At 36.9% G+C, this 72,089-nt stretch overlaps 1 protein-coding gene, 1 long non-coding RNA gene and 1 pseudogene across 3 annotated transcripts; 2 read left to right on the forward strand and 1 right to left on the reverse strand.

The window, feature by feature from the left end:
- Positions 1–12,487: 12,487 nt before the first annotated feature.
- LOC136208090 (B3 domain-containing transcription factor VRN1-like) lies at positions 12,488–16,237 on the forward strand (annotated as a pseudogene).
- Positions 16,238–22,711: 6,474 nt separating this feature from the next.
- LOC136209655 (uncharacterized) lies at positions 22,712–25,334 on the reverse strand. 2 transcript variants are annotated; one of them, XR_010677624.1, is made up of 4 exons: positions 25,026–25,073; positions 23,597–24,072; positions 23,310–23,491; positions 22,712–23,149 (listed from the first exon to the last, which is right to left on the reverse strand). It is a non-coding gene; the product is annotated as an uncharacterized lncRNA (long non-coding RNA). The 2 variants fall into 2 exon arrangements; XR_010677623.1 differs by having other exon boundaries at positions 22,713–23,149; positions 23,597–24,076; positions 25,026–25,334.
- Positions 25,335–42,019: 16,685 nt separating this feature from the next.
- On the forward strand, positions 42,020–43,521 carry LOC136208091 (B3 domain-containing transcription factor VRN1-like). The gene is made up of 5 exons (XM_065998926.1): positions 42,020–42,061; positions 42,421–42,829; positions 42,918–43,120; positions 43,200–43,430; positions 43,480–43,521. The coding sequence occupies exons 1-5, from the start codon at positions 42,020–42,022 to the stop codon at positions 43,519–43,521; spliced, it is 927 nt and encodes a 308-aa protein (XP_065854998.1).
- The last annotated feature ends 28,568 nt before the right edge of the window (positions 43,522–72,089 follow it).

Raw genomic sequence — 72,089 nt, forward strand, 5'->3', positions numbered from 1 at the left:
GTTGTGCGCGTTGAACGTCTGAGCTCAGGAATAGACTCTAAGTGCTATCTCCTGACTCAAGCTAAGAAACTGACCTAGTCACCTGTTGACTAAGCCAGTACCTTACGGTTTACTCAGCGCCGCTGTTCAAACTTTTTTTTTGAAAAAGAAGTCTGCCTAAATTGCAAAAAGTTTAAATAGTTCCTAACCCCCCCCCTTGGAACTATATTTGCAACTAAACAAGGGACCAACAAGTGGTATCAGAGCCTAAAATCTCACCTTAAAAGGTCTAACAACCTTGAGCTGATCCCTACCATGGGCGAAAACAGCACTCGGTTTCTTCCTGGAAACCAAACAACTCAAATACTGCCTGAGGGGCTGTCCATTACTAGGCCTCCCCTATTCTTCGGGTCAAACTATACCTTCTGGAAGAATAGGATAAAGAACTTCATTCAGGCTACAAACATGAGTGCCTGGCTATCTATAGTCCAAGACCCGTTTGTACCTGTCGAGGTTGTGGCTGGCCAAACAGTTATAAAAGATGAGGCCAAATGGACAGAGGATGATCTTAAGAAGCTTCAAAACCATGCTTCGGCTATCAATATGCTTCACTGTGCGCTCGATGCTGCAGAATATAACAAAATCTCAGGTTGCGAGTCGGCACAAGAGATCTAGAAAAAGCTGGAAGTCACCTACGAGGGAACAAATAAAGTGAAAGAATCCAAAGTGAATCAGCAGATGAGACTGTACGAGCTGTTCGAGATGAACAATGATGAGGGCATTTCAGATATGAACGCAAGGTTCACCAACATCATAAATGAGCTTAAGAGACTTGGGAAAATCTTCACTGAGGAAGAACAAGTCAAAAAGATACTCAGGAGTCTTCCGAAGGACTGGCAAGCAAAGAAGACAGCAGTTGAGGAAGCTCAGGATTTAACCACCTACAAATATGACGAACTCATCGGTTCATTGCTGACCCATGAGATATCCATGAAAAACTTTGAGGTGAAGGAAAAATCTGAAGACAAGAAGCAGAAGTCACTTGTCATGAAAGCTGACTCCACTGATGGGAGTTTAACTGATGATGAGGAGATGGCTATGTTCACAAGGAAGATGAAAAGGCTATTCAAGAAGAGTGACAAATACTCTAAAAAGCCTTACAGAAAGTTTGATAAGTATAAGGCTGACTCAAGTGACAGCAAATACAGAAAGGACAGCTCAAAGCCCATTACATGCTTTGAGTGCCATCAAACTGGCCACATTAAGTCAAACTGCCCCACGCTGAGGAAAGACAAGAAAAGTGGGAAGAAAGCAATGATGGCTACTTGGAGCAACAACGATGAGTCTTCATCCACAGAAACTGAGGCCACCGAGTCAGCGAAGATATGCTTCATGGCTGACGAACTTGCTGAGCCATGCGTCTTTGAGCATGCTGACCCATCCATCGCATCAGATGATGAGGAACAATCAAATGAGGTAATTTCTCTTCCCCAGCTCAGAAACGATATGGTTAATGCCCTGAGTGATCTCTATACACTTGTCAAGAAGTGTAATAAGAAAGTTAGAGCACTCAGCAGGCGCTGTGACGAAGTGGAAGAGGTCAAACTGAGTGACCTCAGATACCTTCTTCAGGACAATTCGACTCTGCATGATAACATGAAGATCATGCATGAGTATGTCTCTGAAGTCCAGACAGTTTCAAAGAAACCGAGGAAGGACGTCACAACCATCCAGAACCAACTAAAGGTTCCAAATAAAAATAACATTCCTCTGAGAACTCAGTACCAAGGTACTCGGCAGAGATGGAATCCCCAGCGAAAAGTCCAGTGTGACTTTTGTGGGAAGTTAGGACACACCACTAAGGTGTGCTGGCATGCTCAACACTGGGGTGCTGACAAGTCAGTAAAAAATCCTAAACAGAAGGTCAGTTGTGACTTCTGTGGAAAGAATGGTCATACTGTCCATGTATGCCGCCATAAAATAAAGTATGATGCTATACCTGTTGCACCTAACAAGTCAGGACCCAAAAAGAATTGGGTACCTAAAAGTAACTAGTTACAATGCAGGTAAGCCTGAGATGTGCCGAGAAGTCAAAGATGTGGTATATTGACAGCGCATGCTCAAGGCATATGACGGGTGATGAAACTCAGTTCATCACGTTTGAACGTAAACGAGGAGGGAGCGTAAGTTTTGGAGACAACAAGAAGGGTAAGATAGTAGGCTCAGGAACCATCGGAGGTAATCCTACTATTGAATCTGTCTCCCAAGTCAGCGGACTCAAATATAACTTACTCAGCGTAGCTCAGCTATGTGACAATGGGAGAAAAGTTATATTTGATGCTACTGGATGTAAAATATACGAGGGTAAAACAAATGAGTTAATTTTAACTGCCCCTCGGATAGATAATGTCTTTATGCTAGACTTAGAGAAAAAGTTTTCAAAAACTGTGTGCTTAGTAACAAAGGAAGAAAATTCCTAGCTATGGCACAGGAGACTTGGTCATGTAAGCATGGACCTCCTAGCCAAACTAGCAAGAAAGCAATTGGTTGAGGGACTGCCCGAACTTAAATTTCAAAAAGATCAATTATGCCACGCTTGCCAAGCTGGAAAACAAACCAAACAATCTTTTCACAGTAAAAACATTGTCTCAACTAAACGTCCGTTAGAGTTGCTACACTTGGATCTCTTTGGTCCAGTCCAGCCGCTGAGCCTGGGTGGAAGAAGATTTTCCTTGGTCATTGTAGATGACTTCTCTCGGTATATGTGGGTCATCTTGCTGATCAGCAAGGATGAGACTTTTGAGACATTTTCAAATTTGGTTAGAAAAATTGAAAATGAAAAAGACCTAAAATTAGCTCATATCCGTAGTGATAATGGTGGAGAGTTCAAAAACCAAAAGTTTGTTGAATTCTGTGAAGCCAGCGGCATTGACCATAATTTTTCTGCTCCTAGAACACCTCAGCAGAATGGGGTTGTGGAAAGGAAGAACAGAACTCTGGTTGAAATAGCCAGGACAATGCTGGATGAGCATAGGCTTCCAAAGTATTTTTGGGGAGGGGCTGTTAACACAGCATGCTACATTCTTAATAGGGCTCTAGTTAGACCTATACTCAAGAAAACCCCCTATGAACTTTGGAAAGGACGAAAGCCCAATATTGGATACTTTCGTGCCTTTGGCTGTAGATGTTTTATTTTAAATACCAAAGATAGCTTAGCAAAGTTTGATTCAAAAGCTGATGAGGCTATCTTTTTGGGCTACTCAATAAACAGCAAAGCATACAGAGTTTTTAATAAGCGAACTTAAGTGTTAGAAGAGTCAATACATGTAGAGTTCGATGAAACTGACCCTGCAGGTAGATACCAGCCGCTGACCGAAGATGATCCAAACTCAGTAACCATCGCTGACCCAGAACCAGCTACTGAGTCATTCACGAAAAGGCTGACCAAGAGTAAGAGTGAACCTAAGATTACTTTTACTGACCCATCTACTTCTGCAGAGATTGTTGAAACAGGAACAGCACAAGACATAAATCTACCCAAAGAAATAAGGATTCCAAGAGGGCACTCCGAAAGTGCAATCCTTGATTCTGCTGGGAATACCCTGATGACGAGGAATCAACTCAGGAAGTATCTCAGCAATGTTGCTTTCGTCTCAGTACAAGAACCGAAGAATTTCGCTGAAGCTGAGTACGATGAATTCTGGATGAACGCAATGCAAGAGGAGCTCGATCAATTTCGAAGAAATGATGTATGGGAGTTAGTGCCTCATCCAAAGAGTCAAAAGACCATCGGAACAAGATAGGTCTTCAGGAACAAGATGGACGAACAAGGAAACATAGTCAGGAACAAAGCAAGGCTTGTAGCTCAGGGCTACAGTCAGCAAGAAGGTATAGACTACAGTGAGACCTTTGCCCCAGTGGCAAGGCTAGAGGCAATTAGAATATTATGTGCATATGCATCTTACATGAATTTTAAATTATTCCAAATGGATGTCAAAAGTGCATTTCTTAATGGAGTTATAAACGAGGAGGTTTATGTAAATCAACCTCCAGGTTTTGAGGACCCTAAGTTCCCAAACCATGTCTACAAACTCAAAAAGGCTCTATACGGCCTCAAGCAAGCACCACGTGCTTGGTATGAGAGGCTGACCAGTTTCATGCTGACTAGAAATTACGTCAGGGGCAAAGCTGATACAACCTTATTCATTAAGAAAAAGGGTAAAGATACCCTACTGGCCCAAATTTATGTTGATGATATAATATTTGGTGCAACTAATGAATCAATGTGCAAGGAGTTTAGCAAACAAATGCAGACTGAGTTTGAAATGTCTATGATGGGAGAACTCAACTTCTTCCTTGGTCCTCAAATTAAACAAGGAAAGAATGGCATCTTCATCAGTCAAGCCAAATATGCCAAGGAGATCTTAAAGAAATATGACTTGGAAAATTGCAAGCCAATATCCACTCCTATGGGCACTGACACTGTCCTCTGTGCTGATGAGAATGGTAAGTCAGTAGACAACAAGTTATATCGAGGTATGATATGCTCTCTACTTTACTTAACAGCCAGCAGACCGGACATTCAGTTTTCAGTATGCTACTGTGCTAGATATCAATCTAACCCTAAGGAATCTCATTACATTGTTGTAAAAAGAATCCTTAGATATTTGCAAAGCTTAGTGAACGCAGGTTTGTGGTATCCAAATACTCATGATTTTACACTCATCGGATACACTGATGCTGACTATGGACGAGATAAGCTGGAACGAAAAAGCACCTCTGGAGGATGCCACTTCTTAGGAAGCTGTCTTGTATCCTGGTTCAGCAAAAAGCAGGCGTCAGTAGCCTTGTCCACCACTGAAGCTGAGTACATCGCTGCTGGTCATTGTGTTGCTCAAGTCCTATGGATCAAGCAACAACTTGAAGATTATGGTGTTCAAACGAAGACAATTGAAGTCAAATGTGACAACAAAAGTGCAATTGATCTTTCCAAGAACCCAATTCAACACAGCAGAATGAAGCATGTCAGCATCAGACATCACTTCATTAGAGACCATGTACTCAAGGGTGAGATCAAGCTGACCTTTGTCCCAACGGACGAACATCTTGCGGATATCTTCACGAAGCCACTGGCCCGCGAGCAGTTCAGCATACTGAGAGAAGCAATTGGTATGTTTAATCCTATTCAGTAAATTCCTGTGCTAAATGAATATGAATGCTAAGTGAATTACATGCTGAATGATTTATTGTTTGCTGAGTAACTCATCGAAACTGACTGAATATACAATACTGAGTAAACTTGCACGCTGAGAAACTTAGTTTAGAACTTGAACTTAAAATCATCCTTAAATACTGCACTGACCACTCAGAATATCAAACGCTTGACATTCTAAATACTGAGTGATTAATCCGTTAGCATAAATGCAAAGCACGCGTATAGCCTAGGATGACGTATTCGCCGTAATGTGTCATAAATTCCAGGATCATTATCGGTACATGATTCCAAGGCAAAACTGACACATGGATTCGATTAAGATCCACACCGTTCATTTCGTCTATAAATTATGGGTATTTCCCCATCTTTTACTCTTTACGCTTAATCAATTCTTAAGGCAAAGAAATCACTTAGAACTTCTTTTCTCTCAAATTCCTCTAATTCCTCCATCTTCGAAGAATGACTAAGTTATCTTTCAACGTCTCCGGTGCCGGCCACCAAAAGTCCAGCTCCGATGAACCTTCACAAAACCCCTCTACACCGAGCAAGGGTAAAACTGGCCAAACTTCTGGAAAAGGGAAAGCTGTTAAGATCAGGACCTACTCCAAGGTCTTCGAAAATGTCCGCGAGTGGAAGGTTGAGCCCTCCAGATGGGTCTCTGAGCATTTCGTGCAACATGAATAGCCATTTGGCGAATGGATTTCTAAAAACGAATGGACTGGGCTGTTCTCGGTCAGGGATGAGACATATCCTGACCTAGTGAGGGAGTTTTACCATAACCTCAAGGTTGCCAGTGACTCCGCCGACTACCTAAGCACTGAAGTAAAAGGGAAAACCATCTTCATCAACCCTCTGTACATAGGAAATCTCCTCCAGCTCAAAACTGAGGGAGTAAGGCTGAGGAAGTCAGGAGATCAGGACAAAACCAACTACGTCCATACCTTCTGCAAACCTGAGGGTCACTCAGGCGAGATCTCAGCATCTTCAATGGGACAGCACCAGAAGATGGCTCACTACCTGCTGAGCTATTTCATTTACCCAAAGATCAACTGCACTACATCAGCAACCAACTTTGAACAGTGCTTCATATGGCACATGCTGACGTACACCGCCATCAACATACCGGTTTTCTTGGTTGCTGGGTTCCTACGCAGCACGGGTACACTGAGGTTAGGGTCAATTATCACCAGGATCCTCATCGACCACAAGATTGACCTCAAAGGTGAGGAATCCTTCAAAGGATCTGAGATAACAGCTGCCTCGCTGAGGGCACTTAAATTTGGACAACCCTTGAAGAAGGGAAAAGTTGCTGCTGCTGGTCAAACTGACCAAACTGAGGAATCCACTGCTGTGCCTCAGAAAGGGCGACGATCTAAGGCCCCTGCTTCCCGCAAGAGGAAATCTGCTGAGACTCCTTCACAAAACATTGAGTCTCCAGCAAAGAGGCAGAAGTCAGCTGAGAAAAGAAGCAGGCAAGATGAGCCTGGCACTGAGGAAGCTGCTGAGCTACCTCAGAAGAAGCAGAAGCCTTCAACACTGGCACCTCTCGACGTCATACCGACTGATTTTATTGTACCGGGTGATTCTCATTTCACTCAATGCCAAGGTACTGATGCTAAGGAAACTGAGGTCCAGTTAGATGACCACTTCATCTCCCAAGTTGAGGAAGAACTTGATGGAGACAGCACTACTGAAGAAGAAGCTGAAACCAGCGACCAGGATGTCGCTGATGAAACTGAGGAATATGACAGCGAAATTGAGGTTGAGGATGCCAACACTAGGTTAGCTGGTGGAAATGTGCAAACTGACACCGAGTTAGCTGCTGGAGTTGAGCAAGTTGAGCAAGCTGACCAGACCCATACTGAGCACAAGGAACCTTCTCCTACTCACTCAGAAGAACCTGCTCATCATACCACTCCACCGCGTAGAAGGCGAAAGCTGGTTAAGGCCAGTGAGAAAATGGTCAGTGAACCTCCTGTGCAATCACCATCTATTCCTGAACTTGTCCTCTCCAAGACAACAAAGGATCCTTCTACTGTCAAACTGACATTCTTCAAGCGGCAATCCACTTCAACTTCCTCCGCGCCGTTGGAAAAACAAGCCTCTGTTTCTTCTCAACAGGAACATGCCGACCATAATACTTCAACCACGTCAACTAGTCAGGTTGAACCGACCACTGCTCATGCTGTCTCCTCAAGCATGGTGCTGACTCCCCATCTTTCCGCCGTCAGCACAGACAGTGTTCGGGTTATTACTTCTACAACAACTCTCTCTGCTGATCAATCAATAATTCCTCCAACTCAAGTGCAGATTGAGCCAACTCATCCAGTCACTAACCAGGGTACTCCCTTCACTCCACTTTCTTCTGGTCATACTGATGTACATCAGGATGCCACTGAGTCCGGCAAAAAGCTCATTGACTCAGTGCAAGCACTCATCCACGATCTTCAACATTCCGCTTCGCCTGCTGCTGGATCTTCAATTCCTGAGACAACTCAGCTCTCCCAGGTCACTCTACTTCTCAACAAAGTCAAAGGACTCAAGGATCTGCTGAATGTAGTCTTGTCATTCCAAGCCCAGCAAGCTAAGCAGGATTCACTTGCCAAGTTGGCAGAGATACAGTTGTCAACAATTCAACACCTGAACTCTCTCCATCAACAAGTTTAGAAGTTAACTGCTGTGAACACTGACTACGCCACTTCCTCAGAACTCAAGATTCTTTTTGCTCAGCTTCATACTGAGCAACTTAAGACAAATGAGCAAATGGTGTCCTATAGTCAGTGCTCAGTCGAGCAAATCGGTGAGGCCATCAGGCTACTTAACCTCAATAAGCAAGAGATGGATACTGACGCTTTGAAGCAGAATGAGTTGCTGTCTCTCGCACAGCAATCTTTTAACCACACCCGTCATAATAATATCCAGCGTCATCATTATGACTCAGCTCTCTTGAAGACTTTCCACCAAGTCTTTGCTGGCCTCTCTGAAGCTCTCATCTGGCAAGCCAAAGCTCAAGCTTTCAGTGTAAATATGCTCAGTGCTGCTGATCTTCATATACCAGTCGAAGTATCAGCTGATGGAGTTGCCATTTTTGATGGGGTCAATGAAAGTGCTGACAAACTAAAAGAGCTTTCACAAGAACTGACTCGCGCTGTCTTAACCGATGCGTTTAAGCTCCCTGAAGTTGACAAAACGGGGGAGAAAGCGCAAGCTGCTAGAGCTCAGCATGAGCAACGTCAGTACGAGCGAAGTCAGTCACAGGGCAAGAAAAAGAAATAGATAGGCTAGGTCTTAACATTTGTAATCTATGTGCTATGTTTATTTCTTTTGCTGTGTAACTGCTGACTTCTTTCAATATATATCATACTTACTTTTCTTATTCAAATATTGAGTTATGATATATGCTATTAAGTACTTAGTTATTATGTATGTTCATTTATATCAGCTATGCTTAACACTTATAATATTTATTGACTAAATGATATGCTGATAACATGTTTGCCATTAACCTATGTACTTGTGAAACATTCTGATAAGAACTCATTGAACAACAAAATACTCAGCGCACTCTATATGTCTAAAACTTCCGCTTAACACTGAGTAAATAGAATATGTGATATAGCTGACCTATATCTGAAAACTGACCTTAGACTTACTCATTTAAACCCTTAAATGTTTTAAGTAAAACTATGTCAGTAGCTCAACCCTTACGGGGGAGTTTGCTTAATTATACTAGGTCAACTATCATGGGGGAGCTCATACTGAGTTCCTTGCTGAATAGTTTTGCCAACATCAAAATGGGGGAGTTTGTTGAAACACCTTTCCACATAATTTTGATTTGACAAAATTGTTTAAGTATAAATTAAAATACATATTCTAAACACACTAAGTTTAAATGCTTTGATTTATTCTACTAATGTGTTTGTTCAATGTTGAGTATAAATGTTATAAGTCATAAGGATTGGAAGGCCCAAGCCCAATACGGAAGCCAAGGCCCAAGTCAAACAACTTAGTACACTCGGCCCGCGTATGTCAAGACGTTGCCGTTTTGAACAAAACGCAACTCAGCAAACGGAAGGATCTAAAAGACCTTCGGGAACAACTTCACAATGAAGCTGCTGAGTAGTCTCGATAAAGCGTACAAGACAGCAGCTGGCAAAGGAAAACTTCCAGACAAAGTGTTTCCTCTTTTGGCAAAGTTCAGACGACACAGTATGCTGTCCAGTTGACTTTACCATAAAAGGAGAGACCATCTGCTGAGCTGACCGAGGACAGAAGATACACGATTGTGATTGGCCGAGAGCTCTGTACAAGTCAGGATGACAATGACACATAGCCGTTTCCCTCCAATGGTTATTTCGAAATTCGAAATGACCGACGCCCAGACATCTCTATAAATAGTGCCATCACAAGCTTCACAACACACAGAACTTGATCAAGCCATTACGCTGACCAAATCTCTACAAGTTCTGCAAGCAAGAAGCAAAGCAAAATTCTTACACTACATTTCTCATATCTGTGTAAAAGTCTAGAGTGATTGTAAATCGTCTAAAGTGTCTTAGCACATCTTTGTATTAGGACAAAACACTTATCATTTCTAGAGATAGAAAGGAGAGGCTGAGTACTCGGTTTTAAGTACTCAGCGGAGAGATTAGGATTGAGTAGAAGTATAGAGGAAGGTACTCTTGTCATACTCAATTGCTGATATTGTAAAAGGTTTAAGGCTCTACCTTTAAAGAGCTCAGTAGAGTATTTGAAATCTCGGAACGTGTTCCGGGGACAGGACGTAGGCTTAGAAGAAGCCGAACCTGGATAAATCTGCTGAGTGAAGTATTTCTTACCTTAACTCCTTATTTATATTGCTTGATTTAAATAATCAAAACTGACCAAGTAAAGAGGTCAAGTTGAGTTGTGCGCGTTGAACGTCTGAGCTCAGGAATAGACTCTAAGTGCTATCTCCTGACTCAAGCTAAGAAACTGACCTAGTCACCTGTTGACTAAGCCAGTACCTTACGGTTTACTCAGCGCCGCTGTTCAAACTTTTTTTTGAAAAAGAAGTCTGCCTAAATTGCAAAAAGTTTAAATAGTTCCTAACCCCCCCCCTTGGAACTATACTTGCAACTAAACAAGGGACCAACAATTAGTTCCAAGGGGGGTTAGGAACTATTTAAAATTTTTGACACGTTAAGGCTGACTATTTTTCTTATAAGACTCTAACTTAGTCTTTTAGCACAGTGGTGCTGAGTAGTCTTAGAAACAAGCTTAATCAACTGGTGACTAAAACTGGTTCTGACGTTGAGTTAGGAGATAGCACTTAAGTCTATCCCTGAACTCAGCTTCTCAGTTCACTCAACTCAGCGTATGTTTGTTTTAGCGTTTAACTAGGCAGTGTTTTAAGCAAGCAGAATATAAAGGAGTTAAGGTTAGAAAGATATTACTCAGCAGACTTATCTTGGTTCGGCCTCCTTGCCTACATCCAGTCCCCGGAGTCCTTCCGAGCTTTTTCAAATCCTCTACTGAGCTCTTTAATGGTAGAGCAAAAACCCTTTACAATAGACACTGAGTATACAAGAGTACCTTCCTCTATTCCTCTACTCAACTCTATTTCTACCGCTGAGTACTATAACCGAGTACTCGGCTTCTCCTTTCTATACTTCTATAAATGATAAGTGTTTTGTTCTAAACAACAATTGCTAAGAACACTTTAGATGAATACAATCACTCTAGACTTTTACACAAAGATTGGAATTGGTGTAAGAATATGCTTTGCTTTTCAATACAGAACTTCAAGTAGCAATTTGGTATGCGTTTCAACTTGATGAAGATCTGCATCGAATGAAGTGATTGAGAGGCCTATTTATAGTGACACTTGAGGCACCAGTCATTTCAAATTTCGAAATAACTGTTGGAGGGAAAACGGCTTCCTGTCGCTTTCACTTGGTCAGTGCTCAGTGTCCTTGGCCAATCACATTTCTGTATCTTCTGTCTTCGGCAGTGCTCCGCAGTCTTTTCTTCAGGCTTGGTAGAATGTTTGCACATTTATGGCAAAGTCTTCTAGATAGCTTCTGCGTCTTCTGAACTTTACCCAAAGTAGAAATACTTTGTATGGAAGTTTATTCAGGTCAGCTGCTGACCTGACTTCCTTGTCGCGCAACTCAACAGCTTCGTTATGAAGCTTTTATCTTGAAGTCTTCTCAATCCTTCTTCTTGCTGGGCTTGCGTTTCATTCAGACTTAAGCTGCGTTTTAATCTGCTTGGGCCGTGTGTCTTTCTTCTGTTGACTTTGGGCTTGACTTTCTTTTATGGGCTCTTAGGCCTTACAGTTTAATTTCTTAATCTTGAGATATAATTAACTCAACATTGAACAAACACATTAGTACAAATAAATTCAAAGCATTTAAATTTAATGTGTTGGAATATTCTTATCATGAGAATTTAATTCTACTTAAATAATTTTGTCAAATCAAAATCATGTGGAAAGGTGTTTCAACACAAGGCACCTAGCACATGCCATATGCAAAGGAATCAAGTCTCTTACTTGGTAAAATCTAAACTTATTCTTTTGTGCTTTGTTGAAATATTTGTGTTGGAATGTTGGATGTGCATGTTGAGGGAGGACCTTTCCTATGGTGAACCCATGAGTGGTGATCTTGTTGTGAGTAATGTGAGCTTTATGTTGAGGGAGAATATACCCTATGATGGGCCCACGAGGGGTGATCTTATTGTGGGCTTTGGCGATCGTTTATTGAAGGGGAATGGCTTCACGGGGAACATAGAAAAGATGGAAGGAAGTCAAGACTTGGTAAACTCGGAACTCATTAATTTGTGCTTATTTGACATGGATGTGTGGGGGTATATGTGGTGCTTGTTGAGGAAGCATCAACCCTATGAGGAGTCAATGAGAAGCAAGCTTATGGTGAAGGGAGTGGGTTTTATGAAGTCTTTGATGAATGGGGATAGCCGTCCGAGAGATATTGAGAAGATTGAAGAAATTCAAGACTTGGAAAATAATGGCGAGGATAGTAACGTGGCAAGTCTTGAAGTTCCAGGATTGTTAACCCAAGGTGAGGGAAGAGCTAAGCTAAATGGGCTTGAGTTCACTATGGTGTGGGTTGACAAGTGTCGCCGGGATATTCCGTTTGATGTGGGCCATGGGCAAGGAGAGATTGAGTATGATAGCCGAGTTAGTGGATGAGTGATAGCAAAGTCCGGGCATATTCAATTCAGAGTCATGTTTGGGTTATGAAGAGTACTCAAGGGATCGCTCCAATTTGGTTTGATATATGGCGCCGAGACATGCCATTTGAAGTTGGCTATGAGCGAGTGGAGATTGAGCCTAGCATCCGGGTTGATGGCGTGAGGTATATTGAGGTCCGGGCATATTCGACTCAAGGCCATGTTGGGGTTTTGAAGAGTGCTTATAGGATTGATCCTAGTTGGGTTGATATGTGTCGTCGAGACATTCCATTCGAGGTAGGCCAAGAGCGGAAGAAGAGTGTTTTGATTCCTCAAGTTCATGATGGGGAGATCAAGAGGATCCAATGGTGGTCCGTTCAACGAAGTGAGGGGCGTTGGAAGACCATCCAAGCATTTATTGGGAAGTGGTTTGACAAGCTTCGCCAAGACATACCATTCGATGTTGGTAGAGCATTCGATATTGGTGGGGATTGGGAGATGAGTACCACGAAAGATGAAGTCCGGGGTGAGGCACTTGTTGAGATATGGGGAGAAGCTCATGAGGAGAAGGTGAGTCCGATAATATGTGGAGTGGACTTCTTGAATTCACCTCGAACAACACCTTGGTTCGATTTGAGGGCTTTGTTCAGCTCAAAACGAACACGTCTCATCAATGCGTGGCAAGCAACTTGGGGTCAAGTTCTTTTTAAGAGAGAGTGTATGATGCGGGGCATCTCTCCCTAGGATCGGGTCCGGATGAGGGAAGTCGGAGGAAGAACCAAGTACGAGCAACAAGCGAGTAAAGAGGCCAAAACAGTACCACACAACACATCAGCAGCTCAGACACGCTCCGCGTAGAATGAGTACTGATCCGGAGAAGAGTTTAACAGCCAATCTACGCTCCACGTAGATTTGGGCACGCTCCGCGTAGAATGAGTACTGATCCAGAGAAGAGTTCAACAGCCAATTTACGCTCCGCGTAGAATTAGACACGCTTCACGTAGAATGAGTACTGATCCGGAGAAGAGTTCAACATCCAATCTACGCTCCGCGGAGAATTAGGCACACTCCGTGTACCTTCATTTTAAGGAACTTGCTCCTTACTCTAACTTCCTTCTTAATTACAATTCTATCACTCCTTATTTACAACCCATGCCACTCCCTATTTACCATCCATGCCACCCTTTTACTTTCAACCCATTTTACCCTTATCTTATTATTTTAATTAGTTATGTTCTTTACCCTTTATTGTAATTTGGCAATTGAGTTTTAGATGATATAAATTCATCTCTTAGTCATTGTAATAGTTAACTTTTTATCAATCAAATATTAATCTTCTTCTAGAAGCTTGTTAAGGTTTTCACCTTCAACAATGAGGATTTCATATTCCTATGGATTTTAGTCCATAAAACCCGGGATTCACTCATTCTAGTTTAGTTAGAGAAGAAATATCTTTGTAAGTTTACGATTAAAACTTTCAGACAAAACCGATCTGTATCACTTCTCCCCATTTCACCAGCTTTTTTGATTAATACAGCACCATGCTTGATTCTGATTGGAATTTAAAGATCTCAATAAATCCCATGATTCTCGCCTTCTGTTTCTTTCAGGGAAACCATAAAAACCAGTCAACCTCCATGATTGCAATTGAGGTGTGGAGACCAATGTATCAATATAATTCTGTGTAGAGGATAAAATCTACAGAGGCTGGAATTGCTTGTGCAGAGGCGGCACTCACGTCTTGTCTCACCGAGAAGAAAGTTGTCTTAGCGAGACAGGGGGTTGTCTCGGCGAGACAGCATGCGGCCAGGTCACAACTCTCCGAATTCAGCTCCCCGTTCGCACGATTGATGCCCGGATGTTCTTTGATGCCCCAAACTGCTCCAAGGAGGTCCAAAAAGTCCTGAAAAACAACTAATCATGTCATAAGGTAGAGAAAACATGAAACTGACCTAAAGCACGAAAATCATAATCGAAAACAGCTGAAAACAACTAAGAACTTAAAAGAAAATACCCCTAAACATCTATGAAATATGAAAATATCACCAACTACGTTAAATTAAGAAACAATGGATTAAAAAAAATAAATATTATATAATTAGAATTTCCTTATTAGTATAATTTTTAATTATTTATAAAGACCTATGTAGTGCTCGTTTCACATTTCACCCTAAAAATATCATCTTCTTGTATCCGCCGCCGCTGCCATACCCTCTTTGTTCACCGTACGTACCATTCGCTGACAAATGTGTTTGGTTGCTGGGAAAAAAATTGGGAGAATTTTTCTGTACGGTTACAATTGCATTTCCCTCACTAGTTTAATATCTTTCTATTGATTCTTTTCCCTTTTGTGCATATGATCATGACATTCACGTTTTCTTTCGGCACCACAAGGCTTAAAATTTTGTTTGGTTGCTGTGAAAATCTAGAATTCTATACGAAATTGGAATGTGCAAAGGAAATTATTGCATCTAGCTAATTTTCAAGTGCTGATCCTCTGTTTTGAGGATCTTCGGGCTGACATTTTTTTTTCTTCTTCAATTTGTTCTTGTCTTTTAGCTAGTGAAATGTTGTTCTGTTTTCATCAATTTATTTTTTGACCAAATCTTCCTTCCCCATTCACTGTTTGATAGGATTTTTCTTTGTTACATTTGAATGATTATCTCCTTGGAACAGACACAGATAGCATCAATTGTGTAGAACTCTCAATTATTGATGAAAACTGTTGGTCTATCATGATATGAGCTGACTTGATTTTTGGCCTACAGAAAATCCCAACAAAGTTTGTGAAGTTATATGGGAAAGAACTCTCTTCTGCTGCTACACTTACCGGACCCAATGGCCGTAAATGGGCAGTGGAACTTGAAAATATTGACGGCAAGTTATGGTTTCATAATTGTTGGCATGAATTTGTAGACTACTACTCTATTCGTGCTGGACATCTCCTTGTTTTCGAATATGAAGGGGAGTCGAACTTTTATGTCCGTGTATTTGATTTGAGAGTTAGCGAGGTAAGCTATCCATGTCATTCATCCGGGAGTTTGCAAAAACCATGTCTTGATAACCAAGTGCAATTCAATGAGAGCGAGCTTACAACTCCTCCTTGTGAAGTTGTTTTGCCTATATTAGGAGAAGCAGGACCGGTAGCCAGAAGAAGAAAACAGAGAACTGATTCTAGTAAGCTCTACAATCTCACATGGTCTTTTGTTTCTTTTTCTTCATTTGTACATGTTTCACTTAATCTGCTAGTATATTCAAGATGTAGATGAACCTAAGCAAAAAACCAGACAGAGATTCGACAAAGTATCTTGTCCGGGAATTGCTTCAGAAACTTGTACAAGGAGATGGAGAAGTGTGACAAAAGAAGAAAAAGAGGGAGCAATTCGTGTTGCTGAAATGTACAAGCCTGATAATCCCTTTTTCAAGGTCATCTTGCGACCTTCTTATGTATATAGGGGATTCCTTCTGGTGAGAACTTTAACTGGATGATTTAATGCTCTCAATTTTGCCTTATGATCTCAATAGATTCCTGGTTCTTTTCTTGCAGCACATCCCTACAATCTTTGCTCGGAAATATTTGTCGTCATTCTCAGAAATCATCACACTTGAGGTTTCTGAAGGAAAAAAGTGGCCGGTCAGGTGTGTTTCTGAGAATGGGAAAGCTAAATTGTCCAAGGGTGGACCGAATTTGTATGGGGGAACAGATTGGAGGAAGGAGATGTCTGTGTGTTTGAGCTGATTAATATGAAGGATGCTATGAAAGTAACCATATTTCGGGTACTTGAAGATGCGGCAGAAGCTAATGCCCAAGTGAATTGGCTAAGAATTGTTCATGAGCTTGAGACATGTTTCTTGTTCATGAGCTTCTAATACTAAGAATTGGCTAAACTTTGAATCGTGTTTGCACATAACATGACTGCCTCACATCGCGACGCCGGAGAAGGTATTCGAGAAATCCACAGTTTCATGCCGGGGTACATGTAAACAATGCTCTTTGTAGCTATATCCTTTATTTTCTTTTTTTAGTGTGCCATTATAATCCCAGCCAAAAGGTAGAATCTTGTGTTGTGCAAATGACTGATTTCAGAGAATTTTTTTGTGCCATTCATCTTATTAAGTTGAATACAGCTCCTTTCTTTAATTATTCCTTCATTTGGTACTACAACAAGTTTATGGATTTTGATTAGTTTTCAATCTAGTAAACAGCAAACCAAAAACAAACAATGCAAATATACTAAATAACAAATGTTAAATCTTGCTTAGTTTTTGTTCCCATTTAGAGTGGAAGAAATATGCGAGAGAAGCTGGTTATCGGTCTCGAATTTAGCCATATCTTCGTCCGTCATCGTGATCCATGCCTCTATGCATTTCCCTTCTTTCGTGTCCATGAAAATAATAAAAACATTGTCGAGAATTGTCGCAGTCATCACTACCCATTCGGGGTTTCCCCAACCAAAATCAATTTCATATATGGGAAAATTGCACAAACTACTTATTCCGTACTTATCCACGCCTCCTTTTGCAACTTGTGCAAATGTTTCCTTCAAAAAATTCCACTGATCATCATCACTCTGAAGTTTCTTTACTGTGTCAACATTCACACTTTTAATGGAATCTTTTATTCTCCTTCCAATTTCATAACAATATTCATCTTCTTTAGCCATACCCGCAGGATTAGGATTATCAATCAGTGCTGCTCCCATCCATACGAAATTCCCAAATGACTGCTTTGAAATTGGCGGATCCACGAATGGCCGCAAGTTTATTGCATTAACCACCAACATCCTGTTCTTTTTACCAGATTCTTTCGCCTGAGAAATCGTGGCAGTCATCCGACTCAATAAGAAAACAGATAAAGCCTGCATTCGCGACAACTTCTCACCATCGCGGCTATATTTATCTTTAAGATATGATAAGGTAAAACCATCAAACACAAACGATTTAGTAATATAGTTTTCCTTAAGGTTCAATTGGCGGAAAGATGGAAGCTGAACCGATGGGAGGAAGTTCACTAAGCGTATCCCCTCGGGCAATCGCGGCACAATTTTTCAAAAATATGAACTCCGATAAACCATCTCCAAGCATACGAGGCATAGCGAATGAAAGAGCTAACCCGCCGCAGTTGAAGTAAGTAATCTGAAACAAAGATCCATACTGATATATACCTTTGTGAGGCTGCAGAGGATAGAACTTGTATCGGTGATTATGGTATTGGTTTCGATTTTGGAGAATATCAGAGAGTTGACAATTAGCTTTTGCTTTAATGAAGAGTGCGCCTTCGTCGTTGCAATCAGCGGAGGAGTAGTTGTTAATACGGCCCGCGAGAGGGTAGAATATGGATAAAGCCTTTGATAATGATCTCTTCAACAAGGTGCATCTTTCTACATTGGTGAATAAGTTGGATTTATGATAGAAGAAAGTTAAAGGAGGTGAAACTGGATATTGAAATTGATCAAGAAATGAGAATCGGAGTTTAGAGAGATGATGAGGTGTAGGAGAAGATGGTTTGATTAATACTTTAGAAATAAACTCTACTTCAATCCCCATTTTCTTTCAACAAGGTGAAGATTAATTGGGAGATAGTTGTATATATATGTATTTATATATATAATCGGTATTCTATTGGGAATGACACACGGATAAATGGTTGGAATAAGATTAAAAATATAATAGTCGATAATTATTATTTATTGTTTGGTACGGGAATGGGATAGTATTGATTTTATGAGAAGCAAAAAGAACTGAAACTCTGCAATTCTTATTAATGAAAAATGACAGTACAAGCAGCTATATATATATAGCTGAATACAAAAGATACAAAAGTGACGTGGATGGCTCTCCTCCACATCTTAATAACAACTTTTCCCGCCTATAACACATGCCACAAACACATGACACGTGTAAAGTAATAATACTTCAACAGCCTCCCTTAAAACTCATACTCTTCTATCTTTAACAGCCTCCCCGCAAGATGAAGAGCAATTTAAAACTTTCATCTTGTGTAAGAACCCAGACATTTGTGAACCAGTTAATGCTTTTATAAGCAAATCTGCAACTTGATGTGATAAAGCTATATATGGGGTACTGATGAAACCAGTTTCTAAATGCTCACGCATGATGTGGCAATCAATCTCAACATGGAACATAACAACACTCTACACACTCTTTGATCAAATCCAGACTAATTTGTGAACCAAAACATGGAACGTAACAACAACCGTAAAGGGAAAACGAAAATGATAAGATTTACCGTTTTTGTTTTTTGATTTAAGCTTAAAAATGGAATCTGTAGGTGATTTTTAAAAAACGCCGGAATCGCAGTCGGGCGTATGAACATCATTCCCGACCTACGGTTCCGACGTATGAATATCACGCCCGACCTATGGTCCGGGCGTGATAACCTCACGCCTGGACCATAGGTCGGGCGTGATATTCATGCGCCGGAACCGTAGGTCGGGCGTGATGTTCATACGCCCGACCTATGGTTCGGGCGTGATGTTCATACGCCCGAGGGGTTTTTGAATTTTTTTTTCAAAACAGAAATTATATTTATATTTTAATTAAATTGTTAAATGTTTAAATTAATTTGGGGTTTAATTTAACTAAATCTTTATTTTGTTAATTAAGGTATTTACGAGTTTAATTCAATAGTGGACTAATTTTTTTACGGGTTTAATTCAACAGCGGACTAATTTTTTTTTACATAACAGGTATTTACGGGTTTAATTCAATAGCGGACTATTTTTTTTGCCCTCCCGACACGTGGGCGTGTGGTTATCACGCCCAACCATGAGGTCGGGCGTGTGGCTATCACGCCTCACCGTGTGGTCGGGTGTGATAGCGCCACGCCTCACCTTGTGGTCGGGCGTGTAGTTATCACGCCCGACCACACGGTGAGGTGTGGGGCTAACACGCCCGACCACACGGTGAGGCGTGATAGCCACACGCCCGAGTGTCGAGAGAGCAAAAAAATATAGCTTTTTCCTTCCCAAAACCAATGAAAGGGCATTTTCATCCTTTCACGGGGCTAGGGGTGGGAATTTGGGGCTGAGTTTAACAACACCCTAAGTATTTCATTCAGTTTAATATTTAGTTTTGTGGGAAACAAATTCGCCACTAAAAACTCATAATTTGTGAGGAACATAATATATCGCCACTAATAAGTGACAATGTGTGACGAAATATTTGACATATAATTGATATATATATATTATGAGAAATAACTATTTCGCCACTAATAAGTGACATTGTGTGACGAAATATTCATCACAATTGATATATATGTTATGTGGAATATATGTTTCGCCACTGATGAGTTACATTGTGTCGAAATGTTCCCCATAATTGATTTATATTTTATAGGGAATATTATAAATTCGCCACAATAAAAATGTGTAACTATGTGTAAAAATCGCCACAAAACATACAAGTCATTTTATAAAAATAAAATTCCCATAAAATATAAATATATATATTAATGAGATTATATTCATTAATTGATTTTGATTAAATTAAATTGATATTTCTAACAAAATATGATATCTTAACAAAATTATAATAAAAAAAGTTTATAAATTAAACAATAATAATAAAACAAAATTCGTCATTAATTAGCATAAAATTTGAAATTGTACAACCAATCATAAAAAGCATTTAACAACTTATAAAATGCACTAGCTAATTATAGCCATAGTGTGTCAAAAAAATTACATCAAATTCATCTTAATATGTTAAGATAATTACAAAATATCAATGTGTCCATAAATATTAACTTTGAACTGAAAACCTAAAAAAAAAATAAAAATAATAGCAAATCAAATAAGAGAAACACTTATTATTTAAGCAAACTAGAGTCTTGTTTTTTCATGCATTATTATTAACTATTCTTTTTGCAAAGAAAACTATTCAAGTTTTCTAATGAAATGCAATCATGATTCAAAAGCCAATTCATAGAATTACATAAAAGATATTTTACTTATATTGTTAAGCCTTGTGCAGTATCAGTATATAATGTGCCTATATACTTTCTTTAGTGATGTCTAAAGTATATATCAATTCTATTCGTAACAAGATCTCATCAGCCTCTTATTAAGACCAAAATTTACCTTTTATGAGTTGGCCTTCGTCAACAAGGTCAAACACATAAACTAGTAATTTCTGATAAAGTCTAATGTTCATGTGATAGCTATAAGTCCAATAATTGGTTTCACATTAGATGCCAAATTGCCTAAGAAATTATGATAAATTCATAGCAACTTGTCTAATAGATGCTAGAACTGCAATACACTAAGGCGTCATTATAGTATCCTACTCCAGCATCCAGAAATTCACACATGAAAGGGTGCAGATGTTTTAGCCGATTGTTAGTTACTAGTCACGAAACAGGGCTTACATTCTTCAATTTATGCCCTGTGATATATAACAGCAAAACAGGGCTTACATTCTTCAATTTGTAAGCTTCACATACTATATTGGCTTAAGGTTCAATTTGCACCCTATTTTATATATTAGAAGTCAATTAGATACACATTCTTTTAAAATCAACAAATCAGTCTCCAACCTATATCAAAGCCACGAAATAGTAAAAACCAAAAAAAAGAAGCATAATTAGGTGGAATTAATAAGATATACCAACTCAAAATCGGCCATTTGCGAGGAAGTTATTGAAGTTTTAGGATTCCTCCTTGGCAAAGTGACTGGTTATGAACTGAATGAAGGAAAAATATTGTTAATGAACATATATGAGAAGGTTCTATGGTAGATAGGTTTAAGCATATGAATTACCAAAATCTGAAATTGAAACAATACCAAAAACTACAAAAGAACAAAGTAGGTTGCTCAAAGTCTGATGCCCTCTTAATTGATTGAGGATGAATAAAGCCGAAATCGGTAATATTAGGATCAAGAGAGAAGAATCTCATACTGAAAATTACTTTAGTCAATTGCATATTAAATTTGTCTGGCTAACTTTATGGCGTCTTATGTTTCACGAAGATTCCGACTCATTGAAAATGTAAATTATGGTATCTAAAAAGTTTATTTTGATAATATAATTTAAAAAAGGAAACGAAGAACTATGCTTTTCTTTTCCAAAATCTACTGAAAACTCCAAGTGTGTAGCATGATGAATAAACTATAGTTTCTCAGAAGGTATAGTTACAAAAATTGTAGGATATTATAGTAAAAATCCCACATCAAGATGAATTTACAACAAACTCTATCAAACCACTCAGAATTGATGCTTATACCGTTCCAGACAAACAAATAACTAAATTTAATCAGAGGTATCAGTAAGACAGGACAGACAAACCATAATTCGCACTAGGAAACTACACATTAAATTATCCCGTGATTAAAACAATTCGATATTTGACAAAACAACCAAAGCATATGCGATTCCAAGTACCAAGAACCTCGACAGATTATTTCAAAGTGTTCTTTTGAAAACAGAGATAGAAAACGTGGTTACCTTAGAAGACAGTTTACAATTTCTTGTTTTTTTCTTCATAAGATAATGCCTACTATCCAATCAACTTTGAGCATTCTTATTGAACACTATGTCGCAGACAGAAGATATGGATATCTCAATGATGTTGTAAAATTCCCTGAAATAAAAACAATATTAGTCATATAAAATCAACTTATTTTGAGTGGAAGAAACGAGAAACCTACATTTGTTATTGCTGGAGGATTCAGATTAAACTGTTCTCCAACATGAGGCAAAAAAGAAGTTCCCAGATAGAGAGAAATGGGGTTGTTATCATTATTAGAAACATGAACGAGCCAGGGCAATCAACACAATAATTTGTAAAAAAATAGTATGACAACTAATGAGCATACTCATCAATAGAGAGAAAATCATGTACATCCACAAAAGCTCTGAAGTGAGAGCTGACTGAGACAGTTACCAGAGTGACATTTTAGTGTTAAATATTTGCACGAAAAGTAAAATTCTGGAGTTAAATATATCTCCCATCTTAATCTAGTAATTGAGCACTTTGTTGACCAGAATAAGATAGACAAAATAAAAAAACTTTTAACTCCACCAAACCTGCAGTAACCTTTTTCCGCTAGAGGGACATATGTTTGGTAAGTTGGTCATCCTTGAAGAGTCTCCAGTCAAAACCTCCAATTACAACCTAATCCTGGTGTTGCTCGATTTAACCAAATGGATCTAGTTTGGACATCCATTAACTATAACATCAATCCAAACAGCAGCAAAAAGCAGACAAAAACAATTGTTGGAAATATTCATTTCCCTATATTTTGGAGGAACTCATTCAATTTCTAATGAAATTTAAGAAATAAAGAACGAAACCTTACGCAATGAAAAGGAAGCTCCTGCAGCATGAATTGTGATATCGATGGGGTTTCTGTGAGAAAATCGTGCAAAAGTTTTAAAAAAAAGGACAAATTAAAAGATAGAAAGGAAGAGAAGCATAAGAATTAAGAAACTATTGACTTCTCATCAACATTAGTTAAACTTATGAATTTTCTACCTAATAAACAGAGCTAACCAATCAATGGGGGTAACGTAGAGTACCTTTTAACTTTAGATTCTATTCTCATACGTACCATCTTCAGATGCACGAAAAATTGAAACTTTCACAACCCCTCTGTTTTTTAGCAGCTCAAGCACACAAACATCTCCTTTTTCCAGATTATTGTCCATAGAAAATGCACTCCATCCTTGTCCAATATCGCAAAAGTTAAACCCTCTTTGATAGAGATGAATTTCCCACTCCCTTCCATCAGCAACTTGAAGTTTCATATGCCTACGAGCTTCATTTAGATACCCGGAAAAACTAATCAGCAGAAAATGCAATACAATGTAGGGTGAGCTACAGCTATATCTTTTTTTTTTGAAATTGCTACAACAATATATTATTTCAATCCAAAAACTGAAAGGCTTCATTCATTGACATCTCATATAAAGGCTTACCAATATGGTATTATGAAAATTATATGGACGCCACGAAACCATAAAAGAAGGATTTTTAGGCATGTACTTCCTAGCAATAGTCATTGCCCTCTCACTTTTTGGGGTAGCGTCGGCATATTTGAACTTTCTACTCTTAATAATTTCTATTTCTTTTTCTTCACATTCAGCAAATCATGTTTCACCTGAACTTGATAAATTCAATATTAGAAAAGAAATAAATACAAGAGAGAAGGGTTTTGAGAGCATCATTTTATGGAAAGAGAATCCAAATGCTGCAAAGATCTTACCGGATCCACATTTAACTCCATCATTTCGATGTTCCTTGTTCTAACTCTGAAATTCTGTGTTTGCCCAATCCATAGCCAACAGTTGTTCTAACTCTGAAATTCTTTGTTTGCCCAATTTCTCTCTTCTTGTTTCGTTGTCGTTAATCTCAGTTGGCTCAAGTGCAACATTTAAGTTCCACATAATGATTTGCTCCTCTTGTTATTCATCACCTTCCAGCCGCCAGATTCTCATCAACACTAGAAGAGTTAAGTGAGTTGAGTGCCTGTAGCACCTGAAGTCGAGCAGTACCAACAATGGATCCAGAACTGAGACCCAACATGTGTGTATTCCTCAAGGTGACAAGTTCACTGACAGTTAAATTGCTTAAACTATGAGCTAATACTGAAAGTTCAGATGTAAAGAACTTCCAATGTGATGTTGCCACTGAAGCCAACTTCTTCAGCACTTCTCCAATTAGCATATAAACTTTATCGGACTGCCTAAATAAGTTAACATAAAATATTAGTTCTCATTTTCAACTACATTGCATTGTCAACGAAAACAAAATTGGAGAAAACAGGGCAGGAAAAGAGAAAATACAAAAACAGATGACTGGTGCATTGCTCATCATCACAACTTATATAAGAAAAACAAGATAGAATATTCAAATATAAGAAGCAGTTTGAACAGTACCCTTCAGGACGTGCAAAAACAAGAAAATTCTCAAGATGCTCTGCCTCATTGCAAAACTTTTAGCACCATATGTTGCCATTGATTAAAATTGACGTGTAGTGCAGTATAAAAAATGTTGGCAGCCAACTAATAAATCGCTCAAGTTTATCTATGTGGTATCTTTTTACCACATTGAAACTTTAAACATAAAATACAAAATACCAAATAACCATTTTGAAACTTTAAATAAAAAAAATGCCAACTAAGCTACAAGTTTACAACAGATTCATGAACAACGACAAACAAATTAAAAGATAGCTGCTCCAAACCATGGTATCATCCTTCAATTACAGAAAATGAGTAAACTTACTACTATGTAATTGCTTCTATAGTCAATTATGAGAGGCTTTTCAAGATTTAAAACAACATTGTTTCAATGAACATTATATACTACAAGTTATCTAATCAATGGTATGTGGATTTTTAAATTAGCAATCTAGTGCCTTTTCACTGTCTTGAATAGTTGCATTCAGTCATTTAAGGCTATCAATCTACCAAGCATTCAAAGTTTCGAACTTCAAGGGACAGGGTTAGTGTATTGACAGAACTGAAAAATGTGATTTCCTTTCGGGTTAGAGACTGACTGTAGAGTAGAGGAAGACACAAATCAAAGTTACATCAAATGTTTCTTAGGCATATGTTTACTCAATCATCCAGAATTCCATATTTCATGTCAAAATCTCATTTCAATTCCATAAAATTAGGATTCACACTTACATAAGTGGAATTGACTCGGTTATCTTAACGGAGAGAGGATGGGTTGTGCTTCAAATGGCTAATGGCTTTAATAAAGGCCGAGGAGTGACTACCGTTGTGATTGCGTTCCGTGAAGCTTCAAAAACAGCAAAAGGAGAGGGGGCTAGCCAACAAGGAGGAGGGAGCTGATGAACGGAAGTGGCGGTGACGATGGTGTAGCCGAGGCAGGTGGGTCATCTGAGAAGAGAATGTGAATGGGGATTTTAGGGTTTTGTTGGACAAATTGAAACGCAGAGGAGAGGGCAAGTAGAAAGGGGGAAGGTATAAACTCAAGCGGGAAATGAAAATTGGGTTACTAAACCCACCCCTAAATTCACACTTCCAGCCCCGAAAAAAGATGTAACCGCCCTTTTCCCAAAAACTGAAAATTCCCAATCCCTCCCAAACTCTCTCAAAGTCTCCCAAATACATTTTGATCCGAATCAAAGACAACACGTTTGATGGAAGACAATCCGTTATCACTGGGAAGAGACGAGAGTGATGCTGTGTCTGAAGTCGAGGTATTTTTCGGATTGAACTTCCTTTGATTTCTGTACTTTGATTTTCAAAAAATTTTGCTGGTTCGACATGCGAGCGTATGAACATCACGCCTCACCACGTGGTGGGGCGTATGAGTATCACGCTGCACCTTGTGGTGAGGCGTGATAGCCATACGCCCCACCACATGGTGAGGCGTGATGTTCATAGGCCCCACCATAAGGTGGGGCATGATGCTCACACGCCCGAGTGTGTTTGTGGTTGTTTTTCGGGGTTAGACACCGAAACGCTGTAGAAATGTCACGTTTTTTAATGTAATGTTCGTTATTTATCATTTACAAGATGTTTCGTGGGAAGAATTTCACGCAAACGGCATAGATTACAGTTCGCAGTTTTTTCCCAAACAAACATTTCAAACATATCATGAAGCTATTAACTGGGCAAAACAGACGGCAATTGGGATCGGGTTCGAGTTAACCACAGCGTTGCACAAGACGGGGGGCAAGTCAAAGTGGATATTGGTTAAATGTGCTCGTGGTGTTAAGAATTATAAAAGGAAAAAGGATATGGATGTTGTACTACGGAAGAATACAAAAACAAAGTACCGTGGTTGCAAATTCCAGATAAAGGTTGTGGAAATGGCTGAATTGGGCGGTTGGGTGGTGAACGAGATTACTGGAGATAGAGGACAGCACTGTCATCAGCTGGCTGTATACTGTCAGGGCTGAGGATCATCGATTTTTTCAATCTCTTGTGGAAAAGGTTGAAAAATTAGATCCTTCAATGGTTCGTAGCATATCGATGTACATTCATGATCAAATAAACCCGGAACAGAGTGGCTTCAAAGAACCTGAGGTTAGAGACACTGTTAGGGGTAGACCAAAGGGAAATTCATCAACGAAACGAAATCTGAGTGCATGGGAGTACAGTCAACGAGGTCGAGCACGGTCATCAGGTTCGAGGAGTAGTCGTAGTCGAGGTCGTTCCTCATCCTCATCTGTGCATAACAGCCAGATGCCTGGTATATTTTATTTTATTAATATATATGTTGAAGTTAAATAAAAAATATATTTTTGTTGATTAATTTCATATATTAATATTTTCAGTCGGATTTTATGCGGATATCGCCGGTTACCAGCATTTACATCGGGTTCAAGGTCTCATCGTACCATTTATTACTGGATTCCATGATGTTGTAGCAGATGGTAACTGTGGATTTCGTGTTTTAGCCAATGTTATCACCTATAACCAAGATGAGTGGAAGTTAATGAGAGTGCTCATAGAGATTGAGATGCGGGCAAACCGTGATTTGTATGCGCTAGTATACGGGAACGAATTTGATGCTGCCCTCACACGTATTAAATGGGCAGGAGCGAGTTGTGGTGAGTCCCACTGGATGGTGAGTCCGGATGACTTATATGCTGCTGCATCTGTATTGAACGCAGTAATATTCCTCTTTACTACACAACAGTTAGGATGTTGCACTATACTACCGATGCGTTCAAACGATGGAAGACCACCAGAGCGAGAGATTGTGATTTGTCATTTGGGGAGTTATCATCACTACATACGTCTTCATTTACATCCTACGTTTTCAGTGCCTCCCATTGCCACCCAATGGCGTTTATTTCGTCATCCGAGTGTTCATCACTTAGATAATCTATACGCTGAAAGGAGAGAGAATTGGACTAGATTATATTAGTTTTATATGTTGTGATTAATAATATTTATTAATTAACTTATATTATTTTTACTGATTTTAGGACTAAATTGTATCGCTTTTTTAGGTTTTAAGTACAATTCTGTAATTACGGGTTTAACGGCCTATTTGCGGGGGGGGGGGGGGAGGAGAAGCTATTTTTTTTTGCTCTCCCGACATGCGGGCGTGTGGTTATCACGTCCGACCACGTGGTCGGACGTGATAGCCCCCGCTCCACTGCAAGGTCGGGCAGTTGGCTATCACGCCCGACTAGGCAGTGAGGCGTGTGTCTATCACGCCCGACCACGTGGTGAGGCGTGATAGCCACACGCCCGTGTGTTGGGAGAGCAAAAAAATAGCTTTTCCCCCACCCAAAACCCATGAAAGGGCATTTTCGTCCTTTCACAGGGCTAGGGGTGGGAATTTGGGGCTGGGGAAAAATAGAAAAACAAGCGGTAAAAAGAACACGGGAGAGAAAAGGAGAAATGTATTTAACATTGAAATATTAAGTTATTTTTTATTTTTTTTTATGAAATTTTATTTTTATATTACACAAAAAAAATTACATTTTAATGCATTTATATTTTTTTTTTGATGAAATACATTTTATTTTTAAAACAAGCTAAAATTTTGATAAAAGAAGCGCAGGTGTAAATGTTAAATATGATTCAACTATTTTTTATTAACGTTGTTTTTAATTATAAAATAATTTATACTTTTTTTTGGGGATAAGGTATACACTTATGAGAAATTTTAGTCATAACGTCTAAAATTGTGCAATTTTACCCATAATGTTGATAAGTTGGATCAACTTCAAATGTTATTAAAAGAATATTTTTTTTGAATCATTAAAAGAATATTTTTACTGTTAACTAATAACTAAATTAAATTAAATAGTTCGCAAAATTTGAAATTATTAATAAAATTAAAATTATAAATAATTCTGTAATTTCAAATGATATATATAATAAAATTAATTATTGTAAATTTGGGTATAACTCTTAAAATAAATTATAGTAAAATATTTATTTTTTAAATTTCTATCTATATATAATATTTTAATATAATAATAATATTTACTAATTATTTTAAATTCATAATAATAATATAGTAAACAATCATTCTTAAAAAAAGATATTAATTAAGATAAGTATTTTTTTAATGGGGAATTTTTAAACTCCCCACTACATCTTATATTTTTGTGGAGAATTTCTATTCTCCCCACTAAAGCCATCTCCAACCCATTACACTATTTTTATCTCTATTTTCTATTTTCTATACATCAAATCCTATTTTTTCTCCAATCCACTACACCATTTATTACATCAAAAAGAATATTCTCTACTTTATTCCATTCTACCTAACACTTTTATTAATATTTTATTATTATTTACCCCTAAAGTTTGTAGCCACGACCAATTTTACTTTTAAAATTTGTAGCCACGACCAATTTTACACATAACGTTGATGATTTTGGTCAATTTGAGAAATAATTTAGTCCCAAATTATTGACGTTAGGGGTAAAATTGCTCTTGGCTACAAACATTAGGGATAAAATTGCAACATTTTAAACATTAGAGGTAAAATTACTCATGACCCAAATCAAATTGTTTTTACGTTAGGAGTATTTTTGTACCTTAACCCTACAATTTTTAATAACATTTAACTAAAAAAATTGAAAAATTAACCTAAATTAACAATTGAGAAAAACAAAATAATACTAATTTTTATCAAAACATAAAAATTACATATTCAACAAAAAAAAAATAAAAAATAAAATAGTTGTTCCACCATTTGGTGGAACAGCCAACTTCAACCAAAAATGGTTGAAGTTGGCACTCCACGCCTCATTGGCGTGGAGATTTGGCGGTGGTTGGAGTGCCAACCACCGCCATTTTAGCAATTCCAACCCTCATTTGGTGAGGGTTGGAGTTTCCCTAATGTATTATATTTTCAGAGGCGAATTTTGAATTTCTCCATAAATATTTTACACATTTTTTTTTTGTGATTAATTTATGTATAACAGACTTAGCTTTTTTATACTTTAGCAAATTGTTTATAGTATAATGAAATATTGTAGGTATTAGTTAAAAAAAATATTGTAGATATAATTTATATTTAGAAGGTTAGATGTGAAGGTTAAACAATAGTCTGTAATATCCCCGCCTTTTATTATACATTTAAAATAAAATACAAATTAGACTTTAAATAACTAGTTATTGTAAGACAAATAAAAAGAGAACGGTTATCATTGCAGCATCTTCGGTGGAGTATAATGAACCACATTATATTCCTTCATTCAAATCTTTTTTATCGTAGTGAATTTAATATATTGAGCATTTATCAACCTGTTGAATAATTTATTAAACTTTTAACTATTTTTATAATATATTTTTAATTTTCAAAATAATTTGATAGAGTTTAATTAATGGATGGATCTCTTGTGATTGGTAGATCCCTTATGATTATAGAGTTTAACATTGGAGTTAATAGTTTAATAAAATGCACTTTATTAAAATAATAAAAAAAAGTCTATAATGATGTATCATATATATTAAGTGGTTGCGAGTATGAACCATTATAGATGCTCATTATTAGAGATAAGATGCAAAAATATGCATAACGTTTACAGTTAGGAGCAATTTTACCCTAATATTCGCATCCAATAGCAATTTTACCTCTAATATTTGCAAATTGGATCAATTTCAAATGTTATTAAAACACATAAGAAAATTAAATTCGGCGAAATATTTGAATTTTTTTGTCCAACTCGTACAAAAGACAGTATCTTTCTTATTTATTTTAAAAAAATCAATTTCACGTCTAATCATATGTTTGTGATTTGTTATTAATGAGTGATAAAATGACGTACATGTGAAACGTAGTTGACAAGATTCATGACCGAGAAGATAGTTTGATGAATAATTTTTCAAATTGACCAAACTTGTGAACGTTAAAGATAAAATTACTATTAACTAATGTTATAGATAAAATTGCATTATTTTAGATGTTAAAGATAAAATTGTCTCTGATCATAAACGTAAGGTATTTTTGCACCTTATCTCTTATTGTCATTATTTATGTTTTCAAATGGAATGGTTGAAATTAGGCCGTGGAATATGAGTGGATATTAATGGAGATAAAAAAGCATACTTATTATGACATACAATTACATGATTTATATATTTATGGATAAGGTGTAAAAATACCCCTAACGTTTACAGTCAATAGTAGCTTTTTATTCCTAACATTTGAAATTGTGCAATTTTACCTCTAACGTTGGTTGGCAGACAATAGCAATTTTACTATTAACGTTGGCATGTTGGGTCAATTTCAGACATTCTTATAAAAAAAATAGATATTTTATTTCTTATTATTATGTACCTGTTGTAAATGTGTATGTTTCATTACTAATGGGTATAGCATATATATAGATATAGAGGGGTATAATGGTCATCCATTATATTATTTATAACACTCCCCCTTGGATGTCCATTATACAAAAATAAGTAAATGCGATTGGGGATGTTGCCTCATTAAAAACCTTACCAGGAAAACCCAGTGGGAAAAACCATGGTCAAGGAAAAGAGTGCAACACGCATTTACTCCCCCTCATGAATACATAGCTAAAAGTCTTTACAACGACGCAATCCAATGCGATAAACTAACTTCTTAAAAGTAGCAGTTGGAAGCGCCTTGGTGAATAGATCCGCCAAATTGTCACTTGAACGAATCTGTTGAACTTTCACATTACCATTCTTTTGTAGATCATTGGTGAAGAAAATTTTTGGTAAGATATGCTTCGTTCTATCTCCTTTAATGTATCCTTCCTTCAGTTGTGCAATACATGCAGCATTATCTTCATACAAAACTGTTGGAGCTTCTTTTCCGGTAGATAGACCACAATCTTCTCGAATATGTTGAGTTACAGACCGTAACCATACACATTCACGACTAGCTTCATGAATAGCTAAAATTTCTGAATGATTAGAAGAAGTAGCTGCTATGGTTTGCTTCATAGAACGCCAAGAAATTGCAGTATCACCACATGTAAACACATATCCCGTTTGTGATCGAGCAGTATGAGGATCAGACAAATATCCTGCATCAGCAAAACCAATCAAGTCCTCTTTGGACTGGTTAGAAAAGAATAAGCCCATATCTTTCGTACCTTGAAGGTAACGGAATACATGTTTAATCCCATTCCAGTGCCTTCGGGTTGGACATGAGCTAAACCTTGCTAACAAATTCACAGAAAATGATATGTCGGGTCTTGTATGACTAGCAAGGTACATCAATGCCCCAATTGCACTTAAGTATGGTACTTCTGGACCAAGAACTTCTTCATTGCTTTCCCGAGGACGGAATGGGTCCTTATCCACATCAAGTGATCTTACAACCATTGGGCTACTCAACGGGTGTGCTTGATCAAAATAGAATCTCTTAAGCACCTTTTCTATGTATGTTGTTTGATGCAGAAGTATTCCATCTTTCAGATGTTCAATTTGTAATCCCAAGCAAAATTTTGTCTTTCCAAGATCTTTCATCTCAAATTCTTTTTTCAAATATTCCACTGTATGTGAAATCTCTTCAGGAGTTCCGATGATATTTAAATCATCAACATACACTGCAATTATGACAAATCCAGACCCAAATCTCTTAATAAAAATGCACGGGCTGATAGGGTCATTCTTATAGCCTTCTCTTATCAAATATTCACTAAGGCGATTATACCACATACGCCCTGATTGTTTCAATCCATAAAGAGATCTATTTAACTTTATGCAGTAATGTTCTCGAGAACTAGATCTTGCTGCTTCTGGCAGTTTAAATCCTTCCGGGACTTTCATATAAATTTCATTATCCAGTGGACCATATAAGTAGGCTGTGACTATGTCCATTAGACGTAAATCAAGTCCTTCTCTCATTGCCAGACTCATGAGAAACCTAAAAGTAGTTGCATCCACCACAGGAGAATATGTTTCTTCATAATCAATTCCAGGTCTTTGTGAGAATCCTTGTGCAACTAAGCGTGCTTTATATCTCACAATTTCACCATTTTCATTCCTTTTTCTCACAAAGACCCATTTATGTCCCACTGGTTTTACACCTTTAGGTGTACGGACTACAGGTCCAAATACTTCTCTCTTTGCAAGAGATTTCAATTCTGTCTCAATTGCTTCTTTCCATTTTGGCCAATCATTACTTTGTGTACACTCCTCAATGGATTTTGGTTCATGATCCTCATTTTTATCCATAACATCAACTGCTACATTGCATGCAAAAATTTCATCGACGTCGATTTTATTTCGATTCCATTTTATTCCAGACATGACATAATTGATAGAGATCTCTTCATTCTCAAGTACCTGAATTTCTTTCTTTGTCATGTTTATAGTCTCTTCAGGAGATCCTTCATTGTTCTTTGGTTCCTCGGAAAGGTCATTGTCAATTTCTGCTCCTTTTCTTTTTCGAGGATTCTTATCTTTGGAACCGATAGGTCTACCACGCTTCATGCGTGTGTGAGACTCATTAGCAGTTGGATGTTGTCCTTCAGGGACTTCAATTATCTTTGGAGCATTTACAGCTGGAATATGTGATTTGGTCACTCTCTTTGGGTCAGAAAATGCGTTTGGCAATTGATTCGCTAAGTTTTGTAAATGAATTATCTTTTGAACTTCTATCTCACATTCTTTAGTCCGAGGATCAAAATGAGACAAAGATAATTCATTCCAACTAATTTCTTTTTCCAACTGTTTCTTTTCTCCCCCTAAAGTTGGAAAAACTGACTCATTAAAATGACAGTCAGCAAATCGAGCCTTAAATAGATTTCCAGTAGCTGGCTCTAGATACTTAATGATTGATGGGGATTCAAATCCAACCTATATTCCCATCCTCCTTTGAGGACCCATCTTAGTGCGTTGTGGTGGAGCAATTGGAACATATACCGCACATCCAAAAACTTTCAAATGAGAAATATTTGGTTCCTGACCGAGAACCAATTGTGATGGGGAGAATTGTTGATTACTGGTTGGCCTGATGCGAATTAATGCTGCTGCATGTAATATAGCATGTCCCCAAGCTGATATTGGAAGTTTGGACTGCATAAGTAATGGTCTAGCAATCAACTGCAAACGTTTAATTAGAGATTCAGCTAGACCATTTTGTGTATGAACATGAGCTACAGGATGTTCAATAGTTATCCCAATGGACATACAATAATCATTAAAAGCTTGTGAAGTGAATTCACCAGCATTATCGAGGCGAATTGCCTTCAAAGGAAAATCTGGAAAATGTGCTCTTAATCTAATTAATTGAGCAAGTAATCTCGCAAACGCCAGGTTGCGAGTTGATAATAGGGAGACGTGTGACCATCTAGTCGAGGCATCGATTAAAACCATAAAATATCTAAATGATCCACACGGTGGGTGAATTGGCCCACAAATATCTCCTTGTAAGCGTTCCAGAAAATTGATTGATTCATGTATAACTTTGGCTGGTGAAGGCCTAGTAATTAATTTTCCTTGTGAGCAAGCAGCGCATGTAAAATCATTAGGAAGAATCTGCTGGTTCTTCAATGAATGTCCACATGAATTTTTGATTATTTTTCGCATCATTATTGAGCCCGGATGGCCTAATCGGTCATGCCAAACAGTAACATTATCAGTAAACTTCTGGTTTACTATAGCATATGATTCAATTGTACTAATATTAGTGTAGTACAATCCAGTGGAGAATGCAGGTAATTTCTCAACAACATGTTTAGTGCCTTGGGTAATACTCGTGATTTGAAGGTATTCTACATTTCCTTCACTTATTGTCTCAATATGATATCCATTCTGACGGATATCTTTAAAACTCAATAAATTTCTTTGAGACTTGGGAGAGTACAATGCATCCATAATGTCAAATTTCGCTCCCATAGATAATAATATATTTGCTCTTCCGGAGCCTTCAATAATCTTTGAACTACCCGATATAGTATTAACACAAGTTTCTTTCATTGTCAAATGAGAGAAATATTTCCTACTTCTCAGTATGGTATGAGTAGTTGCACTGTCTGCTAGACATAATTCTTCACTATCCATGTTCTTCAAAATAAATAAATTAATAGTCACATAAATAACTTTAACAACTCAAGTTCAATAATATCTTATGCATATAAAATTCAAAATAAAATCCATAAAATCATAAACTCATAGTTTAACACAAATCCATAAAAACATAATAATAAAGAAATCCTAGTTGTGAAACTTAGGGTGTTCCTCTTATTTATCAAGTAAGCTAGCAAATTCCCAAGTTTTCGATTTTTCCTCAATTAAACTCCACTAGTCTTCCTCTTGGATTCTATCTTATTCACAAACACTAAGCATAAACAAACCAAAAAAAAAATTTCAAACGTAACAGAAAATCTGCACTTCAAGTAATCCATGGGCCTCATATATCCTGATCCAAAGTCTATAGACAATAGAGCTCAATACCTTTTTCTTTTCCCAAATTCTAACATCAGTTGTATCAAACTGATAAACAAGGGCAATATCTCAAAGCCATAATGGGCTAAAGAAATCAGGTCCAATAGGCCATTCAAAATTTATATTCTTGTACAGGGTTAAATGGGATTTTGACACTTAGAACTCCAATCTCAAACTTCTATCATTTTGAATTTAAACATTATCACTAAGGTCCTAACAGCATTTATAACCAAATAAACAGAGCAGATTGTTTTCCAGCAATCAAGCTACCTAAATGTGAGAAACAACCATACAGCAAAGTGCATACCCACAGCAGGAACATGCAAACCACCTAAACAATCTGACATGTTAAGACACCCTTTTGCAAGCCAAAAAGACTTAGCAGCAAGCAACTGCCCCTTTTACATTTATATTGCAAACTAAACAAAGGGTAATATTTTAGCTATTGGAAAAACATAAAGAGATAAGAATTTGAGCACATACCGGAGTATTATTATAGCTTGTTAACTACATGTGTAGAGAAAGGAGCAACTCTTAAAACAGCTAATCTTATCAGGAATGCTCAAGCCAAACAGCATTATTTACAGTTAGGTTTATTTCATAACAGTTTATTTAAGAAATTTTATTTACATTTAAAATTATCAAAGCCTCCCACTCTTGGTTATTTTATGTTTGAGCCTTATGTTTGTCCAAGTTTGATTGGTTTTGATTTCATGTTATATTTCCATTGCGTTTATAGCTCTTTTAGTCAGTATATTCAGCTAGATGAAAAATTTGTTCCTGTTGGTATTTTGAATAAGCAAGAATATAAATCTGTTGGTGATTTTACAATTGCAAAAATAAAGTACCAAAAATGGGAAACTGTTGGGATGCAGGCTCCCCGAATTCTAACACAAACAGAAAACCATTCCCTGCCTATGTTCATTGTCTAATAATCCCCATAATTATCTAGTTGACAGGCGAAACCACGAGAGGAATATTACTGTTACATTAACCAAGAGTTGCATTAATTACAGCTTTGGTAGTGGAATTCAGTAATCATGGTAATGGAAATCCACCTAAAATAGAGGACTAGAATTGTTACACTATATTCATTCCGAATTACATCACCTGTTTCTGAAAACAGGATGAAAATAACAGCTTAATGCCAAATTCATGTTTCTTTTCTTCCATTTTATAATCAATGAAGATTTGAACATAAAAATAGCACGGAATTGAAAGGAACTAATCTATAGAATGCAGAAAAGTATGTTTCAGTCAAAGCAGCCCAATTCTCAATAAATAAATAAACAAACAAAAGAACGATCACGCGCGACGACGATAGGACCTTAAACCCCATTGAACAAGGAGCTTAATCTCATTTCTTTACCCCTTAACCAGAATTTTCACACAAATCAAACAAACAGAGAAGGAAAATGTGAAAATTGAGCAAAAAAAAAAAACCAAAAGATATAACCAAAATGGAAGAGGAATGATGAGGATAATGATAGATGAAAGCAATAAATACTGCGGGTACCTGATTGTTAATTGATGAAAGAAAGCCAAATGTACATTAAATACACTGAGGTTTAGCTTTCAGAGTAACGCCAAGACAATACGGTTTTGATTCTGCACGCATCCAGCAAGGAAGACAAAGAGAGTGAGAGAGAAAGAGCCCTGCAACGATAGTGGCTAGGATCGTCTACTGTTGATGGGAGGCGTGCTCAGACGGCTAGGGTTTCGTGCTGATAACGTGTTGTAAATGTGTATGTTTCATTACTAATGGGTATAGCATATATATAGATATAGAGGGGTATAATGGTCATCCATTATATTATTTATAACAGTACCAATTGCATATCAGTTGGTTTTTAAAAAAGTTTTCATATTTTTTATGATTTAATAATAGAATTGGAGAATAATATTTATAAATTCGGCAAAATATTTTAATTTTTTTTCCAAATTGTATAAAAGACGGTATATTCACATCTAATCATATGTTTGTGATCTACTACTAATGAGTAACAAATTAATGTACATGTGAAGTGTAGACGATAAAATTCATGACAGTTTGATGAATTATTTCTCAAATCGACCCAACTTGTCAACATTAGGGTTAAAATTGCTCTTGACTACCAACAATGGGAGTAAAACTACTGCTGGTTGTAAACGTTAGATGTATTTTTACATCTTATCCTATATTTATGGATTGCTCGAACCTTGAAGAAAAAACTACCTTTCTTATTCAGTCAGTTATCCCTTTCCAAAAGAAAGTCTACTTGTTGTTCTTAAACTTCGTGATCAAATTCGAACATCGACTTTGAAAGTGACCGCTTTCCATCCTAGAGGATAGTGATCGAGTCTTTGTTTAACAAGGTAGTCGCTTGGATTGAGTTCGGATTATAAGTCTAATATTTTTGGACTCCTAACTCAGCAGAATGCTACTAAATTATAGAAAAATAGTGTATCGAGTCATTTTATTTGCCAAAATCAATATTTTAACCTTCAAATACTATTCAATTTTTTTTCATAATATTTATCTTTCAAGGTTAAGGTACAAGAATTAAGGAATATAATTAATATTAACTAAAAGATTATTCCATTCTTGTATTAATTGCATCCATTAATTAATTTGTATCTATTTCTAAAATAAAAAAACAACTTAAATTGGAATATATTTGATAAAAAAATTATTAATGTACGTAAACGTCAAATATTATGGAACAAAAAAAATTATTTAGACTTTTAAAAGAAAATTTCTAAATAAAAGATAAATATTATCGAGTATTACTTTTGGTATAAATTTCATTGATTGCTTATAAATGGGACGAGTTGTTTATAATATAATGAAATATTATAGGTATTGATTCGAGAAAAATATTGTAGATATAATTTATGTTTATAAGGTTGGATGTAAGGGTTAAATAATAGTCCAAAATATCCCGAACTTTTATTATACATTTGAAATAAAATATAAATTAGATTTTAAATAACTAGTTGAATCACTCTATCATTCCTTTGATGCGATTCTGTATTGTTCAACCCCATACTGATCCCTACTACCCCGATACCATTCCATTTGACGTCGCCATCTGTCAATCTCAGTTCGGAAATTCAGTGCCAGTTTTCGACTCCATCTTTGTAGCGCTTCCTGACAGGCGTTGATTTTGGTCTGTAATTCAGCAGTTCCATGGCCGGTCTTTCCCATGTCGATTTAATTACCTCGCCACAATGCTGCTCACGTAACCAATTGCAACCGTTTTCAAAATGAAAACGTTTAGTTCTTTTGATTGGTATCCATGTACGTATTTCAATAAATAGAGCTGAATGATCTGATGCTACTGTTATCAGATTGTGTAATTTTGAATCTGCAAATCGTTCCTTCCAAGCCGGATTAACTAAAGCCCGATCAAGTCGCTCCTCAATCCAGCGATTCGTGTTTCTCCCTACTTCCCACGTATATGGGTGGCCATGCATATTCAAACTTGATAGCTGACAATCCGCAACAGCATTGCGAAATCCTTCAAATAACCAATTCGGATGCCGATTACCTCCACGTTTGTCATCAAGTGAGAGAAGATCGTTAAAATCTCCAATACATCACCATACTTGATTCTGATTGGAATTTAAAGATCTCAATAAATCCCATGATTCTCGCCTTCTGTTTCTTTCAGGGAAACCATAAAAACCAGTCAACCTCCATGATTGCAATTGAGGTGTGGAGACTAATGTATCAATATAATTCTGTGTAGAGGATAAAATCTGCAGAGGTTGGAATTGCTTGTGCAGAGGCGGCACTCACGTCTTGTCTCACCGAGAAGAAAGTTGTCTTGGCGAGACAGGGGGTTGTCTCGGCGAGACAGCATGCGGCCAGGTCACAACTCTCCGAATTCAGCTCCCCGTTCGCACGATTGATGCCCGGATGTTCTTTGATGCCCCAAACTGCTCCAAGGAGGTCCAAAAAGTCCTGAAAAACAACTAATCATGTCATAAGGTAGAAAAAACATGAAACTGACCTAAAGCACGAAAATCATAATCGAAAACAGCTGAAAACAACTAAGAACTTAAAAGAAAATACCCCTAAACATCTATGAAATATGGAAATATCACCAACTACGTTAAATTAAGAAACAATGGATTAAAAAAAATATATATATATTATATAATTAGAATTTCCTTATTAGTATAATTTTTAATTATTTATAAAGACCTATGTAGTGCTCGTTTCACATTTCACCCTAAAAATATCATCTTCTTGTATCCGCCGCCGCTGCCATACCCTCTTTGTTCACCGTACGTACCATTCGCTTTTTTTTGTTCATTCCGGCCGGCCGACATGGTAAATGGTTATTATTATCATTTTATTTTTGTTATTTAATGAAATGGGATTTGAAAAATTAGTTGTATACAGTTTAAAACTTTGTAAGAACTAAGATAACATATAATGAAGTCAAAACAGAATGTCAAATGGAGCAGGACCAGACGCCTCAAATTCTTCTGCACCTATTACAATTTGCATGTTCTACAGGCTGATGGTTTCCTCCCTTCTCCAAGAAAACAAAGTGGTACTCTTCTCCCCATTTCACCAGCTTTTTTGTTTTTTTCTTAACTTGTTTGGTTACTGAGAAAATTGAATTCATCAGTTCCATAACTTCAGTTGTTTTTAGCTAGAAATCCCTTTTTTTACTAGTATGACCATAGATTTTCGCTGGGTGATCAGCCAAATTGCTTGTCTGTGTCTGTCTGTAAGATAAATGCAAATGTGTTTGGTTGCTGGGAAAAAAATTGGGAGAATTTTTCTGTACGGTTACAATTGCATTTCCCTCACTAGTTTAATATCTTTCTATTGATTCTTTTCCCTTTTGTGCATATGATCATGACATTCACGTTTTCTTTCGGCACCACAAGGCTTAAAATTTTGTTTGGTTGCTGTGAAAATCTAGAATTCTATACGAAATTAGAATGTGCAAAGGAAATTATTGCATCTAGCTAATTTTCAAGTGCTGATCCTCTGTTTTGAGGATCTTCGGGCTGACATTTTTTTTTCTTCTTCAATTTGTTCTTGTCTTTTAGCTAGTGAAATGTTGTTCTGTTTTCATCAATTTATTTTTTGACCAAATCTTCCTTCCCCATTCACTGTTTGATAGGATTTTTCTTTGTTACTGTTGGAAATATGCCTTAGTTAATTTATTATGAGATAATGTTTTATTTAATTATTTTGAATTCAGGAGAAGTTATTTAGTTATTGCATAGATTTAGGAGAAGTTATGGAAGTCAGTTGTAACTGATGTCTGTATTTCTGTATAAATTTCCTGAAGTTCAAAAGAAATACATGTTGGTTCCAAACTCGTAAATATTAAATACTACAAATTGGTATCAGAGCATATTATCTTGAGGGATCTGTGAGAATGGAAGCAGATGCAGTATCTTTTAATCAGGTTGCTGCACCAGTTTTTGATGGCCAGAATTATCAAGCTTGGGCTATTAAAATGAAGGTTTATCTTGAAGCATTGGATCTTTGGGAGGCTGTAGAAGAAGATTATGAAGTTGCTCCGCTTCCACAAAATCCAACAATGGCACAGATAAAGAATCATAAGGAGAGAAAGACAAGGAAGTCAAAAGCTAAAGCCTGTCTTTTTTCTTCTGTTTCCAACACCATATTTACGAGAATCATGAGTCTAGAATCAGCAAAAGATATGTGGGACTACATCAAGAAGGAGTACCAGGGAAATGAAAGAACCAAGAACATGCAGGTTCTCAATTTGATTAGAGAATTTGAGATGCTGAAGATGAGGGAGTCAGAAACAATTAAAGACTATTCTGACAAGATGCTGGGCATTGTTAACAAAGTCAGGCTACTTGGTAAGGAGTTCTCTGATGAGAGAATTGTCCAAAAAATCCTTGTTACTTTGCCAGAAAAATATGAGTCTAAGATTTCTTCTTTGGAGGAGTCTAAAGATCTGTCAAACATATCTTTGGCAGAATTAGTTAATGCTTTACAGGCTCAAGAGCAAAGGAGAATGATGAGAAAAGAAGAAATGGTAGAGGGTGCTTTCAAGGCCAAAACTGAAAGTTCAGGAGGCAGCACAGACAAAAATTACATGGAGAAGAAGAATAACAAGTTTAGCAGTGATAACAAAAATGATGTGAGCACACCTTGCCCATATTGCAAGAAGATGAATCATATGGCAAAAAGATGCTGGTGGCGGCCTGACATCAAGTGAAGGAAATGTGGTAATATGGGCCACATGGAAAAGGTTTGCAGATCACAACAAACTGAAGCCGCAAAAGTTACAGAAGAACAAGATGAAGAGCAACTCTTTGTGGCAACGTGTTTTGTAATTAACAACACCTCCAGTGATGCGTGGTTGATAGATAGTGGTTACACAAATCACATGACCAACGATCAAACTCTTTTCACAGAAATAGATAAAACTCTCATTTCTAAAGTCAAAATTGGAAATGGTGAGTTTATTTCAGTGAAAGGAAAAGGAACAGTGGGCATTGAAAGCTTAGCAGGTGTAAAACATATTACTGATGTTTTATACGTGCCTAACATTAATAAAAACTTGCTTAGTGTTGGACAACTTGTTGAAAAGGGCTTCAAAGTTATTTTTGAAGACAAGTGGTGCTTCATCAAGGATACAAGGGGCAAAGATGTGTTTAAAGTGAAGATGAAAGACAAAAGTTTTGCCTTGAATTTGATGGAGGATAAGCAAGCAATACCAGCAAGTCATGTTAGCAATCAACTTACAACACCTTACACACCACAACAGAACGGTGTAAGTGAGAGAAAGAATCAGAGTGTCATGAAGATGGATAGATGCATGCTTCATGAAAAGGAATTGCCAAAAAATCTTTGGACAGAAGCAACGAGTACTGCAGTTTTTCTACAAAACAGGCTGCCCACTAGAGAAAATGGGAAAATTATTGTGAGCCCAGATGTCAAGTTCATGGAAGATAAACAATGGAGTTGGGAGGAGTCACTTGAAATGCAATCACCAACTAATTTGCAGATTATTGATGAAAATATTGATGATGTTCCTGTTCGTGGCACAAGATCTCTATCTGATATCTATGAAAGAAGTAATGTTGCTGTTTTTAAGCCTTCAGAATTTAAAGAAGATGAGAAGGATGACAAATGGATAGAAGCCATGAAAGAGGAGCTTCGTATGATTGAGAAGAATGACACTTGGAAGCTAGTTGACATGCCTCAAAATAGAAAGAAAATTGGAGTTAAATGGGTTTTCAGAACCAAACTCAATGCTGATGGTTCTATCAACAAACACAAAGCGAGGCTAGTTGATAAAGGGTAGTCAAGTTTCTAAATGGCTATCTTCATGAAGAAATTTTTGTTGAGCAGCCAGAAGGTTTTGTAAATACTAAGGCAAGGAGGAGTTTGTTGGAAATATGCCTTAGTTAATTTATTATGAGATAATGTTTTATTTAATTATTTTGAATTCAGGAGAAGTTATTTAGTTATTGCATAGATTTAGGAGAAGTTATGGAAGTCAGTTGTAACTGATGTTTGTATTTTTGTATAAATTTCCTGAAGTTCAAAAGAAATACATGTTGGTTCCAAACTCGTAAATATTAAATACTACAGTTACATTTGAATGATTATCTCCTTGGAACAGACACAGATAGCATCAATTGTGTATAACTCTCAATTATTGATGAAAACTGTTGGTCTATCATGATATGAGCTGACTTGATTTTTGGCCTACAGAAAATCCCAACAAAGTTTGTGAAGTTATATGGGAAAGAACTCTCTTCTGCTGCTACACTTACCGGACCCAATGGCCGTAAATGGGCAGTGGAACTCGAAAATATTGACGGCAAGTTATGGTTTCATAATGGTTGGCATGAATTTGTAGACTACTACTCTATTCGTGCTGGACATCTCCTTGTTTTCGAATATGAAGGGGAGTCGAACTTTTATGTCCGTGTATTTGATTTGAGAGTTAGCGAGGTAAGCTATCCATGTCATTCATCCGGGAGTTTGCAAAAACCATGTCTTGATAACCAAGTGCAATTCAATGAGAGCGAGCTTACAACTCCTCCTTGTGAAGTTGTTTTGCCTATATTAGGAGAAGCAGGACCGGTAACCAGAAGAAGAAAACAGAGAACTGATTCTAGTAAGCTCTACAATCTCACATGGTCTTTTGTTTCTTTTTCTTCATTTGTACATGTTTCACTTAATCTGCTAGTATATTCAAGATGTAGATGAACCTAAGCAAAAAACCAGACAGAGATTCGACAAAGTATCTTGTCCGGGAATTGCTTCAGAAACTTGTACAAGGAGATGGAGAAGTTGGACAAAAGAAGAAAAAGAGGGAGCAATTCGTGTTGCTGAAATGTACAAGCCTGATAATCCCTTTTTCAAGGTCATCTTGCGACCTTCTTATGTATATAGGGGATTCCTTCTGGTGAGAACTTTAACTGGATGATTTAATGCTCTCAATTTTGCTTTATGATCTCAATAGATTCCTGGTTCTTTTCTTGCAGCACATCCCTACAATCTTTGCTCGGAAATATTTGTCGTCATTCTCAGAAATCATCACACTTGAGGTTTCTAAAGGAAAAAAGTGGCCGGTCAGGTGTGTTTCTGAGAATGGGAAAGCTAAATTGTCCAAAGGGTGGACCGAATTTGTATGGGGGAACAGATTGGAGGAAGGAGATGTCTGTGTGTTTGAGCTGATTAATATGAAGGATGCTATGAAAGTAACCATATTTCGGGTACTTGTAGTTATATCCTTTATTTTCTTTTTTTAGTGTGCCATTATAGTCCCAGCCAAAAGGTAGAGTCTTGTGTTGTGCAAATGACTGATTTCAGAGAATTTTTTTGTGCCATTCATCTTATTAAGTTGAATACAGCTCCTTTCTTTAATTATTCCTTCATTTGGTACTACAACAAGTTTATGGATTTTGATTATTTTTCAATCTAGTAAACAGCAAACCAAAAACAAACAATGCAAATATACTAAATAACAAATGTTAAATCTTGCTTAGTTTTTGTTCCCATTTAGAGTGGAAGAAAATATGCGAGAGAAGCTGGTTATCGGTCTCGAATTTAGCCATATCTTCGTCCGTCATCGTGATCCATGCCTCTATGCATTTCCCTTCTTTCGTGTCCATGAAAATAATAAAAACATTGTCGAGAATTGTCGCAGTCATCACTACCCATCCGGGGTTTCCCCAACCAAAATCAATTTCATATATGGGAAAATTGCACAAACTACTTATTCCGTACTTATCCACGCCTCCTTTTGCAACTTGTGCAAATGTTTCCTTCAAAAAATTCCACTGATCATCATCACTCTGAAGTTTCTTTACTGTGTCAACATTCACACTTTTAATGGAATCTTTTATTCTCCTTCCAATTTCATAACAATATTCATCTTCTTTAGCCATACCCGCAGGATTAGGATTATCAATCAGTGCTGCTCCCATCCATACGAAATTCCCAAATGACTGCTTTGAAATTGGCGGATCCACGAATGGCCGCAAGTTTATTGCATTAACCACCAACATCCTGTTCTTTTTACCAGATTCTTTCGCCTGAGAAATCGTCGCAGTCATCCGACTCAATAAGAAAACAGATAAAGCCTGCATGCGCGACAACTTCTCACCATCGCCGCTATATTTATCTTTAAGATATGATAAGGTAAAACCATCAAACACAAACGATTTAGTAATATAGTTTTCCTTAAGGTTCAATTGGCGGAAAGATGGAAGCTGAACCGATGGGAGGAAGTTCACTAAGCGTATCCCCTCGGGCAATCGCGGCCCAATTTTTTAAAAATATTAACCCCGATAAACCATCTCCAAGCATATGTGGCATGGCGACTGAAAGAGCTAATCCGCCACAGTTGAACTAAGTAATCTGACACACAGATCCATATTGATATATACCTCTGTGAGGTTGCAGAGGACAGAACTTATATGGGTGGTTATGATATTGGTTTCGGTTTTGGAGAATATGGGAGAGTTGACAATTAGCTTTTGCCTCAATGAAGAGAGCGCCTTCGTCGTTGCAATCAGCGGAGAGTAGTTGCTAATGCGGCCGGCGAGAGGGTAGAATATGGTTAAAGCTTTTGATAATGATCTCTTCAACAAGGTGCATCTTTCTACATTGGTGAGTAAGTTGGATTTATGATAGAAGAAACTGAAAGGAGGCGAAACTGGATATTGAAATTGATCAAGAAATGAGAATTGGAGTTTGGAGAGATGATGAGGTGTTGGAGAAGATGGTTTGATTAATTCTTTTGAAATCAATTCTACTTCAATCCCCATTTTCTTCTTCTTCAAATAAGGTGAAGATTAATTGGTAGATAATTGTATTTATATACACATTAAGTGTTTTTATTTATTTATGGGTTAATTTCAAGTAAAACCATATGGTTTTATATCTTTTGTAGGTTGGTATTTGTCGTTGATAAATTTTTATTTTTTTAAATTTGACCGATATAACGACCTGAAAATGAAAATTTTCAAGAATTAAACGATATTTTAAGCAATATTAATTCTTGAACTTTTTAAGTTTGAAGTCATTTAGGTGTTTTTTTAGGAGAAAGAAAGATAATGTTTAGTTGGAAAACTCCAAAAATGATGATTTTGAAATATAAAAAATATGATTCCATAGTAAAAATGATACTAAACAAGTTTAATTCTTTAAAATTTTCATTTTGAGGTCGTTATCGGTTAAATTTGAAAAAATCAAAATTTTGCCAAATATAAATACCAATCTGTTAAAAATATGAAACCACGGGATTTTATTTAAAATTAACCCTTTATTTATTTCTAGTGGTAGGCAGTAGTCATCATTTTTCAATTAATTTTTTAATGGAAAAACGTGAGATTTGTTTTTATCGTTTTTTTAAGAAGGTATAAATGAATTGGTTGTTCACTACAAGAAATCGTTTATTTTGTGGGGAAATATTTCACCACCAAATGCTATCTTTTCGCCACTAAAGCTTTTAGTGGCGAACTTAAAGTTCGTCCTCGGTTCGCCATCCTATAGGCGCCACAGTAGGTACTTATGGCGAATTGCACTTTCGCCACAATTGGATATCATATTGTGGCGAAATATATATCCCCACTCATCTCATTTTGTTTCCCCACTGATATTGTGGATTACTAAACCCAGCCATGAATTCCCACCCCTAGCCCCGTAAAAAGACCGAACTACCCTTTACCCAAAATTTGAAAAAACACAAAATCTCTCAAACACCCTACACACTCTTTGATCAAATCCAGACTAATTTGTGAACCAAAACATGGAACGTAACAACAACCGTAAAGGGAAAACGAAAATGATAAGATTTACCGTTTTTGTTTTTTGATTTAAGCTTAAAAATGGAATCTGTAGGTGATTTTTAAAAAACGCCGGAATCGCAGTCGGGCGTATGAACATCATTCCCGACCTACGGTTCCGACGTATCAATATCACGCCCGGACCATAGGTCGGGTGTGATATTCATGCGCCGGAACCGTAGGTCGGGCGTGATGTTCATACGCCCGACCTATGGTTCGGGCGTGATGTTCATACGCCCGAGGGGTTTTTGAATTTTTTTTTCAAAACAGAAATTATATTTACATTTCAATTAAATTGTTAAATGTTTAAATTAATTTGGGGTTTAATTTAACTAAATCTTTATTTTGTTAATTAGGGTATTTACGAGTTTAATTCAATAGTGGACTAATTTTTTTACGGGTTTAATTCAACAGCGGACTAATTTTTTTTTTACGTAACAGGTATTTACGGGTTTAATTCAATAGCGGACTATTTTTTTTACCCTCCCGACACGTGGGCGTGTGGTTATCACGCCCAACCACGAGGTCGGGCGTGTGGCTATCACGCCTCACCGTGTGGTCGGGCGTGATAGCGCCACGCCTCACCTTGTGGTCGGGCGTGTAGCTATCACGCCCGACCACACGGTGAGGCGTGGGGCTAACACGCCCGACCACACGGTGAGGCGTGATAGCCATACGCCCGAGTGTCGAGAGAGCAAAAAAATATAGCTTTTTCCTTCCCAAAACCCAGGAAAGGGCATTTTCGTCCTTTCACGGGGCTAGGGGTGGGAATTTGGGGCTGGATTTAACAACACCCTAAGTATTTCATTCGGTTTAATATTTAGTTTTGTGGGAAACAAATTCGCCACTAAAAACTCATAATTTGTGGGGAACATAATATATCGCCACTAATAAGTGACAATGTGTGACGAAATATTTGACATATAATTGATATATATATTATGAGAAATAACTATTTCGCCACTAATAAGTGACATTGTGTGACGAAATATTCATCACAATTGATATATATATTATGTGGAATATATGTTTCGCCACTGATGAGTTACATTGTGTCGAAAAGTTCCCCATAATTGATTTATATTTTATAGAGAATATTATAAATTCGCCACAATAAAAATATGTAACTATGTGTAAAAATCGCCACAAAACATACCAGTCATTTTATAAAAATAAAATTCCCATAAAATATAAAAATATATATTAATGAGATTATATTCATTAATTGATTTTGATTAAATTAAATTGATATTTCTAACAAAATATGATATCTTAACAAAATTATAATAAAAAAAGTTTATAAATTAAACAATAATAATAAAACAAAATTCGTCATTAATTAGCATAAAATTTGAAATTGTACAACCAATCATAAAAAGCATTTAACAACTTATAAAATGCACTAGCTAGTTATAGCCATAGTGTGTCAAAAAAATTACATCAAATTCATCTTAATATGTTAAGATAATTACAAAATATCAATGTGTCAATAAATATTAACTTTGAACTGAAAACCTAAAAAAAATAAAAATAATAGCAAATCAAATAAGAGAAACACTTATTATTTAAGCAAACTAGAGTCTTGTTTTCATGCATTATTATTAACTATTCTTTTTGCAAAGAAAACTATTCAAGTTTTCTAATGAAATGCAATCATGATTCAAAAGCCAATTCATAGAATTACATAAAAGATATTTTACTTATATTGTTAAGCCTTGTGCAGTATCAGTATATAATGTGCCTATACACTTTCTTTAGTGATGTCTAAAGTATATATCAATTTTATTCGTAACAAGATCTCATCAGCCTCTTATTAAGACCAAAATTTACCTTTTATGAGTTGGCCTTCGTCAACAAGGTCAAACACATAAACTAGTAATTTCTGATAAAGTCTAATGTTCATGTGATAGCTATAAGTCCAATAATTGGTTTCACATTAGATGCCAAATTGCCTAAGAAATTATGATAAATTCATAGCAACTTGTCTAATAGATGCTAGAACTGCAATACACTAAGGCGTCATTATAGTATCCTACTCCAGCATCCAGAAATTCACACATGAAAGGGTGCAGATGTTTTAGCCGATTGTTAGTTACTAGTCACGAAACAGGGCTTACATTCTTCAATTTATGCCCTGTGATATATAACAGCAAAACAGGGCTTACATTCTTCAATTTGTAAGCTTCACATACTATATTGGCTTAAGGTTCAATTTGCACCCTATTCTATATATTAGAAGTCAATTAGATACACATTCTTTTAAAATCAACAAATCAGTCTCCAACCTATATCAAAGCCACCAAATAGTAAAAACCAAAAAAAAAGAAGCATAATTAGGTGGAATTAATAAGATATACCAACTCAAAATCGGCCATTTGCGAGGAAGTTATTGAAGTTTTAGGATTCCTCCTTAGCAAAGTGACTGGTTATGAACTGAATGAAGGAAAAACATTGTTAATGAACATATATGAGAAGGTTCTATGGTAGATAGGTTTAAGCATATGAATTACCAAAATCTGAAATTGAAACAATACCAAAAACTACAAAAGAACAAAGTAGGTTGCTCAAAGTCTGATGCCCTCTTAATTGATTGAGGATGAATAAAGCCGAAATCGGTAATATTAGGATCAAGAGAAGAATCTCATACTGAAAATTACTTTAGTCAATTGCATATTAAATTTGTCTGGCTAACTTTGTGGCGTCTTATGTTTCACGAAGATTCCGACTCATTGAAAATGTAAATTATGGCATCTAAAAAGTTTATTTTGATAATATAATTTAAAAAAGGAAATGAAGAACTATGCTTTTCTTTTCCAAAATCTACTAAAAACTCCAAGTGTGTAGCATGATGAATAAACTATAGTTTCTCAGAAGGTATAGTTACAAAAATTGTAGGATATTATAGTAAAAATCCCACATGAAGATGAATTTACAACAAACTCTATCAAACCACTCAGAATTGATGCTTATACCGTTCCAGACAAACAAATAACTAAATTTAATCAGAGGTATCAGTAAGACAGGACAGACAAACCATAATTCGCACTAGGAAACTACACATTAAATTATCCCGTGATTAAAACAATTCGATATTTGACAAAACAACCAAAGCATATGCAATTCCAAGTACCAAGAACCTCGGCAGATTATTTCAAAGTGTTCTTTTGAAAACAGAGATAGAAAACGTGGTTACCTTAGAAGACAGTTTACAATTTCTTGTTTTTTTGTTCATAAGCTAATGCCTACTATCCAATCAACTTTGAGCATTCTCATTGAACACTATGTCGCAGACAGAAGATATGGATATCTCAATGATGTTGTAAAATTCCCTGAAATAAAAACAATATTAGTCATATAAAATCAACTTATTTTGAGTGGAAGAAACGAGAAACCTAACCTGCATTTGTTATTGCTGGAGGATTCAGATTAAACTGTTCTCCAACATGAGGCAAAAAAGAAGTTCCCAGATAGAGAGAAATGGGGTTGTTATCATTATTAGAAACATGAACGAGCCAGGGCAATCAACACAATAATTTGTAAAAAAACAGTATGACAACTAATGAGCATACTCATCAACAGAGAGAAAATCATGTACATCCACAAAAGCTCTGAAGTGAGAGCTGACTGAGACAGTTACCAGAGTGACATTTTAGTGTTAAATATTTGCACGAAAAGTAAAATTCTGGAGTTAAATATATCTCCCATCTTAATCTAGTAATTGAGCACTTTGTTGACCAGAATAAGATAGACAAAATAAAAAAACTTTTAACTCCACCAAACCTGCCAGTAACCTTTTTCCGCTAGAGGGACATATGTTTGGTAAGTTGGTCATCCTTGAAGAGTCTCCAGTCAAAACCTCCAATTACAACCTAATCCTGGTGTTGCTCGATTTAACCAAATGGATCTAGTTTGGACATCCATTAACTATAACATCAATCCAAACAGCAGCAAAAAGCAGACAAAAACAATTGTTGGAAACATTCATTTCGCTATATTTTGGAGGAACTCATTCAATTTCTAATGAAATTTAAGAAATAAAGAACGAAACCTTACGCAATGAAAAGGAAGCTCATGCAGCATGAATTGTGATATCGCTGGGGTTTCTGTGAGAAAATCGTGCAAAAGTTTGAAAAAAAAGGACAAATTAAAAGATAGAAAGGAAGAGAAGCATAAGAATTAAGAAACTATTGACTTCTCATCAACATTAGTTAAACTTATGAATTTTCTACCTAATAAACAGAGCTAACCAATCAATGGGGGTAACGTAGAGTACCTTTTAACTTTAGATTCTATTCTCATACGTACCATCTTCAGATGCACGAAATATTGAAACTTTCACAACCCCTCTGTTTTTTAGCAGGTCAAGCACACAAACATCTCCTTTTTCCAGATTATTGTCCATAGAAAATGCACTCTATCCTTGTCCAATATCGCAAAAGTTAAACCCTCTTTGATAGAGATGAATTTCCCACTCCCTTCCATCAGCAACTTGAAGTTTCATATGCCTACGAGCTTCATTTAGATACCCGGAAAAACTAATCAGCAGAAAATGCAATACAATGTAGGGTGAGCTACAGCTATATCTTTTTTTTTTTTGAAATTGCTACAACAATATATTATTTCAATCCAAAAACTGAAAGGCTTCATTCACTGACATCTCATATAAAGGCTTACCAATATGGTATTATGAAAATTATATGGACGCCACGAAACCATAAAAGAAGGATTTTTAGGCATGTACTTCCTAGCAACAGTCATTGCCCTCTCACTTTTTGGGGTAGCGTCGGCATATTTGAACTTTCTACTCTTAATAATTTCTATTTCTTTTTCTTCACATTCACCAAATCATGTTTCACCTGAACTTGATAAATTCAATATTAGAAAAGAAATAAATACAAGAGAGAAGGGTTTTGAGAGCATCATTTTATGGAAAGAGAATCCAAATGCTGCAAAGATCTTACCGGATCCACATTTAACTCCATCATTTCGATGTTCCTTGTTCTAACTCTGAAATTCTGTGTTTGCCCAATCCATAGCCAACAGTTGTTCTAACTCTGAAATTCTTTGTTTGCCCAATTTCTCTCTTCTTGTTTCTTTGTCGTTAATCTCAGTTGGCTCAAGTGCAACATTTAAGTTCCACATAATGATTTGCTCCTCTTGTTATTCATCACCTTCCAGCCGCCAGATTCTCATCAACACTAGAAGAGTTAAGTGAGTTGAGTGCCTGTAGCACCTGAAGTCGAGCAGTACCAGCAATGGATCCAGAACTGAGACCCAACATGTGTGTATTCCTCAAGGTGACAAGTTCACTGACAGTTAAATTGCTTAAACTATGAGCTAATACTGAAAGTTCAGATGTAAAGAACTTCCAATGTGATGTTGCCACTGAAGCCAACTTCTTCAGCACTTCTCCAATTAGCATATAAACTTTATCGGACTGCCTAAATAAGTTAACATAAAATATTAGTTCTCATTTTCAACTACATTGCATTGTCAACGAAAACAAAATTGGAGAAAACAGGGCAGGAAAAGATAAAATACAAAAACAGATGACTGGTGCATTGCTCATCATCACAACTTATATAAGAAAAACAAGATAGAATATTCAAATATAAGAAGCAGTTTGAACAGTACCCTTCAGGACGTGCAAAAACAAGAAAATTCTCAAGATGCTCTGCCTCATTGCAAAACTTTTAGCACCATATGTTGCCATTGATTAAAATTGACGTGTAGTGCAGTATAAAAAATGTTGGCAGCCAACTAATAAATCGCTCAAGTTTATCTATGTGGTATCTTTTTACCACATTGAAACTTTAAACATAAAATACAAAATACCAAATAACCATTTTGAAACTTTAAATATAAAAAAATGCCAACTAAGCTACAAGTTTACAACAGATTCATGAACAACGACAAACAAATTAAAAGATAGCTACTCCAAACCATGGCATCATCCTTCAATTATAGAAAATGAGTAAACTTACTACTATGTAATTGCTTCTATAGTCAATTATGAGAGGCTTTTCAAGATTTAAAACAACATTGTTTCAATGAACATTATATACTACAAGTTATCTAATCAATGGTAGGTGGATTTTTAAATTAGCAATCTAGTGCCTTTTCACTGTCTTGAATAGTTGCATTCAGTCATTTAAGGCTATCAATCTACCAAGCATTCAAAGTTTCGAACTTCAAGGGACAGGGTTAGTGTATTGACAGAACTGAAAAATGTGATTTCCTTTCGGGGTTAGAGACTGACTGTAGAGTAGAGGAAGACACAAATCAAAGTTACATCAAATGTTTCTTAGGCATATGTTTACTCAATCATCCAGAATTCCATATTTCATGTCAAAATCTCATTTCAATTCCATAAAATTAGGATTCACACTTACATAAGTGGAATTGACTCGGTTATCTTAACGGAGAGAGGATGGGTCGTGCTTCAAATGGCTAATGGCTTCAATAAAGGCCGAGGAGTGACTACCGTTGTGATTGCGTTCCGTGAAGCTTCAAAAACAGCAAAAGGAGAGGGGGCTAGCCAACAAGGAGGAGGGAGCTGATGAACGGAAGTGGCGATGACGATGGTGTAGCCGAGGCAGGTGGGTCATCTGAGAAGAGAATGTGAATGGGGATTTTAGGGTTTTGTTGGACAAATTGAAACGCAGAGGAGAGGGCAAGTAGAAAGGGGGAAGGTATAAACTCAAGCGGGAAATGAAAAGTGGGTTACTAAACCCACCCCTAAATTCACACTTCCAGCCCCGGAAAAAGATGTAACCGCCCTTTTCCCAAAAACTGAAAATTCCCAATCCCTTCCAAACTTTCTCAAAGTCTCCCAAATACATTTTGATCCGAATCAAAGACGACACGTTTGATGGAAGACAATCCGTTATCACCGGGAAGAGACGAGAATGATGTTGTGTCTGAAGTCGAGGTATTTTTCGGATTGAACTTTCTTTGATTTCTGTACTTTGATTTTCAAAAAATTTTGCTGGTTCGACACGCGGGCGTATGAACATCACGCCTCACCACGTGGTGGGGCGTATGAGTATCACGCCGCACCTTGTGGTGAGACGTGATGTTCATAGGCCCCACCACAAGGTGGGGCGTGATGCTCACATGTCCGAGTGTGTTTGTGGCTGTTTTTCGGGGTTAGACACCGAAACGTTGTAGAAATGTCACGTTTTTTAATGTAATGTTCGTTATTTATCATTTACAGGATGTTTCATGGGAAGAATTTCACGAAAACGGCATAGATTACAATTCGCAGTTTTTTCCCAAACAAACATTTCAAACATATCATGAAGCTATTAACTGGGCAAAACAGACGGCAATTGGGATCGGGTTCGAGTTAACCACAGCGTTGCACAAGACGGGGGGCAAGTCAAAGTGGATATTGGTTAAATGTGCTCGTGGTGTTAAGAATTATAAAAGGAAAAAGGATATGGATATGGATGTTGTACTACGGAAGAATACAAAAACAAAGTACTGTGGTTGCAAATTCCAGATAAAGGTTGTGGAAATGGCTGAATTGGGCGGTTGGGTGGTGAACGAGATTACTGGAGATAGAGGACAGCACTGTCATCAGCTGGCTGTATATTGTCAGGGCTGAGGATCATCGATTTTTTCAATCTTTTGTGGAAAAGGTTGAAAAATTAGATCCTTCAATGGTTCGTAGCATATCGATGTACATTCATGATCAGATAAACCCGGAACAGAGTGGCTTCAAAGAACCTGAGGTCAGAGACACTGTTAGGAGTAGACCAAAGGGAAATTCATCAACGAAACGAAATCTGAGTGCATGGGAGTACAGTCAACGAGGTCGAGCACGGTCATCAGGTTCGAGGAGTAGTCGTAGTCGAGGCCGTTCCTCATCCTCATCTGTGCATAACAGCCAGATGCCTGGTATATTTTTATTTTATTAATATATATGTTGAAGTTAAAGTAAATATATTTTTGTTGATTAATTTCATATATTAATATTTTCAGTCGGATTTTATGCGGATATCGCCGGTTACCAGCATTTACATTGGGTTCAAGGTCTCATCGTACCATTTATTACTGGATTCCATGATGTTGTAGCAGATGGTAACTGTGGATTTCGTGTTTTAGCCAATGTCATCACCTATAACCAAGATGAGTGGAAGTTGATGAGAGTGCTCATAGAGATTGAGATGTGGGCCAACTGTGATTTGTATGCGCCAGTATACGGGAACGAATTTGATGCTGCCCTCACACGTATTAAATGGGCAGGAGCGAGTTGTGGTGAGTCCCACTGGATGGTGAGTCCGGATGACTTATATGCTGCTGCATCTGTATTGAACGCAGTAATATTCCTCTTTACTACACAACAGTTAGGATGTTGCACTATACTGCCGATGCGTTCGGACGATGGAAGACCACCAGAGCGAGAGATTGTGATTTGTCATTTGGGGAGTTATCATCACTACATACATCTTCATTTACATCCTACGTTTCCAGTGCCTCCCATTGCCACCCAATGGCGTTTATTTCGTCATCCGAGTGTTCATCACTTGGAGAATCTATATGCTGAAAGGAGAGAGAATTGGACTAGATTATATTAGTTTTATATGTTGTGATTAATAATATTTATTAATTAACTTATATTATTTTTACTGATTTTAGGACTAAATTGTATCGCTTTTTTAGGTTTTAAGTACAATTCTGTAGTTACGGGTTTAACGGCCTATTTGCGGGGGGGAGGGGAAGCTATTGTTTTTGCTCTCCCGAGACGCGGGCGTGTGGTTATCACGTCCGACCACGTGGTCGGACGTGATAGCCCCACGCCCCACTGCAAGGTCGGGCAGTTGGCTATCATGCCCGACCAGGCGGTGAGGCGTGTGTCTATCACGCCCGACCACGTGGTGAGGCGTGATAGCCACACGCCCGTGTGTCGGGAGAGCAAAAAAATAGTTTTTCCCCCACCCAAAACCCATGAAAGGGCATTTTCGTCCTTTCACAGGGCTAGGGGTGGGAATTTGGGGCTGGGTTTAACAACACCCAATGAAAATGGAAAAATAGAAAAAGAAGCGGTAAAAAGAACACGGGAGAGAAAAGGAGAAATGTATTTAACATTGAAATATTAAGTTATTTTTTTTATGAAATTTTATTTTTATATTACACTAAAAAATTACATTTTAATGCATTTATATTTTTGTTTTTTGATGAAATACATTTTATTTTTAAAACAAGCTAAAATTTTGATAAAAGAAGCGCAGGTGTAAATGTTAAATATGATTCAACTATTTTTTATTAACGTTGTTTTTAATTATAAAATAATTTATACTTTTTTTTTGGGATAAGGTATACACTTATGAGAAATTTTAGACATAACGTCTAAAATTGTGCAATTTTACCCATAATGTTGATAAGTTGGATCAACTTCAAATGTTATTAAAAGAATATTTTTTTTGAATCATTAAAAGAATATTTTTACTGTTAACTAATAACTAAATTAAATTAAATTAAATAGTTCACAAAATTTGAAATTATTAATAAAATTAAAATTATAAATAATTCTGTAATTTCAAATGATATATATAATAAAATTAATTATTGTAAATTTGGGTATAACTCTTAAAATAAATTATAGTAAAATATTTATTTTTTAAATTTCTATCTATATACAATATTTTAATATAATAATAATACTTACTAATTATTTTAAATTCATAATAATAATATAGTAAACAGTCATTCTTAAAAAAAAGATATTAATTAAGATAAGTATTTTTTTAGTGGGGAATTTTTAAACTCCCCACTACATCTTATATTTTTGTGGAGAATTTCTATTCTCCCCACTAAAGCCATCTCCAACCCATTACGCTATTTTTATCTCTATTTTTTATTTTCTATACATCAAATCCTATTTTTTCTCCAATCCACTACACCATTTATTACATCAAAAAGAATGTTCTCTACTTTATTCCATTCTACCTAACACTTTTATTAATATTTTATTATTATTTACCCCTAAAGTTTGTAGCCATGAGAAATTTTACCTCTAAAGTTTGTAGCCACGACCAATTTTACACATAACGTTGATGATTTTGGTCAATTTGAGAAATAATTTAGTCCCAAATTATTGACGTTAGGGGTAAAATTGCTCTTGGCTACAAACATTAGGGATAAAATTGCAACATTTTAAACATTAGGGGTAAAATTACTCATGACCCAAATCAAATTGTTTTTACGTTAGGAGTATTTTTGTACCTTAACCCTACAATTTTTAATAACATTTAACTAAAAAAATTGAAAAATTAACCTAAATTAACAATTGAGAAAAACAAAATAATACTAATTTTGATCAAAACATAAAAATTACATATTCAACAAAAAAATAATAATAAAATAGTTGTTCCACCATTTGGTGGAACAGCCAACTTCAACAAAAAATGGTTGAAGTTGGCACTCCACGCCTCATTGGCGTGGAGATTTGGCGGTGGTTGGTTGGTGAGGGTTAGAGTTTCCCTAATGTATTATATTTTCAGAGGCGAACTTTGAATTTCTCCATAAATATTTTACACATTTTTTGTGTGATTAATTTATGTATAACAGACTTAGCTTTTTTATACTTTAGCAAATTGTTTATAGTATAATGAAATATTGTAGGTATTAGTTAAAAAAATATTGTAGATATAATTTATATTTAGAAGGTTAGATGTGAAGGTTAAACAATAGTCTGTAATATCCCCGCCTTTTATTATACATTTAAAATAAAATACAAATTAGACTTTAAATAACTAGTTATTGTAAGACAAATAAAAAGAGAACGGTTATCATTGCAGCATCTTCGGTGGAGTATAATGAACCACATTATATTCCTTCATTCAAATCTTTTTTATCGTAGTGAATTTAATATATTGAGCATTTATCAACATGTTGAATAATTTATTAAACTTTTAACTATTTTTATAATATATTTTTAATTTTCAAAATAATTTGATAGAGTTTAATTAATGGATGGATCTCTTGTGATTGGTAAATCCCTTATGATTATAGAGTTTAACATTGCAGTTAATAGTTTAATAAAATGCACTTTATTAAAATAATAATAAAAAGTCATATAATGATGTATCATATATATTAAGTGGTTGCGAGTATGAACCATTATAGATGCTCATTATTAGAGATAAGATGCAAAAATATGCATAACGTTTACAGTTAGGAGCAATTTTACCCTAATATTCGCATCCAATAGCAATTTTACCTTTAATATTTGCAAATTGGATCAATTTCAAATGTTATTAAAACACATAAGAAAATTAAATTCGGCGAAATATTTGAATTTTTTTGTCCAACTCGTACAAAAGACAATATCTTTCTTATTTATTTTTAAAAAATCAATTTCACGTCTAATCATATGTTTGTGATTTGTTATTAATTAGTGATAAAATGACGTACATGTGAAACGTAGTTGACAAGATTCATGACCGAGAAGATAGTTTGATGAATAATTTTTCAAATTGACCAAACTTGTGAACGTTAAAGATAAAATTACTATTAACTAATGTTATAGATAAAATTGCATTATTTTAGATGTTAAAGATAAAATTGTCTCTGATAATAAACGTAACGTATTTTTGCACCTTATCTCTTATTGTCATTATTTATGTTTTCAAATGGAATGGTTGAAATTAGGCCGTGGAATATGAGTGGATATTAATGGAGACAAAAAAGCATACTTATTATGACATACAATTACATGATTTATATATTTATGGATAAGGTGTAAAAATACCCCTATCGTTTACAGTCAATAGTAGTTTTTTATTCCTAACATTTGAAATTGTGCAATTTTACCTCTAACGTTGGTTGGCAGACAATAGCAATTTTACTATTAACGTTGGCATGTTGGGTCAATTTCAGACATTCTTATAAAAAAAATAGATATTTTATTTCTTATTATTATTATGTACCAATTGCATATCAGTTGGTTCTTAAAAAAGTTTTCATATTTTTTATGATTTAATAATAGAATTGGAGAATAATATTTATAAATTCGGCAAAATATTTTAATTTTTTTTCCAAATTGTATAAAAGACGGTATATTCACATCTAATCATATGTTTGTGATCTACTACTAATGAGTAACAAATTAATGTACATGTGAAGTGTAGACGATAAAATTCATGACAGTTTGATGAATTATTTCTCAAATCGACCCAACTTGTCAACATTAGGGTTAAAATTGCTCTTGACTACCAACAATGGGAGTAAAACTACTGCTGGTTGTAAACGTGAGATGTATTTTTACATCTTATCCTATATTTATGGATTGCTCGAACCTTGAAGAAAAAACTACCTTTCTTATTCAGTCAGTTATCCCTTTCCAAAAGAAAGTCTACTTGTTGTTGTTAAACTTCGTGATCAAATTCGAACATCGACTTTGAAAGTGACCGCTTTCCATCCTAGAGGATAGTGATCGAGTCTTTGTTTAACAAGGTAGTCGCTTGGATTGAGTTCGGATTACAAGTCTAATATTTTTGTGCTCCTAACTCAGCAGAATGCTACTAAATTATAGAAAATAGTGAATCGAGTCATTTTATTTGCCAAAATCAATATTTTAACCTTCAAATACTATTCAATTTTTTTCATAATATTTATCTTTCTAGGTTAAGGTAAAAGAATTAAGGAATATAATTAATATTAACTAAAAGATTATTCCATTCTTGTATTAATTGCATCCATTAATTAATTTGTATCTATTTCTAAAATAAAAAAACAACTTAAATTGGAATATATTTGATAAAAAATTAATTAATGTACGTAAACGTCAAATATTATGGAACAAAAAAAAATATTTAGACTTTTAAAAGAAAATTTCTAAATAAAAGATAAATATTATCGAGTATTACTTTTGGTATAAATTTCATTGATTGCTTATAAATGGGACGAGTTGTTTATAATATAATGAAATATTATAGGTATTGATTCGAGAAAAATATTGTAGATATAATTTATGTTTATAAGGTTGGATGTAAGGGTTAAATAATAGTCCAAAATATCCCGAACTTTTATTATACATTTGAAATAAAATATAAATTAGATTTTAAATAACTAGTTGAATCACTCTATCATATTCCTTTGATGCGATTCTGTATTGTTCAACCCCATACCGATCCCTACTACCCCGATACCATTCCATTTGACGTCGCCATCTGTCAATCTCAGTTCGGAAATTCAGTGCTAGTTTTTGACTCCATGTTTGTAGCGCTTCCTGACAGGCGTTGATTTTGGTCTGTAATTCAGCAGTTCCATGGCCAGTCTTTCCCATGTCGATTTAATTACCTCGCCACAATGCTCCTCACGTAACCAACCGTTTTCAAAATGAAAACGTTTAGTTCCTTTGATTGGTATCCATGTACGTATTTCAATAAATAGAGCTGAATGATCTGATGCTACTGTTATCAGATTGTGTAATTTTGAATCTGCAAATCGTTCCTTCCAAGCCGGATTAACTAAAGCCCGATCAAGTCGCTCCTCAATCCAGCGATTCGTGTTTCTCCCTACTTCCCACGTATATGGGTGGCCATGCATATTCAAACTTGATAGCTGACAATCCGCAACAGCCTTGCGAAATCCTTCAAATAACCAATTCGGATGCCGATTACCTCCACGTTTGTCATCAAGTGAGAGAAGATCGTTAAAATATCCAATACAGCACCATACTTGATTCTGATTGGAATTTAAAGATCTCAATAAATCCCATGATTCTCGCCTTCTGTTTCTTTCAGGGAAACCATAAAAACCAGTCAACCTCCATGATTGCAATTGAGGTGTGGAGACCAATGTATCAATATAATTCTGTGTAGAGGATAAAATCTGCAGAGGTTGGAATTGCTTGTGCAGAGGCGGCACTCACGTCTTGTCTCACCGAGAAGAAAGTTGTCTTGGCGAGACAGGGGGTTGTCTCGGCGAGACAGCATGCGGCCAGGTCACAACTCTCCGAATTCAGCTCCCCGTTCGCACGATTGATGCCCGGATGTTCTTTGATGCCCCAAACTGCTCCAAGGAGGTCCAAAAAGTCCTGAAAAACAACTAATCATGTCATAAGGTAGAGAAAACATGAAACTGACCTAAAGCACGAAAATCATAATCGAAAACAGCTGAAAACAACTAAAAACTTAAAAGAAAATACCCCTAAACATCTATGAAATATGAAAATATCACCAACTACGTTAAATTAAGAAATAATGGATTAAAAAAAATAAATATTATATAATTAGAATTTCCTTATTAGTATAATTTTTAATTATTTATAAAGACCTATGTAGTGCTCGTTTCACATTTCACCCTAAAAATATCATCTTCTTGTATCCGCCGCCGCTGCCATACCCTCTTTGTTCACCGTACGTACCATTCGCTGACAAATGTGTTTGGTTGCTGGGAAAAAAATTGGGAGAATTTTTCTATACGGTTACAATTGCATTTCCCTCACTAGTTTAATATCTTTCTATTGATTCTTTTCCCTTTTGTGCATATGATCATGACATTCACGTTTTCTTTCGGCACCACAAGGCTTAAAATTTTGTTTGGTTGCTGTGAAAATCTAGAATTCTATACGAAATTGGAATGTGCAAAGGAAATTATTGCATCTAGCTAATTTTCAAGTGCTGATCCTCTGTTTTGAGGATCTTCGGGCTGACATTTTTTTTTCTTCTTCAATTTGTTCTTGTCTTTTAGCTAGTGAAATGTTGTTCTGTTTTCATCAATTTATTTTTTGACCAAATCTTCCTTCCCCATTCACTGTTTGATAGGATTTTTCTTTGTTACATTTGAATGATTATCTCCTTGGAACAGACACAGATAGCATCAATTGTGTAGAACTCTCAATTATTGATGAAAACTGTTGGTCTATCATGATATGAGCTGACTTGATTTTTGGCCTACAGAAAATCCCAACAAAGTTTGTGAAGTTATATGGGAAAGAACTCTCTTCTGCTGCTACACTTACCGGACCCAATGGCCGTAAATGGGCAGTGGAACTCGAAAATATTGACGGCAAGTTATGGTTTCATAATTGTTGGCATGAATTTGTAGACTACTACTCTATTCGTGCTGGACATCTCCTTGTTTTCGAATATGAAGGGGAGTCGAACTTTTATGTCCGTGTATTTGATTTGAGAGTTAGCGAGGTAAGCTATCCATGTCATTCATCCGGGAGTTTGCAAAAACCATGTCTTGATAACCAAGTGCAATTCAATGAGAGCGAGCTTACAACTCCTCCTTGTGAAGTTGTTTTGCCTATATTAGGAGAAGCAGGACCGGTAACCAGAAGAAGAAAACAGAGAACTGATTCTAGTAAGCTCTACAATCTCACATGGTCTTTTGTTTCTTTTTCTTCATTTGTACATGTTTCCCTTAATCTGCTAGTATATTCAAGATGTAGATGAACCTAAGCAAAAAACCAGACAGAGATTCGACAAAGTATCTTGTCCGGGAATTGCCTCAGAAACTTGTACAAGGAGATGGAGAAGTGTGACAAAAGAAGAAAAAGAGGGAGCAATTCGTGTTGCTGAAATGTACAAGCCTGATAATCCCTTTTTCAAGGTCATCTTGCGACCTTCTTATGTATATAGGGGATTCCTTCTGGTGAGAACTTTAACTGGATGATTTAATGCTCTCAATTTTGCTTTATGATCTCAATAGATTCCTGGTTCTTTTCTTGCAGCACATCCCTACAATCTTTGCTCGGAAATATTTGTCGTCATTCTCAGAAATCATCACACTTGAGGTTTCTGAAGGAAAAAAGTGGCCGGTCAGGTGTGTTTCTGAGAATGGGAAAGCTAAATTGTCCAAGGGGTGGACCGAATTTGTATGGGGGAACAGATTGGAGGAAGGAGATGTCTGTGTGTTTGAGCTGATTAATATGAAGGATGCTATGAAAGTAACCATATTTCGGGTACTTGTAGTTATATCCTTTATTTTCTTTTTTTTAGTGTGCCATTATAGTCCCAGCCAAAAGGTAGAGTCTTGTGTTGTGCAAATGACTGATTTCAGAGAATTTTTTTGTGCCATTCATCTTATTAAGTTGAATACAGCTCCTTTCTTTAATTATTCCTTCATTTGGTACTACAACAAGTTTATGGATTTTGATTATTTTTCAATCTAGTAAACAGCAAACCAAAAACAAACAATGCAAATATACTAAATAACAAATGTTAAATCTTGCTTAGTTTTTGTTCCCATTTAGAGTGGAAGAAATATGCGAGAGAAGCTGGTTATCGGTCTCGAATTTAGCCATATCTTCGTCCGTCATCGTGATCCATGCCTCTATGCATTTCCCTTCTTTCGTGTCCATGAAAATAATAAAAACATTGTCGAGAATTTTCGCAGTCATCACTACCCATCCGGGGTTTCCCCAACCAAAATCAATTTCATATATGGGAAAATTGCACAAACTACTTATTCCGTACTTATCCACGCCTCCTTTTGCAACTTGTGCAAATGTTTCCTTCAAAAAATTCCACTGATCATCATCACTCTGAAGTTTCTTTACTGTGTCAACATTCACACTTTTAATGGAATCTTTTATTCTCCTTCCAATTTCATAACAATATTCATCTTCTTTAGCCATACCCGCAGGATTAGGATTATCAATCAGTGCTGCTCCCATCCATACGAAATTCCCAAATGACTGCTTTGAAATTGGCGGATCCACGAATGGCCGCAAGTTTATTGCATTAACCACCAACATCCTGTTCTTTTTACCAGATTCTTTCGCCTGAGAAATCGTGGCAGTCATCCGACTCAATAAGAAAACAGATAAAGCCTGCATTCGCGACAACTTCTCACCATCGCGGCTATATTTATCTTTAAGATATGATAAGGTAAAACCATCAAACACAAACGATTTAGTAATATAGTTTTCCTTAAGGTTCAATTGGCGGAAAGATGGAAGCTGAACCGATGGGAGGTCACTAAGCGTATCCCCTCGGGCAATCGCGGCCCAATTTTTTAAAAATATTAACCCCGATAAACCATCTCCAAGCATATGTGGCATGGCGACTGAAAGAGCTAATCCGCCACAGTTGAAGTAAGTAATCTGACACACAGATCCATATTGATATATACCTCTGTGAGGTTGCAGAGGACAGAACTTATATGGGTGGTTATGATATTGGTTTCGGTTTTGGAGAATATGGGAGAGTTGACAATTAGCTTTTGCCTCAATGAAGAGAGCGCCTTCGTCGTTGCAATCAGCGGAGAGTAGTTGCTAATGCGGCCGGTGAGAGGGTAGAATATGGTTAAAGCTTTTGATAATGATCTCTTCAACAAGGTGCATCTTTCTACATTGGTGAGTAAGTTGGATTTATGATAGAAGAAACTGAAAGGAGGCGAAACTGGATATTGAAATTGATCAAGAAATGAGAATTGGAGTTTGGAGAGATGATGAGGTGTTGGAGAAGATGGTTTGATTAATTCTTTTGAAATCTGTTGAACTATACTTCGAACGATCAATCAACCACACAGATAAACAAAGTTCACAAAGATCACAGATTGGATCTTGAAACAGCAATCAAAAGAATACACACAGAATTTACGCTGGTTCGGCTTAACTGCCTACATCTAGCAACTTCACTAATCAATGGAGATTACAACAAGATTGAAACAGTTTCCTCTCTAGAAACTCTCGTTATTTTCCAATCCCCAACTCAGTATATCACAGTGTACACTAATGACTTAGTCTAAGAATAATCTCACGTATGAAACTACTTCCCAACCCAGACCTTTTATAGCCTTTACAAGATTGTGAAAATACCCAAAATATCCTTACTCAAAATGTACTAACTCAGCAAGACCTACTGACCAGTGGTAACACAGCAAGACCATGTTGTCTTGAACACAACACGAACATGTTGACCTGTATTAACACCTCAGTACCATGCTGACCACAGCCATGCTAACTTGTTGAAATACTCATACTGACTGGTTGGCTTACAATTATGCTGACTTGATTACCCAGCATCATTCTTGTAAAAGAAAACAATAACAACTTACAATGCTGACTTGTTGACTCAGCATCATCAGCAAGTGATAGAAAACAACGACTTACAATCTCCACCTTGTCTTTCTAATCACTCCATCAACTAGTGAAGAAAATACACTCAAGGACCACTGATCATCCTAACCAGTTTCAAGCAATGTTCAAATTTACTACTTGAAACAGATTTGGTCAGCATGTCGGCTGGGTTATCCTCAGTTCCCACTTTCACCACCTGAACAGTACCAGTGCTAATCACATCCCTGACGAAATGCATTCTCACATCTATGTGTTTGGATTGCTCGTGAAATACTTGGTGTTTTGACAGATGTATAGCTCATTGGCTATCACAGTAAATCTTCAAACCATCAATCTGTGTCACTCCAAGTTCCGTTAAGACTCCTCTCAGCCACATTGCTTCCTTTACTGCCTCTGTGACGGCAATAAACTCAGCCTCGATTGTTGACAGAGTCACAACTGACTGTAGACTTGCCCTCCAACTTATTGCTGTTCCAAACACAGTGAATACGTACCCGATTTGGGATTTTCTGGTGTCAATGCTACCAGCATAATCAGAATCAACAAAACCTGCTACATCATCCACTAGGGCTTCAGCTCCACCATAACTCAAACCTTTACTCAGTGAGCCTTTGACATACCTCAGCACCCACTTCACCGCTGACCAATGTGCTCTTCCTGGATTTGCCATGAACCTGCTAATGAGACTCACAGCATGAGCCAAATCTGGACGTGTACAGACCATCGCGTACATTAGACAGCCTACAACACTAGAATATGGCACCCTCTCCATGTCTTCCTTTTCCTCATCAGTTTGAGGACTTTGCTTACTGCTCAGCTTGAAGTGACTTGCAAGTGGAGTGAGAACGGCCTTTGAATTCGTCATACCAAAACGTTCTAACACCTTGCTCAGATAAACTGACTGACTTAGGAACAGCTTCTTTCTTCTTCTGTCTCGAGAAATTTGCATCCCTAAAATTTTCCGTGCTGACCCGAGATCCTTCATCTCAAACCGTGTGTTTAGTTGTGCCTTTAACTGATTTAGGGCTGCTTTGTTATGATAAGCTATATGCATGTCATCAACATATAACAAGAGATAAATCTTAGAGCCATCACTAAGGTCTCTACTATACACACACCAGTCATAACTAGACCTATGGAAGTCCTGACTTATCATAAACTCATCGAACTTCATGTACCACTGTCTAGGGGACTGTTTCAGACCATATAGAGACTTCTTAAGCAAACATACCCGCTGGTCTTTATCTCCTATTTCAAAACCCTCTGGTTGTTGCATATATATGACCTCATCCAGGTTTCCATGAAGAAAAGCTGTTTTGACATCTAACTGTTCTAATTCTAGATCAAAACGAGCTACAAGAGAGAGAATAATCCTTATAGACCTATGTTTAACAACCGGTGAATAGATTTCATTAAAGTCTATACCTTCCTGCTGAGTAAACCCTTTGGCCACCAACCTAGCTTTAAACCTAGGTTTCTCTACACCAGGTATCCCTTCCTTTCTTTTAAACACCCACCTTGAACCGACCAACTTCTTATCAGGAGGTTTATCTACCAAAATCCAAGTTTCATTTTTATCAAGGGATTTTATCTCATCCTTCATAGCGTTAAGCCACTATTCCTTGTCAACCGAATTCACAGCTTCCCTATAGGTTACAGGTTCAGATTCTTGAACTTCCTTAGCAACACTAAATGCATAAGCTACAAGGTCCTCAAAACCATATCTAACCGGGGCCCTAGGGACTCTTCTTTCACGGTCTCTAACAAGTCTATAGCTTTGACTGGACTCAGTAGAATTACCATCACTGATTTCTTGCTCGGTTTTACGAGTGTTTTCACTATTTTCTTCAAGCTCCACCTCATTCTTAACACTCTCAAGGTTTTGAATGGACTCAGGACTACTCGGTTCTAACTGAGTTTTCTCTTGGTTTTTCTGATAAGGAAAATCCATCTCATTGAACACAACATTTCTGCTGACTATGGATTTCTTATAACCAGGTTCTAGGCACCATAACTTATAGCCCTTGACTCCTATAGGGTAGCCTATAAAAACACATCTTAGAGCCCGAGGTTCTAATTTTTCCTGTCTAACGTGTGCAAAAGCTGAACAACCAAACACTCTAAGTTTTTCATAATCCTCAGGGTGATCAGACCACATTTGCATAGGTGTTTTAAAACCTATAGCAGATGATGGGCACCTATTGATTAGGTAACACGCAGTTTGCACTGCTTCAGCCCAGAAAGACTTAGGGAGACTGGATTGGATTAACATGCACCTAACTCTCTCTAGGATAGTCCTATTATACCTCTCTGCTAGGCCATTCTGCTGTGGAGTTCCAGGAACGGTGTGATGTTTGGTTATACTGGACTTCTTGCACAAAGTGATGAAATCTTTATCAAGAAACTCCAAACCATTGTCGGTTCTCAACCTTTTGATTTTCTTTCCTGTTTGGTTTTCCACTAGCACTTTCCAATCCTTGAACGTTTGCAAGGCCTCATTCTTATGAGCTAGAATATAAACCCATACTCTTCTAGAGTAATCATCAATAAAGGTCATAAAATAGGTCCTCCCACCATGAGACTTAGTTCTTATTGGCCCCCATAGGTCAGAGTGAATGTACTCAAGAATGTCTTGGGTTCTATGTGTTGCTGACTTAGGAAACTTGACTTTACTTGACTTCCCTAAGACACAGTTCTCACAGAAATCTATCTTTCCTATGTGATCTTTACCAAAACAACCCTGCTTCCTAAGTTCATGTAAACCAACTTCACTCACGTGACCTAGTCTAAGGTGCCAAAGATTGGTTCTATCAATTTTAGACTCGGTGAGATTTGCTGTAGAGACTAACACAGTACTACCTAAGAGTGTGTATAGGCCATTACTCATGGTACCTTTCATAACAACTAAAGATCCTCTAGCTATTCTTATGATACCCCCTTCGGCTCTATAATTGTATCCTTGTTTATCAAGCGTACCCAAAAAAATTAAATTTCTTTTCAGTTCTGGCACATACCTCACACCGGTCATAATCCTTTCTTGACCATCGAACATCTTCAGCCTAATGGAGCCTTGACCCAGTACCTTGCACAACTTGTTGTTGCCTAGAAGAACCCTCCCACCTTCTTCTTGAAAGTCTTCAAACCACGTCCTGTTGGGAGTCATATGGAACGTACATCCGCTGTCCAAGATCTAGTCAGTGTTTGGATCTTTATCAGTGACAGCAAGAACTTCAGCGCTCTCATAACCTTCTTCTACCACAGCGGCTTCGCCTTGATCTTTAGGCTGACCTTGACTCTTCTTCCTCTCAGGACAGTTTTTCCTGAAATGTCCTTCCTTATGGCAGTGAAAACACTTGTAGACCTTGCCTTCTTTATTGCTTGAGGATGGAGTTTTGGACTTTTTCCCGTTCTTGTTCTTTGGCTTGTGAGAGTCTTTTTTCTCAGACCTTCCACGAACAAGCAATCCTTCTGCAGTTTCAGTGTTGGTGCTGGCCTCAATCTTTTTTGACTTTAGAGCCATAAGATCTTCTTCCAGACTTAGTGTTTCTCTAGCGTACTTCATGGTTTCAACGAAATGACTAAAAGACTGGGGTAAAGAATTCAAGATCATTATGGCCTGATCTTCATCATCTATCTTTACCTCTATGTTCTCTAGGTCAATTATGATCTTTGAGAAATCATCAAGATAGTCTTCAACTGGCTTGTCCTCGTCCATCTTGAAGCCGAAAAGCTTTCCCTTAAGATAAACCTGATTGGTGAGTGTCTTCGTCATGTACAACTGTTCAAGCTTGAGCCAAACCCCAGCAGCTGAGGTTTCCTTCGAGACTTCTCTCAGCACCTTGTCGCCAAGATACAGGACGATCGTACTGTAAGCCAATTCAAGAAGATCTTCTTTCTCCTCCTTCGTCATTGTCACCGGAAGTTCTTTCTCGCCCTTCAGAGCCTTCGCAACCTTCATTTGAACCAAGATTGCTTTCATCCTCTGTCTCCATAGAGCAAAATCTCCCTTACCATTGAAACGCTCGATCTCGATCTTTGTAAAACCCATTGCTCTGTTCTTGATTAGCTCTGATACCAATTATTGAACTATACTTCGAACGATCAATCAACCACACAGATAAACAAAGTTCACAAAGATCACAGATTGGATCTTGAAACAGCAATCAAAAGAATACACACAGAATTTACCCTGGTTCGGCTTAACTGCCTACATCCAGCAACTTCACTAATCAATGGAGATTACAACAAGATTGAAACAGTTTCCTCTCTAGAAACTCTCGTGTTTTCCCAATCCCCAACTCAGTATATCACAGTGTACACTAATGACTTAGTCTAAGAATAATCTCACGTATGAAACTACTTCCCAACCCAGACCTTTTATAGCCTTTACAAGATTGTGAAAATACCCAAAATATCCTTACTCAAAATGTACTAACTCAGCAAGACCTACTGACCAGTGGTAACACAGCAAGACCATGTTGTCCTGAACACAGCACGAACATGTTGACCTGTATTAACACCTCAGTACCATGCTGACCACAGCCATGCTAACTTGTTGAAATACTCATGCTGACTGGTTGGCTTACAATTATGCTGACTTGATTACCCAGCATCATTCTTGTAATAGAAAACAACAACAACTTACAATGTTGACTTGTTGGCTCAGCATCATCAGCAAGTGATAGAAAACAACGACTTACAAAATCAATTCTACTTCAATCCCCATTTTCTTCTTCTTCAAATAAGGTGAAGATTAATTGGTAGATAATTGTATTTATATACACATTAAGTGTTTTTATTTATTTATGGGTTAATTTCAAGTAAAACCATATGGTTTTATATCTTTTGTAGGTTGGTATTTGTCGTTGATAAATTTTCATTTTTTTAAATTTGACCGATATAACGACCTGAAAATGAAAATTTTCAAGAATTAAACGATATTTTAAGCAATATTAATTCTTGAACTTTTTAAGTTTGAAGTCATTTAGGTGTTGTTTTTTTAGGAGAAAGAAAGATAATGTTTAGTTGGAAAACTCCAAAAATGATGATTTTGAAATATAAAAAAATATGATTCCATAGTAAAAATGATACTAAACAAGTTTAATTCTTTAAAATTTTCATTTTGAGGTCGTTATCGGTTAAATTTGAAAAAATCAAAATTTTACCAAATATAAATACCAATCTGTTAAAAATATGAAACCACGGGATTTTATTTATAATTAACCCTTTATTTATTTCTAGTGGTAGGCAGTAGTCATCATTTTTCAATTAATTTTTTAATGGAAAAACGTGAGATTTGTTTTTATCGTTTTTTTAAGAAGTATAAATGAATTGGTTGTTCACTACAAGAAATCGTTTATTTTGTGGGGAAATATTTCGCCACCAAATGCTATCTTTTCGCCACTAAAGCTTTTAGTGGCGAACTTAGAGTTCGTCCTCGGTTCGCCATCCTATAGGCGCCACAGTAGGTACTTATGGCGAATTGCACTTTCGCCACAATTGGATATCATATTGTGGCGAAATATATATCCCCACTCTTCTCATTTTGTTTCCCCACTGATATTGTGGATTACTAAACCCAGCCATGAATTCCCACCCCTAGCCCCGTAAAAAGACCGAACTACACTTTACCCAAAATTTGAAAAAACACAAAACCTCTCAAACACCCTACACACTCTTTGATCAAATCAAGACTAATTTGTGAACCAAAACATGGAACGTAATAACAACCGTAAATGGAAAACGAAAATGATAAGATTTACTGTTTTTGTTTTTTGATTTAAGCTTAAAAATGGAATCTGTAGGTGATTTTTAAAAAACGCCGGAATCGCAGTTGGGCGTATGAACATCATTCCCGACCTACGGTTTCGGCGTATGAATATCACCCCCGACCTATGGTCCGGGCGTGATAACCTCACGCCCGGACCATAGGTCGGGCGTGATATTCATGCGTCGGAACCGTAGGTCGGGCGTGATGTTCACACGCCCGACCTATGGTTCGGGCGTGATGTTCATACGCCCGAGGGGTTTTTGAATTTTTTTTTCAAAACAGAAATTATATTTACATTTTAATTAAATTGTTAAATGTTTAAATTAATTTGGAGTTTAATTTAACTAAATCTTTATTTTGTTAAATTTTTATTTTGTTAATTAAGGTATTTACGAGTTTAATTCAATAGTGGACTAATTTTTTTACGGGTTTAATTCAACAGCGGACTAATTTTTTTTTTACGTAACAGGTATTTACGGGTTTAATTCAATAGCGGACTATTTTTTTTACCCTCCCGACACGTGGGCGTGTGGTTATCACGCCCAACCACGAGGTCGGGCGTGTGGCTATCACGCCTCACCGTGTGGTCGGGCGTGATAGCGCCACGCCTCACCTTGTGGTCGGGCGTGTAGCTATCACGCCCGACCACACGGTGAGGCGTGGGGCTAACACGCCCGACCACACGGTGAGGCGTGATAGCCATACGCCCGAGTGTCGAGAGAGCAAAAAAATATAGCTTTTTCCTTCCCAAAACCCAGGAAAGGGCATTTTCGTCCTTTCACGGGGCTAGGGGTGGGAATTTGGGGCTGGATTTAACAACACCCTAAGTATTTCATTTGGTTTAATATTTAGTTTTGTGGGAAACAAATTCGCCACCAAAAACTCATAATTTGTGGGGAACATAATATATCGCCACTAATAAGTGACAATGTGTGACGAAATATTTGACATATAATTGATATATATATATTATGAGAAATAACTATTTCGCCACTAATAAGTGACATTGTGTGACGAAATATTCATCACAATTGATATATATGTTATGTGGAATATATGTTTCGCCACTAATGAGTTACATTGTGTCGAAAAGTTCCCCATAATTGATTTATATTTTATAGGGAATATTATAAATTCTCCACAATAAAAATGTGTAACTATGTATAAAAATCACCACAAAACATACAAGTCATTTTATAAAAATAAAATTCCCATAAAATATAAAAATATATATTAATGAGATTAAATTCATTAGATTTGTCTTCTCTTTTTCAGATCTGTCTTCTCTCTCTCAGATCTGTTGTAATGGTGAAGAATTTTTATGAAGATTGAGAGTTTTGAGATCTATCTCATCTCTTTTAGATCTTTCCCTCTCTTTTAGATCTATCTTCTCTTTTTCAAATCTGTCTTCTCTCTCTCAGATCTGTTGTCATGGTGAAGAATTTTTATGAAGATTGAGAGTTTTGAGATCTATCTCTTCTCTTTTAGATCTTTCTCTCTCTTTTAGATCTATCTTCTCTTTTTCAGATCTGGCTTCTCTCTCTCAGATCTGTTGTCATGGTGAAGAATTTTTATGAAGATGGAGAATTTTGAGATCTATCTTCTCTCTCTCATATCTATTTCTCTCTTTTAGATCTATCTCCTCTCTTTCAGATCTCTCTTCTCTCTCTAAAACACAGGATCAATTTTATAACTCAATTTTCTCTCTCTCTCTCTCTCAATTAGTTATAACTAAATTAACTATAACTAATAGTAGAATTTAAGGAAAGTAAATCTCTCTCTCTCTCTCTCTCTCTCTCTCTCGGCGATGACCAAGGCGATCGTGAAGGTTAAGGGGGATGGGTCGGTGAAGGCAGGCGGTTGGCCTGTGTCGGATCTGGTGGTGGCGAGGCACGGGCGGGGCAATGACTCCGAGATCGATGAGGCGTGGGCGACGGCGGATGATGGGAGATCCGAGGGATCTCCTCGGGGGAGGAGGCGGAGCAGCGGGATTCAGAGGGATCGGTCGAGGGATAGGAGTAGATCGGAGTGGGTGGATAGTGGGGAGGCGGATCCGGCGGTTTCGACGGGGGGTGCTAGGGGTGCGTCGGTGCCGTTGGGGGCTTCTAGGGATGCGACGACCGATCGGGGGCTGGAAGTTGTTGGTGCCGCGGCCGCGGCCCTGGACTCATTTTTCGCGGAGGGACGCGCGTATGATTCCGGAGTTAGAGGGCCGCTTCCGGTGCTTGGGCCACAGGGAGTACCAGCCGTCTCTCCCCAGCAGTATGAG

Source organism: Euphorbia lathyris, chromosome 10, assembly GCF_963576675.1.
Source record: "Euphorbia lathyris chromosome 10, ddEupLath1.1, whole genome shotgun sequence".
In the NCBI taxonomy this organism is placed as follows: domain Eukaryota; kingdom Viridiplantae; phylum Streptophyta; class Magnoliopsida; order Malpighiales; family Euphorbiaceae; genus Euphorbia; species Euphorbia lathyris.

Coding starts and splice junctions, on each gene's coding strand:
- LOC136208091 (XM_065998926.1), top strand. CDS start 42,020: ATGGCTATCTTCATGAAGAAATTTTTGTTGAGCAGCCAGAAG. Junction 42,830..42,917: donor AAAACAGAGAACTGATTCTA/GTAAGCTCTACA, acceptor TTCAAGATGTAG/ATGAACCTAAGCAAAAAACC. Junction 43,431..43,479: donor TGAAAGTAACCATATTTCGG/GTACTTGTAGTT, acceptor GTGCCATTATAG/TCCCAGCCAAAAGGTAGAGT.